At 40.9% G+C, this 54,857-nt stretch overlaps 6 protein-coding genes across 7 annotated transcripts; 3 read left to right on the top strand and 3 right to left on the bottom strand.

The window, feature by feature from the left end:
• Positions 1 to 1,627: 1,627 nt before the first annotated feature.
• Positions 1,628 to 2,227, top strand: LOC125592712 (NAC domain-containing protein 6-like). The gene is made up of 2 exons (XM_048768078.1): positions 1,628 to 1,881; positions 1,999 to 2,227. Exons 1-2 carry the CDS (start codon positions 1,628 to 1,630, stop codon positions 2,225 to 2,227), a joined length of 483 nt encoding a protein of 160 aa, XP_048624035.1.
• Positions 2,228 to 8,328: 6,101 nt separating this feature from the next.
• On the bottom strand, positions 8,329 to 9,204 carry LOC125592711. Its single transcript, XM_048768077.1, has 2 exons — positions 9,085 to 9,204; positions 8,329 to 8,754 (listed from the first exon to the last, which is right to left on the bottom strand). The coding sequence occupies exons 1-2, from the start codon at positions 9,202 to 9,204 to the stop codon at positions 8,329 to 8,331; spliced, it is 546 nt and encodes a 181-aa protein (XP_048624034.1).
• A 19,078-nt stretch (positions 9,205 to 28,282) lies between these two features.
• LOC106406118 (serine/threonine/tyrosine-protein kinase HT1-like) lies at positions 28,283 to 30,589 on the top strand. 2 transcript variants are annotated; one of them, XM_013846712.3, is made up of 4 exons: positions 28,283 to 28,518; positions 28,608 to 29,488; positions 29,559 to 30,014; positions 30,111 to 30,589. In XM_013846712.3, the coding sequence occupies exons 2-4, from the start codon at positions 28,760 to 28,762 to the stop codon at positions 30,399 to 30,401; spliced, it is 1,476 nt and encodes a 491-aa protein (XP_013702166.2). In that variant the 5' UTR covers positions 28,283 to 28,518; positions 28,608 to 28,759; the 3' UTR covers positions 30,402 to 30,589. The 2 variants fall into 2 exon arrangements, with proteins under 2 accessions (XP_013702166.2, XP_048624905.1); XM_048768948.1 differs by having other exon boundaries at positions 28,345 to 28,518; positions 28,611 to 29,488.
• A 236-nt stretch (positions 30,590 to 30,825) lies between these two features.
• Positions 30,826 to 33,291, bottom strand: LOC106402342 (calmodulin-binding receptor-like cytoplasmic kinase 1). Its single transcript, XM_013843054.3, has 6 exons — positions 32,866 to 33,291; positions 32,465 to 32,742; positions 32,224 to 32,392; positions 32,063 to 32,152; positions 31,680 to 31,978; positions 30,826 to 31,312 (listed from the first exon to the last, which is right to left on the bottom strand). The coding sequence occupies exons 1-6, from the start codon at positions 33,116 to 33,118 to the stop codon at positions 30,983 to 30,985; spliced, it is 1,419 nt and encodes a 472-aa protein (XP_013698508.2). The 5' UTR covers positions 33,119 to 33,291; the 3' UTR covers positions 30,826 to 30,982.
• Positions 33,292 to 39,478: 6,187 nt separating this feature from the next.
• LOC106406151 (protein OCTOPUS-like) lies at positions 39,479 to 41,328 on the top strand. Its single transcript, XM_013846755.2, has one exon. The coding sequence runs from the start codon at positions 39,629 to 39,631 to the stop codon at positions 41,120 to 41,122; it is 1,494 nt and encodes a 497-aa protein (XP_013702209.2). The 5' UTR covers positions 39,479 to 39,628; the 3' UTR covers positions 41,123 to 41,328.
• Positions 41,297 to 41,837, bottom strand: LOC111210249. The gene is made up of 3 exons (XM_048768076.1): positions 41,804 to 41,837; positions 41,618 to 41,707; positions 41,297 to 41,475 (listed from the first exon to the last, which is right to left on the bottom strand). The coding sequence occupies exons 1-3, from the start codon at positions 41,835 to 41,837 to the stop codon at positions 41,297 to 41,299; spliced, it is 303 nt and encodes a 100-aa protein (XP_048624033.1).
• Positions 41,838 to 54,857: the final 13,020 nt, after the last annotated feature.

Raw genomic sequence — 54,857 nt, 5'->3', positions numbered from 1 at the left:
TTGAACGCTCAGCCCAACTGAAAGAAGGAGCTGCAGGAGCTTGAGAATTTTCTTTAGAGTTTAAAACCTTTGGCACAGTACCAAAGGAAACAGAAGGAATGGGCGTGTTCGATGTAGAGGCTTCCCCGTTCTTCAAATTTTCCCCAATATTTGGATTCAGAATCTCTGGCTCATTGAAAGAGTTATTAATTTCTGAAAAGACCTCTGTAGCAGAGGAAGATTTCGCCTGAGGCAAGTTGATAGCGTCCTTCATGGCTGTATCCGCGACAGGAGAAGACGAAAATTTAGGGGAAGGAGAGACATCCCGCATCTGAGGAGAGGGATCCAAGAAGAGAAGGTCAGGAGGTAATGGAGGCACCAGCGGTGGCTCCGGAGAGTGCGACATGGCTGAGTTACCGGAGGTCAACGTCACGAAACTAGGGATTTTCACTATCGCTTATGAGAGAGAAACGAGGTCACCTTATCTATTTGTTTGTTCTGTATTGCTTCAGTTTTCTCTCATTATTCATACATTTTTCTTTTTCTTGTGTGCTTTGATTATTTCCAAAAGACTCTCTGTGTCGCTTCTTGGTCTCGCGAATTCATTCATCAGAATATTTTATCGTTAGTTGCTTCCAAACACAAGAGCTTCTGTCAAATTTCAAGTTCTAGTAATCTAGTGAGAAACATATAAAATATAATGAAACGTATCATTCTTGATCAGAAGCCTCCTTAAGTAACCCCTTGAATATCAGAATAGTTCATCAAATATATCAAGAGAGTAACCACTATATTCATATTATTTTGGCATCGAACATAGAGGTTGTCTGGCAATGGTTAAAAAATTTAACTGTCGTAAATTAACTATGCTCCATGCATAATATATGTGTATCTATGCATGCATGCATAACGATCCCAAGAATCAGAGTAATAAAATTTTGAAATAGTATTTCATGAAAGCAATCATGTTTATATATTTTAACATTTCAACCAAAAATCATGTTTATATAATAGATGCATATGTATTGGTCAAAAAGACTTCTATTTACGCAAATTAAATAAATTATATAGTTTTTTTTAAACTAAATAAATTATATAGTTATCCGAACCAGGATAATAATAACCTGGTATTGTTTTTAAAACTAAAGTAAACTTTTGTAATTTTGTTTATTTAGAAGAGATCAGTAACGATTTCTTTATTAAATAATATAGTAAAATAAAAGGAAACAGAATTAACGATTTTTTTATTGGATGTGAATAATAACGTGTCTTTTGTTCAAAAAGATAGATTTGTTAAGAAGAGAGATCACTATGCACACCAAGTAAATTCATAGTAAAAATAAAAAGGATGAAAGAAAAGGAAACCGTAACAAACAAATGATGTTGCAGCAGAATAATACAAGATGTGATAACGATTATCTTATAAGATAGCAAAGATTTTCATGTTATTACTTTGTAAAAAAGTTCAAAAAATAAAGGAAGGATAAATAATCATAATCCTGTTAGAAATGAGTTTCAAAACCAATTTCATATTGGTTAATGATAAGGTAAGATGCTATAAATACAGACGATGGTCGATTACAAACCTCACAGAACACTTCCCAAAGAGCTTTTAAACCCAACCGCACTGTAAGACACGTAAGAGAAGATGTATGAATACAACGACGAAGATGGAGGGATTCAGTTTCAACCCTACGACGACGAACTCATCAACGAATATTTAATCCCCAAATTGGAAGGTAAACCGCGTAGAGAGATCACTATGAAGGATGTTTACTCAAAGGAGCCATGGTTGCTGGACCATCCCATGGGTTCGTTTTTCAAGAAGAACGAATGGTACTACCTTGTGACAAGGACTCAACTCGCCAAAAAGAACATTGGTTGTGGTCAGAAAGCGAAACGGTAGATCACCCGAGACGACGATAGTGGGTCCTGGAAGGCTAATTCGAAAGACGATATCACGGACAAGGAAAAAAAGATGGTCATTGGTGAAAAGCAAACCTTAGCTTTTGTTAAAAGCAAGGTAAATAACAAGAAGCAGAAGAGCGGAGACGGTACTTCTTGTAATGTATCACGAGACAGCGAGAGCTGGATTATGACAGAATATATGCTTCCGGATGAAAAAGGCAAGTTTCATGAACTGGTCATCTGCAAGATTCATGTGATCAAGAATTCCAAGAAGAAGGATGATGATCATAATGAAGCTTGCACTTCTAGCAATCATCATTGTTTGATCGGAAAACGGTAATAAAGAAGATGTGGGTTTAACAAAGACGTCCTATTTATGGTCGGAGAAAACGTTCAGTCGGTTACAAGAAAAATGAAGAGAATGCGACAGAGAGGAAGCCGGTGGCTCGATGAGCTACCGGACAAGTACAACTAACGGCGAGATGAAGCAAAGGTGAAAACCCTAATCTAGCCGCCAAGTGTTAGTCAATGATTTCGGATCCCCTTCTCATTGCTTTCTCTTCTCTTTATATAGTCCTCCTAATGTTTCATCCTTGACCTAGCTTATGTCGTCTTCGTGGGTCTTCCCTACTGGGCCGAGAGTCCCGTATTCATCCGAGCAGTCGCCGAGCTGAGTGCACTTTAGTCGACGATGATCGACTAAAGGTATTCTAGAGACAAGCCGAGAAGCTGGCCCTTCAAGCCGACTATCCGAGTCATCGCTCTATTTAGTCCGGGCCAGGCCTCCTATTCCTTGGGCCTTGTGGGGTGGTTAAATCCATCCCCTACAGTAAGTCCCGCCCCCCCCCCCCCAGTCCATCAGTGAACGAAAGGTTGTCTAGTTCATGATGGATTCTGGAATTCGAGGGTTTAAAGGAATAGGAGTTCTGTCGGGAGGTTAGAGCGGTTGGTCGATGAGTCGCAGAAAGGGCTACGGTAACACTTTCTCTCGGAATCGTTGAATCGCAGATACCCGGATTTTGGCTGACACGTCCTGATTAACTGTCGGTTTAATCGAATTTAGGATAACCGATGGTTAATTAAGACGAGAAGGCGAACCGTCGCGAGAGTCCGCCGGGTTCTTTGGGAGAGTTTCGAGGCCCATTTAGGCTTAGTGATGACGCCTCGATTTTCCCGTCTCTTCTTTTCACAACATATCGAGAAGCGGAATCGTCGCGACGGTCGGCTGGGTTTTTAGGGTGGATTTCGAGGCCCATTTAGGCCCGAATAGGCCTAATGATGGCGCCTCGAGTTTCCCCCTTCTCTTTTCCTTATAAATACGCGGACCCTCTCTCATTTCTTCAAGTTTTTCTCCGCGATCAAAGGTACTTTCTCTCTCTTTCCTTTATCTCTCTAAGCGTTGTTAGATTCATTCGAAGCATTCTTCACCGTTCCATTCCGCGATGTCGTCGGGTCAGAGGCTATCGAGGCAGCAGAAGGGGAAGGCAGTCGCAGCGGCGTCGAATCCGACAAGGAATCCCGACGGGGATTGTGTCAGAGATCCGGAGAAGATTCATCGTGCGGCGATGATGGACACGGCGAATCTATCTCGTTCTCAGAGGCTTCTGGTCGCGGATGCTACGAGACTCACGAGAGAAGGAAGTGAGAACGTCGTTGCGAGAGATGCAATGGAATGTTCGAGAGACGGGCAGAGCGGGGCGATGCCTGTTGACTCGGTCACCCTAAGAGCTCGACCTGCGGAGGGCGGTCCCTCGGAGGACGATGATTCGGAGGCCGAGTTATTCCCGACTACCTTTTACCCCGAAGGAATTTTCGAAGAGCTTCCTCAACTCCATCCCGACTTATTGCGTCCTGCCTTCTTGGCCGGTCAGGACAGGGAGGGCGTAGAGAAGACGAAGTCGACTCCGGGAAGTGTGAAGAGGGTTCTTCGGACTGCGGGTGCCGTAGGCGTGACCTTCCTTGTGCTTACGGAAGCGCAGAGACCCTGGTCTCCTCCGATGGGATACCAGACGGTGTACGAATCCTATTTTCAGGAAGACATTCGTTGCTGGTCCCCCATCCCACGACTGAACACAGCATACGCCAGACGTCGAGATCTCGCGATCAGTTAGCTGCTGAATGGCACGCTGCGACTAGAGGTCACTTTGACGGTTTTGGCGGAGCAGATCGATATGCCGATGAGCGTTAGGTCGTTCGAGGAGATGACCTCGATAACCGATATGAAGGATGGCACTTACTCGGTGAAGATGCGACCGAACTGCAATGTGTGTGCTGTTCATCCGAATAAGACGCAGAACTGGCAGCGTTCCTACTTCTTCCTTAAGTCCGACAGCTCGGCCTTCGAGGAGCCTCCCCAAGATGATTATCGAGTTCTTTGGAACCGTTCTTGCGGTAGAATATCATGTCGCGAACCGTAAGCGATTTATCGATTCTAACCATGCATTATTTTTTGCTTTGTATGCAGTCGGCCATCCTACCTCTCCAGTTTATCCCGAAGATTTCTTGAGGAGTGTTCGTGCCGTCGCTCTGCTTTGAATCTATCGTTGGTGCGAGATCTCCGTTGAGAAGATCCGTGAGCTTAAAGATCGAGTCGCTCGAAGTACGCTCTATCGCAGCTCTAGACTGTGTTCTTTTAGTCGCAAGGTTTATTTGTCGCGTCCTGACCCTTCTGCCTTATGTTTTCAGGAGAGTGGAGATCCGATCTTCCGACCATTCTTCCTATTCGCACTAAGCGACTAGACATCTTCCCAAGAGACATCCAGAAACAAGTTTCCGAGGCAAAGAGGATGGGTACTCTTCCTGATTTGAGCGCGATAATAGCGGCCCAGCTGTGGCTGACTAGCGGGGAAGGACCCTCGATGATGGTTCCTCGTGCTGGCGAGGTTTTCCCTTCCGGTGCCAGAAGTGCGGGGAAGGGCAAGAAAAGGAAAATAGGCGACGGCTCGGGAGTCGAGAGGAGTACTGAGGAGACGAGTGACGTCCCTCCTTCTGGTGAACCCCAGAAGAAGAAAAAGAAGAGAAGGGCAAAGAAGAAGTCCGCCGGCGAGCAGTCGGAGAATGCTGACGAGCCGATCAAGCAAGAGGAGGAGGATGCTCGAGAAGAAGAACTTCAGCCCGAAGAGGGGGTTTCTGAGGCTGAAGTCTCGGGGGGACGGAATGATGAGGAGGGAGTAAGTGAATGGGAGGAACTTGAGACTTCTCTTAATGCCGCCCGCTCGGGTGGTTCAGAGGAAGATAGCGAAGGGTCGCCACTCCTGATAAGGAGGGGAAATGACGAAGACGATGACGAGAGGCGGTCTCCTGTTCTGAAGTCTCCTCGCGAGAGAACTCCAGTTCCCATCGGGGAGGGGCTGTCCAGACCGGTACTTCTTCCCGCGGCGCTGCTATCCTAAGGAGGGCACCTGGATTCAGCTTTCCCGACAAGGTCGACTTCCACTACGAGGGACCGGTTCCCTTAGTGTACGTTCCAGAGAAATGTGGAGAGTTTCTCTGTCAATTAAGAGGGAGGGCGAAACCTCTTCCCGCTGTGAAAGACATTATCTTCGGGAGTGAATACGAAGAAGCTGCGAGGGCCATTGTGTCGCGTGCTCAGGGTGATAGCACGATGAATGTCGTGATTTATAAATACGACACGGCCCTTAAAGGAGCCTTGGACGAGCTCGAGCTGGCCAAGAAAGAATTTGCTGAGAAGGAGGAGGTTTCCGCTCGTCAACTGAACGAGTCAAGGGCCAATCTGCAGAAGCTCAACAGGATGATGACCCGCACCGTTGCTCGACGCGATGATTTTAAAGCTGCGCTGGAATCATCTCGAAGAGTCATCCGCGAGCTTGAACAGAAGAATGCTGATCTCGAGAGCGAGAGGGCTTCGCTCGCTGCCACGCACGAGCGAGAGATGAGACGTCTGAGGGACTCCAGAATTTTGGAGATGACGAGAGAAAGGGGGAGAGTTGAGACGGAAATGACCGCTAAGGCTAATTGTTGCTTCGCCAAGATTCGTTCTCGAGAGGAGCGTCGGGGTCCTTACGACGAGGCTCGGTTACCCCGCAGCCAAGCCTTTGGTACTTGGAAGTTCCTCGAGGCCTTGAAAGGAGCTGGGAACGACATCCCGCAAGCTTCTATTGATATATTCGTCGAGCACGAGAGAAAGTACGAGCAAGAGGCTGAGAAGCTTAAGGTTGGCGAAATTCCCGAAGGCGATCTCAGACTTTCTCCTCTCGTGTTGGAGTCTCAATTCGTGGATGCTCGGATTCTGGTGGGTCTCGACCCGTATGGTTCCAATGCTGGCTTAATTGACCCAGAGACCGCGGTGAATCTGCATGTCTCGCCTACTAATCCGAATGGAGAAAGGCGCGAGGATCCGACGCTTCCTATTGAAAACCCTTCGACTGTTCTTGAGGAAGGAGTGCCTGGTCGGGGAGCTCGAGTCGATGGAGATAACGTTCCTCTCCTCGTGCTTTCCGACACTTCAGTTGAGGGTCGCGATTCGCCGCCTCAAGAAGAGTCCCGTCGGGGCGGCGAGGAAAACACTAGCGAGGTGTCGGAGGATGCTGCGGTGCAAGTCTCTCTGATTGCCCGCGAATCGAGCGTCAGGGCTTCGGAGCTTTCTGCCCTTAATGATCGCGAGAGTGATTGGGAAGCTTAGTCTTCTTTGTTTGTTGTTTCTTTTGAGTCCCGGAGGACTTGTGTTGTTGCATTTTAGACTTTTGCCTTTTGAGGCTTCTACTTTGTTGTTTTTCTTCTGTTATTTCCAACTCTTCGAATCGTATTAACTGTTTATCTTTTATTGTACTTGTCTATCAAATGCATGATTTCTCAAGATTCGAAATGACTTTGTTTGTTTAGTATAAACGTTACTCGAGATATCGAATCGTTGTAGTGTTAAGCTCGTCATGACTTTGTCTCGGTCGATCTCTTTGACTCGCGATCGTTCGTCATTTGAGTTTCGTCGTTAATTATGAGTTCTCGACGTTGAGGGTTCCAAATCGATCCTAACGTAATTTTCAAGCGTTCGGTGGGCCATACCTTACTTAGTAAATTACAGGGTGAGTTGGAGTCATTGTCTCGGCCGTGTTGGTTTAAATCGCAACACGGTCGACTCCCGTGAATACGTGTCTGATCAGGACATATCCAACTTGGGATGCGAGTACCGATACGCTTGTTCGAGAAGCCGGGGCGTGCTTGTGTAGGCATCGCTTAAGTGATCGTCTGCTTCGGAGATTGATTCCTCGGGGAGGAGGTTTGTTTTTTTTTTTCGGCTGGACCCCTTTTTCTTTTGGGCTGCCTACGTATCCCTTAATGGGAATCAAGCCATTTTTAGTTCTTAGATTGTGAGTAAAAGTGGCCTTAGAGGCGCATTTTTAAGAGATCGAGTAAAAGTGGCCTTTGTGGCGCATTTACTCGGTGAGGCGTTCGTCTCGACTAAGGATGGAAGAGGCGGAGATGCTTGGAGTTCCAAGCTCTCGGTACTGCTTCGCCTGTTGAAGTCTCGAGACGGTATACTCCTGGTTTGATCACTTCGACTATCTTGTATGGTCCTTCCCAGTTGGCTCCGAGCTTGCCGGCTTTCCACTCCTTAGTATTTTCGAAAACCTTTCTTAAGACAAGGTTGCCCATTTCGAGGGGACGTGATTTGACCTTTTTGTTGTAGTAGCTCTCGATTTGATGCTGGTAATTCTGGATACGAAGTAATGCTTGGTCGCGCTTTTCTTCGATCTCGTCGAGTGCGTCAAGCAGCATGTCGAGGCTGAGTTCGGCGTTTTGTGGCATTCGCGATCGGCGCAGACTCGTCACATTCACTTCTGCGGGAGCCATTGCCTCGACGCCGTAGGCCATCGAGAAGGGTGTAGTCTTCGTCGCGCCGCGAGGAGTTGTTATGTGGGACCACAGGACACCGTCTAGTTCATCTGCCCAGCAACCTTTCTTTAAGTCGAGTTGTTTCTTCAGACCGTCGATGGTGGTCTTGTTAGTCGACTCGGCTTGGCCGTTACTTTGCGGGTTTCTCGGGGTCGACATGTTGAGTCGAATTCGACATCTGTCGCAGAATCCCTTGAAATGATACGAGATGAGTTGTGAACCGTTGTCTGTGATGATCTCGTATGGGAGCCCGTGTCAGCAGATTATGTTCTTCTAGGCGAAGTTTTGCACCTCCTTTTCGGTGATGCTGGCATAGGCTTCAGCTTGAACCCACTTGGTGAAGTAATCTGTGAGGACCAGGATGAACTTCTTTTGTCGAGATGCCGGCATCGGACCGATGATGTCCATTCCCCATCGCATAAATGGGTATGGAGCAGTCAGGGTGTGAAGAAACTCCGTTGGGCTGTGTATGGTGGTGGCGTGACGTTGGCATTTATCGCATTTACGCGCGTATGTCTCGCAGTCGGCGTTCATGGTTGGCCAGTAGAATCCGAGGTTCTTTACTTTTAATTCGAGAGCTCGCCCGCCCTAGTGATTGCCTACTGCTCCTTCGTGTGTTTCGGCCATGAAGAGTCTCGTTTCTTCGCCGGCGATACATTTGAGTAGTACCTTTGTTGCAGTCCATCGGTGTAGTTCCCCGTCCATGACAACGTAGTGTGCGCTACGTCGCTTCAGTCGCCGCGCGTCCCATTTCTCGGTGGGCAATAAACCTTCAGCGAGATAATCGATGTGTTCCTTGCGCCAATCTGTTGGCTGATCATCTTGCGAAGGAGGTTCTGCTTCATCGATGTCCATCGCTTCGCTGATCGCTGCTGCAATCTCAGTCTGCTCTGCCTTCGTGTCGATGCTCGGTTGCTCGATTTTGTGGATTGGGATTGTCCTCTTGACTTGGTCGTGTAGCTTGCTTCCTAGAGCGGCGAGGGCGTCGGCACAGACATTTTCTCCGCGAGGAACCTTCGTGAGTTCGAAGAACTCGAAGTCTCGCGTGAGGTCTTGGACGAGTTTGAGGTAGGCGTCCATCCTTTCGTTGCGGACGTCGTAATCGCCAAGGTACTGGCTTACGACGAGTTGAGAGTCGCAGTAAGCGCTGATTCTTTTGGCTTTTACTGCCTTGGCGAGACGGAGCCCTGCGATGAGGGATTCGTACTCAGCTTCGTTGTTTGATGCCGCAAAACCAAAACTGAATGACTGCCGGATGAGTTCTCCTGTTTGTGATTGCAATTGCACTCCTTCTCCCGACCCTTTACTCGTGGATGAACCGTCGACGTGTAGGATCCAGTTTACACTTGGTAGGATGAGGTCTTGCTCCAGCTCTGGCGTTAACTCGATCAAGAAGTCGGCAAGGACCTGTGACTTTGCTGCAGTGAGATTCTTGTACACGATGTCATGTTCGCTCAGCTCCATCGCCCATTAAGTCAACCGTCCTGACTGGTTAGTATTCTGCATAACCGTTTGGAGTGGTTGGTTGGACAGTACGAGGTGACGAGGTGACGATGGCTAAGGTGACGATGGCTAAGGCCATCTTTTCGAGTGTTGGATATCTCGTCTCCGGCTCGATCATTCTTTTACTTGTGTAAAAGATTGGTTTCTGTTCTCCTCGATCTTCTCGAATGAGTACGCTGCTGACGGTGGAGGATGTGACGGCTATGTAGAGAGACAATGTGTCGCCGGCCTCTGGCTTCGATAGTACTGGTGGGGTCGTGAGGTAATGCTAGAGTTGATTGAACGCCTCTTCGCATTTTTCGTCCCAGACGAACCTCTTGTTGCCCCTTAGTAGCTCGTAGAAGGGAAGACACTTATCTGTTGATCGCGAGATGAACCTGTTGAGAGCTGCTATGCGTCCCGTTAGTCGCTGTACTTCGCGGCTGTTCTTCGGGCTCGGAAGGTCGAGAATCGCCGAGATCTGCTTGGGGTTAGCTTTGATTCCTCGCTGAGTGACAATGTAGCCGAGGAATTCCCCGGAAGTGACACCGAAGGTACACTTGGCCGGGTTGAGGTTCATCCCGTAGTCGTTCAAGATCTTGAAGCAGTCGCGTAAGTTGTTTAGGTGATCGTCGGCCTTGAGCGATTTGACTAACATATCGTTGATGTACACTTCCATGGTGTTGCCAAGCTGATCAGCGAACATTCGGTTGACGAGTCGCTGATAAGTCGCGCCAGCGTTCTTTTGCCTGAAGGGCATCACCTTGTAGCATTAAGTCCCTCTGTCGGTGATGAATGCTGTCTTCTCGCGATCGTCGGGATGCATCAAGATCTGGTTGTATCCCGAGAAAGCGTCCATGAAGGTTAGGAGTTCGTTACCAGCAGTTGATTCGACGAGATGATTGATATGAGGGAGTGGGTAACTGTCCTTTGAGCATGCCTTGTTGAGGTCCGTGAAGTCGACGCATATGCGCCATTTGCCGTTTTTCTTTTTGACGACAACCGGATTAGCCAACCATTCGGGGTATCGGACTTCTGTAATGAAACCCGCGTCGAGGAGCCTATCGACTTCTTCGTTTACGGCTTTAGATCGTTCTGGACCGAGTTTTCGTCGCTTCTGTCGGATGGGTTTGAACGTCGGGTCGACGTGCAGTTCATGAGAGGTAACTGCGGGGTCGATCCCCTTCATGTCGGAGGTCTTCCAGGCGAACGTCGAGGCGTTCTCTTTGATGAAAGAGATGATCCTTGAACATATGTCGTCGGACAGGTAGACGCCCACTCGGATGATTTTCATCGGGTCGGACTCATCGATTTTGACTTCGCGTACTTCCTCCTTCTGGGGATATATCTTATGGAGTGGTTTACTAACGGAGTTGACAAGGGAAGCCTGTTGCTGCATCTTTACAGTTGCGATCAGCAGTTTTCTCGCGGCTTGTTGATCTCCCCGAATCGTCTGTGTTTTGCCGTCCTTTCCAGGAAACTTGACGCATTGATGATAGGTCGAAGGAACGTCTTTCATGGAATGCAGCCATGGTGTTCCGAGTATGGCATTATAGGGTGCTTTGGCGCAGATGACGGAGAACTTGACGGTGCGGGTTATGCCACCTGCGTATACTGGAAGACGAATTGTCCCGATCATTTGCTCCGAGGCTCCGTTGAAGCCGGTGAGCGTGCGAGAAGAAGGCTTCATATCCCTTAAATCAACTCCCATTTTGTCGAGTGTGTCGCGAAAGATGAGATCGACCGAGCTGCCGGTATCAATAAGGACTTTTGCGACTAGGCATTCACCGATGTCAAGGTCGACGAGGAGAGGATCGTTATGTGGCATGTGGACGCCCTTGGTATCCAGTGCCGAAAAAGTGATCTGGTGATCATTTTCGACTGGAGAGGGCCACTTCTTAGAGGTGGTTGCTTGACGTTTGTAATCTTTGACGGCTCGAACTGAGTCACCACAAGGTGGTGATCCGCCCATTATGACGCTAATGTGCAGGGCTCGGGTAGCTCGCATTGATTCGAGTTGCTTCCTCAGATCGTCAATTGTGTTCTCGAATTTAGGAGTTTCTGCAGGCTGTTTCTTTTTTGATTCGAGACGTCGTCGCAGATCGGACCTTTTCGAACGGTTGAGTTGGACTCGCAGGTCGTCGGCCTTCGAATTGAGCTGGTCACGAAGGTCGCCACTTTTACCGATTCTCCGGGCGTTGCATTTTGAGATGGTCGCATGGAGGTTGGTGGTTCCTGTGTTTTCGTTCGTGGCGCTCTTTCGCTTCAGTAGAATGCGCAGGTCTTTATCTGTTGTCGAGGGAGCGAGAGACTGCTTATCCTTGCTGTTCAATTTATCGCGCAGGTCTGTTTGCACTGTCGGGACGTCATCATCAGAGGAGTCACAAAGGCGAGAGAGTATGACTTCCACTCGTCGCCGGCGACGCGGATGTTCGTCTTCTGACGAATCGTTGGTGGGACCGACATTGTTGACGGGAGTGCGCTCAGGGCTTGCTCTTTCCTCGCTCGGGGTCTTGTTCTTTTGAGACTTCTGTGCCTTCTTCTCCTTGTTCTTACTCCAGCTTTTGGTGTTTTTTGGTGTCGTAGGAGAGGTGGGCATTTGGATTGTCCCATTAGTGATCCCGTCGAAAAACTGCCCGATGAGGACCTTGCATTCCTTCGTATCATGGGAATCCCTTTTGTGGTAGAGGCACCATTTTTTTGGCTCCTTGGAATTTGAACTCGCTGGTTCGGATGAGCTTCACTGCTTCGGAGCGGAGTCTCGATCCCAGTGGTTCCAGCCTTTCTCTCGTGTGACGGCTGCTGATTTTGGAGATTCCTCATCACCGACCGAGCTAACGTAGCCTCGCTTCTGAGTGGTATTTCCACCGGAGGAGTGCTGGCGGGGCTCGGGGTGGGTGTCGTTTGTTCAGGCGGGTCGCTGTTTCGCTGCCGCTTCTTTTGCGAACTTTGCTCTTGTGTCTTCTTCCATGCGGATAAAGTTGTGCGAGCGAGCGATGGCGTCGGAGACAGATTTTGTCGGGTATCGGTAGAGATCCTGACGGAAGGTGGAGTCGACGTGCAAGGTGTTCATCAAAGATTCGACGGCGATATGATCAGGAATATCGATCTTCGAGACAATAGCCTTGAATTTCTCCATGAAGTCGTGGAGGCTTTGGCCGCTGGCGTGAGTGAGGTTCCACAAATCTGACACGGTCGCTTCCTGGTTGGTGAACATGATATAATTCTTAAGGAAAGCCGTTGAGAGGTCGTGGAAACAGTCGACAGAGTTCTCTCTGAGGCCGGTGAACCAAGTAAGGGTCGGTCCTTCTAGGGTTTCGACGAAGAGTTGGCAAAAGCCGGCGTCTTTGTCTTCGTCGGTCAGGTTTGCGCGTCGCATCGCTATGTTGAAAGACGTGACGTGAGTAGAAGGGTCAGAGAGACCTTTGAAGGTTGGAAGACGGAGTTTTTCCATATTTTGGAGCCGCACGCCGGTAACCTTTTGCGTGAAGGGTGTACGAAGAGATTTCACGAGCACATGCTCGATTTGGGGCGCGGACGTCGTCACCTGGTGGATTTTCGAGTTGATGTCGAGGACCGACTGTTTCAACGCGGCTAGTTCGCTTGCGGTGTGCGCGTTGATGTCGTTACCGGCGCTTTGGTTGTCGTTGTCCCGCGTAGGTGCTACGTTGGTGGTTCGTTCTGTGGCGAACAGGTGTCGACGATACTGTGTCGTTGAAGCTTCGGCGTTTGCAGCGATAGGAGCAAGGATCTTTGCTATCGCCGTGATTTGGTCAACTGCCGCCTTCTGCGCCGCTTCTTGTAGGGCGAGGCGTGCCAAGATGGTTTCCATAGACGCAGGAGGGGGTAGTGGAGTTACTGGTGTAGGCGTAGGTGTCGCCTCTGGAGCTGGCATCACCTCGAGAGCTTCGCGCTCCTCGCCTGATGAAGAACTGTCGTTGCTAACAACCATAGTACTAACGTTACTTTGCTAGTGGCCCCACAGTGGGCGCCAACTGTTTGATCGGAAAACGGTAATAAAGAAGATGTGGGTTTAACAAAGACGTCTTATTTATGGTCGGAGAAAACGTTCAGTCGGTTACAAGAGAAATGAAGAGAATGCGACAGAGAGGAAGCCGGTGGCTCGATGAGCTACCGGACAAGTACAACTAACGGCGAGATGAAGCAAAGGTGAAAACCCTAATCTAGCCGCCAAGTGTTAGTCAATGATTTCGGATCCCCTTCTCATTGCTTTCTCTTCTCTTTATATAGTCCTCCTAATGTTTCATCCTTTACCTAGCTTATGTCGTCTTCGTGGGCCTTCCCTACTGGGCCGAGAGTCCCGTATTCATCCGAGCAGTCGCCGAGCTGAGTGCACTTTAGTCGACGATGATCGACTAAAGGTATTCTAGAGACAAGCCAAGAAGCTGGCCCTTCAAGCCGACTATCCGAGCCATCGCTCTATTTAGTCCGGGCCAGGCCTCCTATTCCTTGGGCCTTGTGGGGTGGTTAAATCCATCCCCTACAATCATCATTATGTGTCTGTTCCAGCTTCTTCTTTCTCTAATCAGCAGCTGCAACATCCGATCAATGAAGCTCATCGTCATGAAGCTTCTACTTATCATCATCATCCTATTGAGTTTTATACCTTGGAGCAGCAACCGATCAATATTGTTTATCAAGAAACTTTTCTAGCTCTATCTTGGAGCCGCAGCCGATTAATATTGTTGATCAAGAAATTTCTAGCTCCTATCTTGGAGCAGCAGCCGATCAATATTGTTGATCATGAAACTTTTCTATCTCCTTTCTTAGAGCAGCAGCCGACTAATATATATTGTTGATCAAGAAGTTTTTCTATCTCCTTTCTTGGCGGTGCAGCAGACTAATATTTTTGATCAAGAAAATTTTCTATCTCCTTTCTTGAAGGAACAGCCGACTAATATTGCATGCAATATTCAAGAGAATAGCAAGGACGATCATGAATGCAACGGCCCTGTTCCTGGCCCGTAAAATTTTCCAAAGAATATGGGCTTCTCTACGGTCCATTTGGCAAAAACCTAGGGTTTCCCTTCCCCTTTCCTATAAAAAGAGATGCAGCCTCCCTTTTTGCCTCATCACAAATCTGAAGCGAAGCTCTGCAGAGAATTCCCGGAGGGCCGAAAACCCTAGCCGTCGAGCTCTCTCCCCTTCTATCCTGCGCCGCCTCTCTCTCTTCTCTCTCTCTCCCGCGCGTCACTCTCTCTCTCTCTCTCCTCGCCGACACCCCCTCTCTCTCCTCGCCGTCGCACGCTCTCTCTCTCTCCCTCTCGCCGGCGCCGTGAAGTGGTGGTGGTGACCAGATCTCAACCTTCTTAAATCCGTGTTTACAGATCCAGATCCAGATCTAGACTAAGGTGGAGTGTCTCGAACCCAACCTTCTTTCATGATTCTGTATACTCCTATATGTTGGAGTTAGGTTTGATTAGACCCTGATTGGGAGTTAGGTTGATAGGACATGGTATTGCTAGGATGATAGATGAATGGATCATGATGCATAAGAACCCTCATACTGATAAATGGGACTCGATGAACTGAATTGAATTGTTGTGGTGATGATTGATTGGTAGTTGATTCTAGTATGTTTGGATGTGTTGTCCCATGTGTTGTTGTGATTGAAGTTAGGATGCTAGAGAGAAATAAATGCTAGGACGATAGACGAGTAATGATTATAAAAGTTATTGAAGTAGAACTTGAATGCGATGTGTATTGTGTGTGACACCGATAGCGGGTGGCGTCTAGTGAATTGAGTCTCAAGTACAAGTATGAATGAAAAAGGAAGGTAAATGAGAATGGGAAGGGATAAGTGAAAATGATAAGGAAGTGAAAGGATAAGTAAAAGTATGAGAGAATGATGTTAAGGTTAAGCATGGGTGGGAAAGCATATAGAGGGTCTAAGGAAAGTATGTGGGGTAGTAGTCCACGCTAGGTATCCATAGGAGATGTGGCCAATCCACAAGAATATGGAAGCACCCATAGGAGATGTGGCCAATCCACAAGAATATGGGGTAGAAGCCTAGTTGGGGCTACCCACTGTTGAAAAGGACGAAAAGATGAAAAGGATGTGCATTGTAGGGTTTTAGCTCATGGTCGGGTAACAGGGAGTTAAAGGTGTCATAGGATCGAGTCGGACTGGTATGATGAGTCGGTTAAGCCTAGGGTTTGACGTGTGTGGCAATGAGTGAGATCATTGTATTGATTGATCACTAGGTTGTTAGAAATGAATGGAAGTGAATGTGGAAAAATCAATAGATGACGTTAGGAAATGATAAAATGCATTAACTGATTGTAGTGGCTAGTCAGTCCTAGTTCCCGCATAGAGTAGTATAGAGTGTCATGCGGGCAGGCTGGGCTAGAACCACTTCACTGAGTAACTTGTTACTCACCCCCCAATTTCCATTTTTCCCTGTGCACAGGACTGTAAGTAGAAGTATATGGATGTGGGTGTGACGGTATTTCAAAGAAGGTTATGCGCTCGTCTCTCGGGACCAGTAACGGAGCACGTAGGGTTGTTAAATGAGTAGACACGTGTCCATAACGCCCCTTCGATAACCCCAGTCGGACGCCGGGGGATCGGGCTGTTACAATGAAGCTCTTATTCCTTATCATCATCATGAGTTTGCAGCAGACTGCTACACAGAGCAGCAGCCGATCAATGAATCTCATGGCCATGTTCCAAAGCTTCCACTGATAGGTTCAGAACAAGAAGCTGAAATAGAAGAAATACAAGAACTTATAAATTCGTTGGCGACAGTGAATGTTTCGAGTTTGCCTATGGAAGAAGATGATGGTATTCTGAATTACGATGCGCAGTTCATTTATCAGGACTTACTTGAATCAGTATGCTACCCTCCGCCCCTTCCCCCAAGAAAGCTCTAAAACTCTAGGAAGCTGAGCACTGATCAAGATGTTTAAGCTAAAATAGATTAGGTTTGAATAGGATATTGGAAGAATTATTGCATTTCAATTATCCATAGTTGTGTACGTTTAGTTTTCACTAAATAAAAAATTCACATTCTTCTTATGTTTATATTTCGGTTGGTTGTGTGTGTAGAAGTCGCAACCTTGGTTCCAGTAACGTAGGTGACAAAACAAAATAAGAAGAAACAACAACTGAAATTCTCCCAACCCAATTTATTACTAATAAATAGTAAGTAAATACATCCACATGTTAACTGGTAAAAAGAGGTTACTTCCTTTCCAAGCATCCCTAGGTGCTTTGCTATTTCTTCAACGCTGAAAATATCTGTTTCAAGCTTCGTAATAATTATTTAACTAAAAAAAGGTTTTGGGGATTAATTAAGGAACTTGGAAATTTGAATAGAGCATGCATGCTTCCTCAGGCTTTGTCTGGCTCCTAATTAACCAAGAGGAGGAACTACTAGGATCTATTAAGAACTACTGGAGTGTACAATGGTAAAAGAGAAGACGTACATGGTTAGCAAAATAAGGTGCTAAAGGAGTCGTCCCGTTTGTTTGGAGACTTGATAATACCTTCATTGCTACCTCAAGCCCGTTTGGATAATCACTTGTATCTCACGTCACCACTCTATCCTTAACAGAAGAGGAAGACTATTATTATTAAGAATGGGGAATATAGGAGATAAGGCGTGCTTGCTACTTAACTGGCTTAGTCTATGACCAAACTGATTGATGAAAGACCTTAATTCTTGTACTTTTTGTGGTAAATCGTTTGGAGCAAAGGTGGCATCCCAAGGTACAATGTCTTAGTGTTGGCTGATCGTCCTTAATATCTTTCTTACTAACCAAGTAGTACCACCTAGTGGCGAGGATTGACATGTAGCATAACGTAAACTCGTCTATCCTGAATTTGATTTCAACTGAAACAAAATTACTGCTATTTAGTCAAATTGAATTTGAGATTCGTCAAATGCATTTTACATCTTAGTTCAATAACAGATAATATATATATATATATATATATATATATACCTTGGCATTAGTACTCGGAAGATATTTAGCTCCGGTCAATGCGAGAAACCTATCCAAATTGCACCCAATCTATCGCCAGCCTCCATCCTAAGATTAAACTCCAGCAATAGTTTTTTCAGTTGGGTGTTTTAGTTTTACTTTCTAACATTTGTTGTACTAATCAAATCCAAAAGATAGTTGTTTTTTTCATCACTTTGTATATGACAATAAATCTTGAAACTTGATCCTTGCGGGATTAGATTTATACCGGTTTTAGAATCCATCCATCTTAAAATAAAAAAAAAAAAATCCTTCCATCTTCCAAGTAACTCATAAAATCTTATAAGTCTTATCTATTTGTTTGTTCTATATTGCTTCAGTTTTCTCTCATTATTCATACATTTTTCTTTTTCTTGTGTGCTTTGATTATTTCCAAAGACTCTCTGTGTCGCTTCTTGGTCTCGCGAATTCATTCATCAGAATATTTTATCGTTAGTTGCTTCCAAACACAAGAGCTTCTGTCAAATTTCAAGTTCTAGTAATCTAGTGAGAAACATATAAAATATAATGAAACGTATCATTCTTGATCAGAAGCCTCCTTAAGTAACCCCTTGAATATCAGAATAGTTCATCAAATATATCAAGAGAGTAACCACTATATTCATATTATTTTGGCATCGAACATAGAGGTTGTCTGGCAATGGTTAAAAAAGTTAACCGTCATAAATTAACCATGCTCCATGCATAATATATGTGTATCTATGCATGCATGCATAACGATCCCAAGAATCAGAGTAATAAAATTTTGAAATAGTATTTCATGAAAGCAATCATGTTTATATATTTTAACATTTCAACCAAAAATCATGTTTATATATATAATTATTCATTATCTAATAGATGCATATGTATTGGTCAAAAAGACTTTTATTTACGCAAATTAAATAAATTATATTTTTTTTAACTAAATAAATTATATAGTTATCCGAACCAGGATAATAATAACCTGGTATTGTTTTTAAAACTAACGTAAACTTTTGTAATTTTGTTTATAAAAAAACTTTTGTTTATTCAGAAGAGATCAGTAACGATTTTTTATTAAATAATATAGTAAAATAAAAGGAAACAGAATTAACGATTTTTTTATTGGATGTGAATAATAACGTGTCTTTTGTTCAAAAAGATAGATTGGTTAAGAAGAGAGATCACTATGCACACCAAGTAAATTCATAGTAAAAATAAAAAGGATGAAAGAAAAGGAAACCGTAACAAACAAATGATGTTGCAGCAGAATAATACAAGATGTGATAACGATTATCTTATAAGATAGTAAAGATTTTCATGTTATTACTTTGTAAAAAAGTTCAAAAAATAAAGGAAGGATAAATAATCATAATCCTGTTAGAAATGAGTTTCAAAACCAATTTCATATTGGTTAATGATAAGGTAAGATGCTATAAATACAGACGATGGTCGATCACAAACCTCACAGAACACTTCCCAAAGAGCTTTTAAACCCAACCGCTGTAAGACACGTAAGAGAAGATGTATGAATACAACGACATGTATGAATACAACGACGAAGATGGAGGGATTCAGTTTCAACCCTACGACGACGAACTCATCAACGAATATTTAATCCCCAAATTGGAAGGTAAACCGCGTAGAGAGATCACTATGAAGGATGTTTACTCAGAGGAGCCATGGTTGCTGGACCATCCCATGGGTTCGTTTTTCAAGAAGAACGAATGGTACTACCTTGTGACAAGGACTCAACTCGCCAAAAAGAACATTGGTTGTGGTCAGAAAGCGAAACGGTAGATCACCCGAGACGACGATAGTGGGTCCTGGAAGGCTAATTCGAAAGACGATATCACGGACAAGGAAAAAAAGATGGTCATTGGTGAAAAGCAAACCTTAGCTTTTGTTAAAAGCAAGGTAAATAACAAGAAGCAGAAGAGCGGAGACGGTACTTCTTGTAATGTATCACGAGACAGCGAGAGCTGGATTATGACAGAATATATGCTTCCGGATGAAAAAGGCAAGTTTCATGAACTGGTCATCTGCAAGATTCATGTGATCAAGAATTCCAAGAAGAAGGATGATGATCATAATGAAGCTTGTACGTCTAGTAATCATCATCATTATGTGTCTGTTCTAGCTTCTTCTTTCTCTGATCAGAAGCTGCAACATCCGATCAATGAAGCTTCTACTTATCTTAATCATATTGACTCTTCTACCTCGGAGCGGCCGCCGATTAATATTGCTGATCGTGGAACTTTACTAGCTCCTTACTTGGAGCAGCAGCCGATCAATATTTTTGATCATGGTACTTTTCTAGCTCCTTACTTGGAGCAGCAGCCGATGAATTTGTATGATGAGTCTGTTCCAGCTTCTTTTTCCTTCGAGCAGCAGCCTACTAATGGTATATGCAAGATTCAAGAGAATCATAACAAGGACGATCATGAAGCTTTTATTCCTCATCATTTTGAGTTTCTTGCTGATTACTCCGCAATGCAACAGCCGGTTAATGAAGCTCATCGCCATGTTACGGAGATTCCGCTCATAGGATCAGAAAATAATGATCAAGTTTTTGAAGCTTCTCGTCAAGTATCGGAAAAAGATGAACAACTTTACATTGATGCTCCTATTGAAGAAGAAGGAGGAGAATGGTTCCAAGGATTTGTAAATGAGTTGAAGACAATGAATACTTCGAGTATGCCTATGGAAGAAGATGTTGACACTATGATGATTTACGATACGCCGTGGATTGACCAGGACTCGCTTGATCAGTATGCTACTCTCCGCCCCCAAGAAAGGTCTGAATCTGAGCAATGATCAATATTTTAGATATTGTAGTGTAAAATAGCTTTGGTTAGAATAGGATCTTGGAAGACATTGCATTTCAATTATCCAGTTGTTGTACGCTTGTTTTCATTATATAAAAATACTCATTCTTCTTATATTTAGTTTTCGGTTGGTTGTGTCAGAGCATCTCCAATGTAAAACTCCATTTTTTCCTTCAAAATTGAGTAAAAGTGAAAATAGAGTAAAATTGCTCAAACTCTACTCCATTTCCCACTCCATTATGAAGTGATGAACAAACAAAAAATAAACTACTCCATTTATGGAGTAAATTTAATTATGGAGTGAGATATGGAGTTGGGTTGGAGCATTCCTTCCTTCATATCCACTTTTACTCCATTTTAGAGGAAAAAATGGAGTTGAGATGGAGATGCCCTCATGTGTGTAAAGGTTCCAGCCTTGGTTCAAGTCTCTTAAGTTGATTTAAAATGAAGAAACAATAACTGAAATTCTGCCAACCAATTTATATCACTAAATACATTACATGTAAACCTGAAAGGAAGATGTTATTTCCTTTCCAAGCATCCCTTGGTGCTACTTTGGAAGAGTTATGCAAGTGAATATGATATACGTACGGGTAGTGTGGTTCTTTTTTCAACTTTGAAAAGAACTGTGAAATGTGATCATTCAAGCTTCCTAATAACTTTTTATAAAACATTTTTATTACCAATGATGATAAACTATATATAACATATATGACATGATATTGATAAACAATTCATGGATAGTTTTATGAAAGAAACTTTCCATGTATCACTCGGATTCACGGACGATTCTACATATATAACATCACTAATAGATATGTTCTTTTCGCAGCACACAACCACCATGAACTGTTCTGTGCGCAGTACTTTGAAACTTTCGGTGAAGTGATATTCTATAATCTGCGTGAGAACTGAGAAACAAATCCAGATCTTAAAAACTTATAAATTTGACTATGCCATGGTGATTTCCACAGCTTCGTAATAACTAAAATATAGGTTTTGGGACTTGCGGAACTTACCAATTGGAACAGAGCGTGCGGTGCATGCATGCATCCTCATAGCATGATTATCCAAGAGACCCATTTAGGGTCTCTTAATCTTTTTTTAATAGTTTTTAGTAGTTAAAGTGAGCTAAAAGACAATATTAAGAGATTCAACCATTTATGTGCTCCAATGCCACTACAAGAAAACAACGACATAGTGAGGGAAAAAATCGTCGGTATGTCGTCGGAATAACGTTATTCCGATGACATACCGACGAAACAAGTCCTCGGAAATAACTCCTCGGAAATTCATTTTTCCTCGGAAATCCCTCGGAATTTTCCGACGGAATTCCGAGGAAACAAATTTCCGAGGAAATTTTGAGGACCACCAGTTCGTCGGAAAGCTCCTCGGAATATACCGAGGGAGAACTTCGTCGGGATATTTCGATGGACTTTCCGATGATCCAATCCTCGGAAGTTCCGACGAACATGTCCCTCGGTATATTCCAAGGAAGATGTCCCTCGGTATATTCCAAAGGTTCATTTCCTCGGAATGTAAAAAATATTATTTTTTTAAAAAAAAATAAAATTTTTGAAATTTAAATTCAAAAATATAAAATTAAAATTGAAATCATATTAATTAATATTCAACAGAAAATACTTTTTTGTGCCAGTTATGTAGGTCTCCAACAGCATCTACCGGAAAACGCTCATGTCCACCGACGTCTGGCGTCCTTTCTGCACCAAAATCTCTTAGTTGTGTCTTCAAATCTTTCCCACAAATTTCCGGAGGTGGACTGTCAAACAACCTCTTGTTCTTCGTAAACAAATTCCTACTCCTACGATATGGATGATCAGGTGGTAGGAATCTCCTGTGACAGTCAAACCAACACGTTTTCCTTCCCTGTTTTAGTTGGAAAGCATCAGTGTTATCTTGACAATATGGACATGATAGCCTTATGCTGGAAAATCACTTATTGTCCACATTAGTACTGCCCGCATTTGCAAGTTTTCTTTACACGAAACATCGTATGTTCCAGCACCTTGAGCCCATAGTTGTTGCAACTCATATATTAGTGGCTGAAGAAACACATCAAGTGATCTCTTAGGATGCTCTGGTCCGGGAACGAGAATCGAGAGAAAGAAAAACTCTCGTCGCAAGCACAAGTTTGGGGGTAGGTTGTATGGTGTAAGAATGACTGGCCATAGAGAATACTGTCTTCCACTCTTGCCAAACGGGCTGAAACAATCAGTACATAAGCCAAGGTAGACATTTCTTCTCTCATACGCAAACTCGGGATACTTTGATTGGAAATGCTTCCACGCTTTTGCATCTGAAGGATGTCTGATCTCACCATCTGTTAAGTGCTCCGCATGCCATCTCATTGGTTGCGCTGTGCGTTCAGACAGATACAACCTCTGCAACCTTTCCGTCAGAGGCAAATACCACATCCTTTTATATGGCACTGGAAATCTTCCACTCGTATCTTTATAACGAAGCTTTTCACAAAATTTGCATGTAACCCGCTGTTCATCCGCCCTCCAATAAATCATGCAGTTGTCGCTGCATACATCTATTACCTGATACGATAAACCAAGACCAGCTACGAGTTTCTGAACCTCGTAGTATGAACCAGGAGCTACATTATCCTCGGGTAGAATACCTTTTACAAAATCAGCAATCGCATCCACACAGTCTTCAGCCAAATTATAATCTGTTTTAATGCCCATCAATCTTGTAGCAGATGATAAAGCTGAATGACCATCTCTGCAACCTTCGTACAATGGTTGCTTTCCAGCATCCTACATATCATAAAATCTTCTAGCTTGTGCATTGGGTAAATCTTCCCCTCTAAAATGATCATTTATCATCTCCTCAGTACTTACATCATAATCTACATCCGTTCTAATTGGTTCTTCTAATCTAACCGCTGGCTGAGGTTCACTAGTACTACCATGTTCATAATCAGTTTCCCCATGATGATACCAAATTTTGTAACTTCGTGTAAACCCACTCAAATATAGATGAGTCCAAACATCCCACTCTTTAATAACTTTTCTATTTTTACAATTACAGCAAGGACATCTTAACATACCTGTTTTTGCTTCCGGTTGTCGATGAACTAACCCACGAATTCGGTTATACCTCGTTGGTATTCTTCCGTAAGCAATCTCGTGTTCGGATCCAAATGAGGTCGATCGATCCAAGAACAAAATAATTTGAAGAAGACATCTTTTTTATGAATCAAATTCGTGTGTAAATAGAGTAAGAGGGAGGATGAAGATATGGAGTGAATGAAGAGGAAGAGGAGCGCTTGTATTTATAGTTGAAATCCTGCCGACAGACCGAGGAAATTCCGACAGAATTCCGACGCCAACGGCTAGTTCGTCGGAATTTCCTCGGAATTTTTAAAATCCCCCAACGGCTATAATATATCCTCGGAATTCATCGGTTTTTTCCGAGGAATACATTTTTCCTCGGTATTTCATAAGAATATTCTGACGGATTGATATTTCCTCGGAATATCCTCGGTATATTCCGAAGAAATTCCGAGGAAACCAAATTTTGGGTTTCCTCGGAATATCCTCAGAAATTCCTTGGGAAATTCCGAGGATTTCATTTTCCGTCGGAATGTCCGTCATAATACCACTGTTTTCTTGTAGTGTGCTAGTTTCTTAGTTAAGGGTTTTTTAAAAAAAAATTATTTGGTTTATATAGAAAATGATTAACACTTTAAATAGAGAAGGAGAGAAGAGAATATGACTTTATATAGAAAACTAGGACATGTCCGCGCTACGCACGGGATATACGTTAATTATATGACATAATGTTGTTTTTTTTGTTTGGAAAACTAATTATAAGTTAACAATTAGAGTTGTTGCACAGAAAAAAGTTAACAATTAGAGTTAGCATAAGATAATTCGATACGTATTAATTTTCCAATAGTGTGTTGTTATTTGTATAGAATGAGAGAGTTGTTATTGGAACAGTCGCAACACTATTGAGAATCACATCTTTATTACCATTTGCACTTCTATCATATATGTGAGTACATATATTATTTATTGAGTAATGTGATATAAATATATTATTGTGTAGACGAATAATTTAAGTAGTATTTGAAAACGTAAACAAAGTGATTGATAGATGGGCTTGTAAATATAACTTCATATGAACTTGTTTTGCGTTTATTTTCTAAGTTATTAATCCTAAACTAAAATCCTAGAAAGTGCGTATTTTCTTTAAAAAATTATATTCTAAGCAATTTGCCTATTTAGACCGTTTAGGAGATTTTGATGGGAGCTATTGAAAGTTATCTAGTAAAAAATGAGTTGTAGAGAAAAGATGAGATTTTCCTTTACCGAGGTGGCTTCATAGAAGATTGATTACGTTCTCTATGTTTGAATGATTTATTCAAGAATAGAAGCTTAAAAAATTAACTATGTTCTTTACGTAGATTCTATATCTAAATAAATTATTATAAAAAACTTGATCAACCACTTAAAAACTCGCGTTTGTAATGTAGCTTAAAAAATTCTATTTGTTTGAGAAAGTAGTATTTTTGAAATATTTATAGAATACACAAATAATGTATTTGATTAATTGCGAGCATAACCACATGGCTTAAAGCTGCATGTTGGAAGAAAAAAATAGTGCGTTAGGCTCCATGAAACAGACATAACATTTCATTTGTTTGAAGTAATAGCATAAATCGCATCCTGATCCAGATCTGAATTTTTTTTTTGGGGTGGGGGGTTGAAACATTTTTAAAGACCTTTTTATTAAATGAAATTTCTTCATAATTTTGGTTATGACAACGTAACATTGTAGACATTGGTCCTTGAAGTTTGGCCAACTCCAAAGATGATATATCTTGTTGCATTGGCCGTCATTCGTCATTTGGCTATGATTGTTGTAGTGATATCTCATGTTGTATCGTCATTTAGTGTGAGCATTTCTAACGTGTGATGGCTATAACTTAATATGTTTATTATTACTCCTAGATTTTTGTTACAACAGGAGAAATAGTGATATATGAGTTTGTAAATATTAATTTATTTTATAGTTTTTCCAAAAATAATTATTTATATAAATAATTTATAGTAATATATTAACGGTTATAAGTTAATATTCATTACCATATTTATTGGTGCACAAAAAAATCATTACCATATTTAAAAACTTGCAAAAATATAAATTTTTAAAAGTAGAATTGTACATGTCACAATTATATAGATATCGTTACATTCTTAAAAATTATGTTATAGTTTTAAAAAAAATTGAATGTGGTAGTAGCATATATCAACCATTTCGTAATTAATGTTTAGAAATCGGTTACATTTATTTTAGTGAGTCAAATTCGTTCAAAAATGAAGTACCATTTAAATAATAAATGAATAATCAGAAATACATATCATTTATATGGTCATTGGATCTTAAAAAAAAAATATAATGCTTAGAATTTGGTGTTTTAAGAAAATATAATAGCCATTCGTTGTAAAAAAAAATGATATGGATTTAGTGAAAATTTAGATTTGATAATTTTTTACACAAATATATTTTACAACTGTGAAGAAAATTTAAACTTTTAAATTTCTAACAAAATATGATTTTACAGTTGAAACGAAAAAAAAAAATATTTTATATATTTTGATAAAGTAACATTTTTAATGAAAATATGTATTTTTTTTTTATTTTTTCAAGGATAATTATAAACTTTAATTATGCATGTTTGCTTGCATCTAAATGATCTGTGAGTAAAATATATGCCACATTTTCTAATCTTAAATGAATCATCTCAATTTATAGTCTGATTTGATTCAACCAATTAACTTCGATAATTTTGCTTTAGTGTGTCAAATTATTCATCTCATTGTTTCTAATTTGTATTATTAAAATTATTCAGAATACTTGATTTTGTCTTTTTCGCTTACTTGATCAACCGGTGTAAGGCCCATCCTGTAAGTAAAGCCCATAAGCTTCGACAATATACATGTGTAAGCAGTCAACGTTGAAAGAAAAATAATAGAACCATCATTGACATTCTCTTCTCTAATCCCGTTCCTTTGTTATCAAACTCCGAACATCAATCATCCTTCAATTCAATTCAATCTAATTTTCGAACATTCTTCGTAATCGCGTTAATGGAGATCGCTCCATTTTCGAGTAGATTCAAGCTCTACGATCAACTCGAGCTTCTGGAGTTTCCCAATAAGTTCTTCATCAAACCCGTAGATTCGCATCATCAAGGTTTCTCCGTCGATCGCCGCGTCGTCAACATCAAACCTCTCGACGGTATCAATCTTCTTTCTCACATATCTCTATATATGTTTTCTGTTTTGATTAATGAAGATAGCTGTAGCAGGAAAACTATTTCGGACAGGAATCTGTATTTCATTTCGCGAGCTGTTGTGTTTGATGTGACTATTCAGTTGATCTATTTTGCCAGAATAGCTTCTCACTTCTTCTTCTCAGATAGATCTTTGAGTATTGCCAGCCTCACCACCCTTCTGGCTTGATCCATCGCCGATCGTTTTAGCTTCTTCGTGTTATTCACCGGCACCACTGTTGATTTCACCTTTTTGATCCACCGGCAAACTTCTTCACCGTTTGAACCTCGATACAGCTTCTACAGCCGCGTTAACTGCATACCAATCGTCAAAATCTTGGCTTTTTTGCTTTTTTTTTTGTTTTGTTTTTGGATTTCTCGTTTTGAATGAGTTATGGAACCACTAGAGAATTGTGGTGGCTGTGGCTGTGATGAAGCGACGTTCAAGACGGTGGAGAAGATATATTCAACAATAAACCAATTCTTCAGAATATGAGGAAGTAGATCCGTATTTGCAAGCTGTGATCGGCCAACTTTCGAATAGGAGAAGGTTCGAGGTGGCTATGTTGGTGTTCATGCTTCGAAGAGAATGTGAAGATTGATTTGTTGGAAGTGATGCATTTCATGGAAGATCAAAACCTTATTTTATAGATCAAGCTTTCATGCGTTTATGGAGAAATGAAGGGTCTTGAATGCGCGATAGTGGGGGAGAGTGGGGTAAAGACTTAAATGCATTTTTCTTTGAAGTCGGTGACTATGTTCCGTATGGGCTTATGACGATGGGCCTGTTATATAGTTTAGTTATTATAGAAATCCATTAGTAGAGACATCAATTAATGAAACTGAAAGAGTGATTTTTGGCAAAACGCAGAGTATAAATAAAGAGGGACACGTGTCGGTGTGAGAGAACTCGACTTTCCTAGGTGGAATCTGACGTGGCGCATCTTGGAGAGAGGAAACTCTCTTATATATATATGGATAGATAGATGAGAGAACGAGAAAATTTGTGATCAAATTGTTTGGTTTTACCAAAACTTAATATAGAGAAGATTACAAGACTACAGGCTCCCGTGACACATGAATACACAAGACTACAAGCTTCACTACAATGTTCAGAACGATGTTCACTAACCACATTTAACACTAACACTAACCATATATCTAACACCAACCAGAATCAAGACATGTTCATTTAAGAGTGAGCTATAAGGGAGGGAACGAACCTGGTGACATGGAACGATGAACCTCGTAGACACGTTCATCTTCTCGTGGCAATACAAACTATAGAGAGAGAGACACCACAAGAACATTCGAGTATAAGTCTCAACCACTGTCATCTGTCATTTTAAAAGGGGTAAAGTTAGCTATCTAGAGGGGTATGTTGATGAGTTTCACTAGATACTGACCTGATTCAAAGTTAAAGTTCCAGTTTTGTCACTGCAAATTGTTGTTGCTGAACCCATGGTTTCACAAGCTGAAAGCCTCCTAACATGTTAGCAAATGAAATGTAGTCAGAAAATGATCAACAAGAGATAATTAAAGCTACAGAAGAACTATATTTTTATTTAACAAGGTTACCTCACAAGAAGAGCTACCAGTACAACAAGAGCCACCGTGAGCCCCATTATACCGATGAAGGTTGCAAGACCGTTCATACTGACACGTGTCTTCTAAGATACGGTTCTTCCATCACCTAATTAAGAGATGTCTTTTAATGTAATCACATTTTTTTTTCTTTAAATCATAAATACACTAAGAAATCTATCTTAAAGACGGCGTTAATCCTGCTCCAGCTTTGTTCTCTGTAATGGGTTGTAAAGTGGGCCGAGAACGTCATTATTGGGCTAAAACCAAGCCTTTAAATATAATTTTAACAAATCAATAATTGAAGCTTCTCTCTCTATCTGATAATAAAATATTAATAAGAGCATATAAGAGATGGTGACAGACAGACAAATACGCTGTCGTTTTAACGTAATTTCCTCAAAATTCCAAAGAATTTTCTTTTCTCCACCTTGTATCTGTGAAAACTAAAAAAAAAAAAAAAAAAATCAAATTCTAAAAAAAGAGGTGTTGTTGATTCGTCAAACAACGTCTTCTCTCGACTTCTCCCATCGATCTCTTCTTCCTCCGGCTTCAAGTCGCCGGATTCCGATTGTACTTGATCTCCCGCTTCGCGATTCCAAGGTAACATTTTAGCTTCCTAATTCGTTAATAGATCTCATCCTCTTCGTCATTATTGCCAGCTGATTTGATTTTTCCGATTATTGATGTAGCAGGAGGCATATATGATTGGTGTGATTCTGGATTTCCGGCGATTTGTTGAGATATTTTGGAGTATATAGTATTCATAGGTTTTGAGATTGCTTAAAATCATAGGACTCTTGTTAGTCTGAGAAGGTTTTTTTGTAATTGGAGCTTGTTGGAGATGGATGAAGATGCTTCTTCTTGGATTAGGAGGACTAAGTTTTCTCAAACGGTTTCTCATCGTCTTGATTCCTCCAAGTTATCCTCTCTCTTTCTTAAATCTAACCAAGAGAAGCTCCCCGGACTCAAAACAACACCTTCCACAGCTGATGTATACGTTGTTGATTCCGAATTGCAGATAAACCCTGTAACCAACAAGCAGAGGTCTGTTTCCCCCTCTCCTCAGACGCCTCTTCCTCAAGTCTTCAAGGAAGCTAAGTCTGAGCGTAAGAGATTCTCTACTCCGCATCCAAGAAGAATTGACTCAGAGAAAGCAATGAAGCCCAAGTTCTCCACCTTTGAGAAGCGAAGATCGATCAGCTTGCAGTCCCCATCAGTTCCCATCAGAGATCTAAGCACTCTGAGAATCCGGGAGAGGGTGAAGACACATAGCAAGAAGGACAGCACTGGATGGTCTAAGCTTTTGAGCAATGGTGGTCGTAAGGTCAGCGCTTCGGAAGCTGCTGAAGAGTACCGTGTTGATATGTCGAAGCTCTTACTTGGGCTTAAGTTTGCTCACGGGTTACATAGCAGGCTTTACCATGGGAAGTATGAAGATAGAGCTGTTGCCGTGAAGCTTATCACTGTCCCTGATGATGACGAGAATGGATGCTTGGGAGCTCGTTTAGAGAAACAGTTTACCAAGGAAGTCACCCTTTTGTCACGGTTGTCCCATCCTAATGTTATTAAGGTGATTCCACTCTCTTTTCATATTTTCTTTTGGCCATTTTTGCTTAACTTTCTTTTCTTGTTTTGAACAGTTTGTGGGAGCGTATAAAGATCATCCTGTATATTGTGTCCTCACTGAATATTTACCTGAAGGATCATTAAGATCCTATCTGCACAAGCCTGAGAACAGGTCTCTTCCTCTGAAAAAGCTGATAGAGTTTGCTCTGGATATCGCAAGAGGAATGGAATATATTCATTCACGACATGTAGTTCACCGGGATTTAAAGCCAGAAAACGTATTGATAGACGAAGACTTTCAACTGAAGATTGCTGACTTTGGGATTGCCTGCGAGGAGGAGTACTGTGATATGCTGGCGGATGATCCAGGGACTTATAGGTGGATGGCACCTGAGATGATAAAACGGAAACCTCATGGGAGAAAGGCCGATGTTTACAGCTTTGGACTTCTTTTATGGGAATTGGTAACTGGAGCAACCCCGTATGAGGACATGAATCCTATTCAAGCTGCTTTTGCAGTAGTGGACAAGGTAAAGCATTTTGACTATCTCATGACTATTTTTAAGTCCTTTATTGTTCAGTTGTTTCAACTATTTATGACCTGAAAATGTTGATCTTTGGTTCAGAACTTAAGGCCAGTTATCCCGGGAGATTGCCCAGCAGCCATGAAGGCTCTGATAGAGCGTTGTTGGTCGGTTGCACCGGATAAGAGACCCGACTTCTGGCAGATAGTGAAAGTGCTTGAACAGTTCGAGGCTTCGCTTGAACGTGAAGGGAACTTGAATCTGGCTTCAAACAAGATCTGCAAGGACCCTAGGAAAGGTCTGAAACATTGGATTCAAAAGCTTGGACCGGTCCACGGAGGCAGCAGCGGCATTGGTGGCTCGGCTGTCTTGCCTAAGCCTAAATTCGCTTGAGAGATGTGTAAGAGTTCTCATTTTGTAAATTTTATATATATAATACAACAGGGTTTTGTGTTGTTTTGTGTCATGTTGTTCTGTCCTGTCCTGTTTTTGAGGGTTGTGATGTGATATTTCATCTTCTCTGGATGCTGTATTGCTGTGTAATGACAATCAAACTAGGGAATGGTTTGTGATTTGATGTTTATGGGATCCCATATACTAGTCAAGACTCTTCCCATCTGTTCTCAATCATTAATAATTTTATAGGATCAAATCTTCTCTTCTTTTGCTAGTTGATATTCATTAATAATCATTGTAGATGAAAAGAAAAATTGTAAATTCAGATTATCCCAAATCTTAATTATAAAAGAATGCAAAAGAAAATCTTCTCTGCCACCGATGCATGATTCCCTTTATCATATGTTTTGCTCATCATTGATGATGATACCAAATCATGCTTTGACTTTCCTCTTCCAAGTTTCGTACACAAATGTATTCAATATATAAATCAAATAACAAAGAAAAGAAAGTACAGTCTTCATGTGTATGTATATATTCAGAGTAAGTAAAAGATATGTTTTTACAAATTGGAGTCATCAAGGAGAGAGTAACTCCGTGCTGTTCTCATCGTCTATAATCTTCGGTAAGGCATATCTGTCCGAATCACGACCAATGAAGCTATGTGTTTCTGAAGAAGAGGAAGAAACAGAAGGGGAAGAAACAAGAATTGTCTCTTTCATATCTCTCCTTATACCCCACAGCTTCTCCACACATTCTTTCATAGCCGGGCGTGTACCTCTCGTTGGACCAACACATTCTCTAGCCAGTCTCAACATCTTCTCACCCACTTCTATTGCAGCTCGGTTTCTCTTGAGCAATGGATCCATTACAAGAACAGTTTCACCGTCTTTGAGTCTACTCAATGCCTTCACAAAATTAAAAAAAACGAGTTATATCTCTTTGGTGTTAATCTTGGAAGTGTCTTATATCTATTTGCACTAGTTAAAAAGCATATGGTGAGTGGTGACGCACTAGTATGGTATGTCTTTTAGGATTAGAAAAAATAATTTTTTATAGAATAAGGATGTTTTCTTAAAAAGAAAAAGAAATCAAGTTTTGAAGCTAATATAAATACAAATGTAATGGATTTACACATTATCAATATAAAAACCTTAAACGAGTATTTGACTCAATTCGTTTGTTCCTGTAAGTTTCTTTACTTTGTTCAAGTTAGTTCGCGTTGAGACTTGAACTCTCGCGATGATGATACTGAAGAGAGAAAAAGTTACTTACCCACTTAACCGTGAGGCGGTCTTTGCGTGGTCTCTTTAACTCAATGGGACGTCTTCCAGTGACAAGCTCTATAAGCAAAACACCAAAAGAGTAAACATCACTCTTGTCTGAAAGTTGAAACGTCCTGAGGTAATCAGGATCAACATAGCCTGCAGATCCTTTGACCTGAGTTGATACATGAGTAGCACCTGGATCTTCAGAAACCAAACGGGCAAATCCAAAGTCTGCCACTTTGGCTCTTAGCTTCTCCGTGATGAGAATATTTGATGCTTTAATGTCTCTATGTATAACTGGAGTATCTGCATATAGATGATAGTTTCTTGTCACTAAAGTTACACTTCAAGATCGATACAAAAAAAAACAGAGAAGAGTTCAAAGTGTACCTGTATATGTGTGGAGATAGGTCAAAGCATGAGCTACATCAATAGCTATCTCAAGACGCTCTGCCATTTCAAGGCGGTTACCTCGTAAACCTGCGTTGAGACACTTCTTAAGTTCAGATTATTCTATATGCTATAAAAGGAAATTACCTCTTGTAGCTTACCATCTAGATGTTCTCTTAGGTTTCCATTGCCAACGTATTCCACAACTATAACCTTTTCATCTTCATGTTCCAAGAATCCATACAGCTTTACTAAATTCATATGCTCTATCTTTGACAAAGTGTATATCTCATTCTTGAACTCTCGCAACCAGCTTCTTCCATAGTTGTTCTGCCACAGAATTTTCAGTTTTAGATCTTTTCTTTTCTCTGAATAAGTATTCAAGATTTAAATCTCTCATACCTTTCTTGCACGTTTGATAGCAACAATGGTTCCATCATCAAGCTTTCCTTTGAAAACAGTTCCAAAGCCGCCTTCTCCGATCTGATGAACGGTTGAAAAATTCGCAGTTGCTCTCTGAAGCTCGGCAAAAGAAAAGATTACTGGGCCATGGTGCCAACTCTTGCTTGAAGAAGAGTCTCTGCCAGGACTTTTAAATCTTGAACCAGAAAATCTATATTGACCTGAAACTTTTGACCCTCCATAAGAGCTTGGTGTAGAATAACCAGACCACCCTGACACTGCACAATATACAGAAACAAATCTCATCCATCAAAAGACATACATCACAAAGTGCTTTAAAGAGTTCAAAGCATGTTCTTGATTCAAGAAAAAGATTTGATCAAACATCTACATATGCTTACATGTAGATTCTCTATCAAGGTTGCTGCAGTCTCCAGGGTCAGATCGACATTCTCTAGGCTTTAGCTTTCTCTGTCCTGTGAAAATAAAAGCAAAGACTCCTACCACTTTCTTGGCTGCCCGTTTGATAGCTCCGATGGTGGAGACATTCCTCACCTTGGCAACAGTTCCTGCATCACTCCAGTTATACTCAGAAACAGATTTTTGAGGCTTTCCATTTGGGGAGAGGAGAGGCGTTGGGGTTCTGCTCCTCATCGGTGTATGTCTAAGGAGACATGGTAATAGGAAAAAAGTGAAATATTATTTCTTATGTCCATAAGTCCAAGAAAGAAAGTTTGTGGCAGTCATGTGAGTTTCTTTTTCCTTATGTTATATATATATATATATATATATATATGCGTGTTCATATAATATACGCATAATCATCCGGTTATTGTATGTTAACAGATAATATTAACATATATATATAAATGTTCTTTAATGTGTTGTAGACTGATTCAAAGAGCTTGATTGGTCTTTGCAAGTTTTCTGTTATTCTATTTTCATAGTCAATGGAAAATGCGCAGTGATTGTTTGCTGATTTTTTTTGTATTCTTTTGACTTTTCCACACAAGAAGACTTGAAACTAGAAAATGACAAATTAATGTTAATACCTGTTTAGTCTAAGGAGAAGGAAATTTAAGAAAAGAGTAAAAAGTCACACAAACCTATATCCTATAAACGAATTATCGAGAGAGCACTTAGAACTCAAGAAGTAAAATGAGTAGCGGAATAATCATGTTGCACCTAAAGTAATTTTCTTTATCTATGAACATGAAATGTTTACTGGTTATTTTAAATATATTCAATAGAGAATCAGAAGAGGAGACAAACTAAGATCTTCTATTTACAAAGCGGATGTATCTTGTTTCTGATTGTTACAATGGAAAAAAAAAGATAGTTCTATTTAAAGCTGCAAGTTGTCTACATGATCCACCAACAAGTCCAAAGTGGTGGATCGAGCTGGCAAGAAAGGTCCACATATATAGTTAGAGATAAATGATCATTACATCGTGGAAATTATCCGTAACACACGTATTTTCCGAAATAACTTAAATAAATAATAAATCTGAAATTTCCATTTATTACTTATGAAAAGTCAATTCCAAAGTCGTAAATCCAATAAATGACCATAAATTCAAATAATATAATAAATCCCGAAAATATCGATAAAATCATAAAAACCGCAAGTCTGAAAATGAAAGAAATAAAACTCCCAAAGCACCAATCCGATAGCAATCACTCCTGATCGCCAACCTCACTTGAAAGGGGGAAAGAAAGAGGGGTGAGTAACAGGGGAGTTACTCCGTGAGGTATGTGATGCTAAACCACAAACCACTGACTCAGTACATAGCACTACGATTATGTAGGCCTAGCTCTAGCATGAAACAAACACGGTGTCTAATACACCACATAAAACATCAAATGCGCTGATATTGCATAACTGGATCACACACCCCGCATTCTCCTTATACGGATATAAATATATAACTCTATGCGCCGTTAGTACAAGAGTCCATCCTTGTACCCCGCAATCACCTATGCGCCGCTAGTTCAAACGTCTTTGTACCCCGCAATCCCCATACAATGAGCCGCTAGCATAGACGTCCATATGCCCCGCAATCTCCATACAATGCGCCGCTAACACAAACGTCTATGTGTCCCGCAATCTCCACACAATGCGCCGTTAGCACAAAATATTTGTGCCCCGCAATCTCATAACAGACTTATGTATACATATATAAATAACAGTTCTTAATTCATTCAATTCAGTCAACCGTTGAATCTTCTATTATCCTATTTCCGGTTTAACAATCAATAGTAATAATAAAGAAACAAGACTCTCAAACATACTCAATTCACAGAGACGGATCATGTTTCGAAACTAAACTTTCCATAATAGTAGTACTAAACTAGCTCGGGATTTAATGGGATAGCCCTCACCTTAGCCACTGGCTGAAATAAACAACGGAAGATGCGGTCAACTGCAACACGACAATCAACGACTTAGACTCAGATTCTCCAGAAATAAAGTTTCTTAAAATGGAACCTTTCCAAAAATGGAACCTTTCCAAAAATGGAACCTTTCCAAAAATGGAACCTTTCCTAAAATAGAAACTTTCCTAAAGTAGAAACTTTCCTAAAATAATAACTTTCCTAAAATATATTCCTATAACTAGAAGTAAAGAGGCAACAAACTTACTAGAAAAACCCGCCGGAAGCTCGTCCAGAAATCCTGCCGGAAGCTCGCCCATAACTCTCGCCAGAAGCTCACCTAGAAATCCCACCGGAAAAATTCACCAGTGACTGGTCGTCGAATAATTCAACAACAACTCGTCACGCGTAAAGAAATACTTTGACTTGATGAGAATAAAGAGAAAGGGTGGAACTTCTTATATAAGAGAAGGGAAGGGAAGTAGGTTTTCTAAACTTCCAATGTGGGACAAAATAAAAAGAATGGTTTTGGGTTTTAATTAAAAAAAAAACAAATGGGCTTCCCAACATTGGGTCAAGGTCGTTACAATTCTCCCCCACTTAATCGGAATTCGTCCCGAATTCCAAGACAGAACCCGAGAAAAACTTCAACAAATGCGAAGGAGAGAAGGGCACGAGATGAAAACAAAGGAAACCAACAGAAACTTGATCTTCATCCAGACCAAAAGAAAAAGTCAGAAACGCTAACGACTAAACGAATGATTCTGGACAGAAGGGTGTCACCTTTATTTTGAAATTCCCAATCCCAAAGAAACATTAAAAATTGCTAAAATTCGAGTCTCATAAATTGCCATCCCAGGTCGGAGCTGGGACGGAACCCCACTCTGATACCAAATTGTAACACCCGTATTTTCCGAAATAACTTAAATAAATAATAAGTCTGAAATCTCCATTTATTACTTATCAAAATTCAACTCCAAAGTCGTAAATCCAATAAATGACCATAAATCCAAATAATATAATAAATCCCGAAAATATCGATAAAATCATAAAAATCGCAAGTCTGAAAATAAAAAAAATGAAACTCCCAAAGCACCAATCCGATAGCAATCACTCATGATCGTCAGTTTCACCTGAAAGAGGGAAAGAAGGAGGGGTGAGTAACAGGGGAGTTACTCCGTGAGGTATGAGATGCTAAACCACAAACCACTGACTCAGTACATAGCACTACGACTATGTAGGCCTAGCTCTAGTATGAAACAAACATGGTGTCTAATACACCACATAAAACATCAAATGCGCTGATAGTGCATAACTAGATCACACACCCCGCATTCTCCTTATACGGATATAAATATATAACTCTATGCGCCGCTAGTACAAGAGTCCATCCTTGTACCCTGCAATTACCTATGCACCGCTAGTACAAACGTCTTTGTACCCCCACAATCCCCATACAATGCGCCGCTAGCATAGACGTCCATATGCCCTGTAATCTCCATACAATGCGCCGCTAACACAAACGTCTTTGTGTCCCGCAATCTCCACACAATGCGCCGTTAGCACAAAACCTTTGTGCCCCGCAATCTCATAACAGACTTATGTATACATATATAAATAACAGTTCTTAATTCATTCAATTCAGTCAATCGTTGAATCCTTTATTATCCTATTTCCGGTTTAACAATCAATAGTAATAATAAAGAAACAAGACTCTCAAACATACTCAATTCACAGAGACGGATCGTATTTCGAAACTAAACTTTCCATTATAGTAGTACTAAACTAGCTCGGGATTTAATGGGATAGCCCTCACCTAGCTGAAATAAACAATGGAAGATGCAGTCAACTGAGGTCAATTGCAACACGACAATCAACGACTTAGGCTCAGATTCTCCAGAAATAAAGTTTCCTAAAATGGATCCTTTCCAAAAGTGGAACCTTTCCTAAAATAGAAACTTTCCTAAAGTTGAAATTTTCCTAAAATAATAACCTTCCTAAAATAGATTCCTATAACTAGAAGTAAAGAGGCAACAAACTTACTAGAAAAACCCGCCGGAAGCTCGTCCAGAAATCCCGCCGGAAGCTCGCCCAGAAATCTCGCCGGAAGCTCACCCGGAAATCCCACCGGAAAAATTCACTAGTGACTGGTCGTCGGATAATTCAACAACAACTCGTCACGCACAAAGAAATACTTTGACTTGATGAAAATAAAGAAAAAAGGTGAAGCTTCTTATATAAAAAAAGTGAAGGGATGTAGATTTTCTAAACTTTCATCGTGGGACAAAATAGAAAGAATTGTTTTGGGTTTTAATTAAAAAAAATACAAATGGCTTCCCAACATTGGGTCACGGTCCTTACATTATCTTAGCCACAAATCATCTAAACGATTAAGAAAACCAACTCTCACTATAAAAAAAACTATAGTGATGTCATTTCACATAAAATGAGGTAGAAAGAAAGAATATAAACTAACGTTGGTCATTCTTTCCCGGCGATCGTGCTCCGGCCGACGAACAAACAACCAGAAATGGGTTTATTTTTCATCCTATTGGGCCCGAATAACGAACGGCCTTGCCCTCACAAAAATACAGTTCTTCAGTTTTTCTTTGTTTATGAATTTATTAGTTAATTAAATTAAAACTGAATTTATATGGATCGATCTATATTTTGGAGGGGGGGGGATTGGATCGGTCTATCATGGTTAGCGTCTTATAAATCAGTTTAACTTATTTTCATATATTCATCTTAGGTTTGTTTCAGAGTTGTTTATATACCAAAAATCAACTTATCAATTTTTCATTTAGGTGGTTTGGATGAGCATTGTAAAATTACACTTTTGTCTAGCCATCTTTGTCCGTTGGTGGACAAAGTCGTCGGAAAATTCCAATACTTTTCGGAAAGAAAGGGGCAAAGAGAAATCAGTAAAATCACATTCAGACAAAACAATGGCTGGTGTATTTTTGGGACCTGCTGCTATGGTTTTATTGCTTAATAAAAGAACAAAACACACTCTTTGGGAACTTGTCGTAACTCCGAATCTCTATGTCACTCGTCGGTCGTTGCTATCCACACAAGTTTAGAGAAAATTACTCCTTTATATCTTAGGTAAATGCCATAAAATAGGATATTATCACGAATAGGTCACCTTTTCGTAAATGTTTTTATTTTTCAAATACAATGTTAGTTTTCTCCGGTTTCACAATTAATTATACAAATAATGACGATCCAATATATGAACAACACGCTTTATTTAAAAAAAAAATTAAGGTCGTAGCTTGAGAAAGGATGTTGTTCAAACGTTGCATCTTGCTGCACTAAACTATAACTCTTTTTGCTCTCTACATGAAAATCAACCACTAATAAAAACTCTAATACATCCAAGTAAAGAATTACAAAAAGTTGACATTGAATTAATTTATTGATTCGAAGGGAATCCAAAGAAATGATGGAAGCAGCCAAATATTTTTTTTTTTTTTTTTGCTAACCGACTATCCTGGCTCTATCGAGGTGGTCCAGACTAGAAACCGAAGTGAGCATGGACGCTACCAGGGCGTCACCATGTGACTCACCGTGTAACGGTTTTCGGTCTCGGGTGCTGCAGCCCACATGTAAATTCTGCAATGGTCAAGGCTCGAACCCAGAAGCAGACACCCTAGCTGAAGCTCTTATACCACTGGACCAAAGCAACACGGTTAAGCAGCCAAATATTTACTCCCAAGGTTAAAACAAACAAACAAGACAAGTACTCTATAGTGGCACACGTGTTTTCACCATTTAATAATTCTTAGGTCCATCCATTAAATTATTTTATAGATTTCACTAATTAAGGGTCTTTTATGTTGTCCTACAAACGCAGAGGTCAGACCCATAATGGGATGTGTTTGTACACATGTTCCTTTGTTTCTCTCTGCCACAGTCATGTGACACAATTATACTATTTTCCTTTTCTCCATTTTTTTATGTTCTTGCAAAACATAACAATAACATTAACTTCACTAACTTCTTTTTTCTGACAAAAATCAACTCCAAACATCGAACAAGTCCTAGAACGATCTAGCTTCTCAAACTGGTGGAGCTTTTACCACAATAGGTTATAAAATTCCGAACACTCCATATCAGATTGTACACGTCAATATTATATACTTTCTCACTTAGAACAAGTGTTATAGCAACCAAAATATGTCTTGCCTCTTTGAACTTTTTTTTAAAGTATGTTGAGAAATCTGACAACTGTGCTGGTGTACACATCATTTTCACCACATTCACTAACATAACTTAGGTGCATATGATGAAAATGATGTCTACACCAGCACAATTAATATAACAAATTTACACATTTTTTAGTATCTAAATAGAAATTGTATTTAACATAAAAGCATGTATGCAACAACATATCAATTTACTTACTCTCTTCATTAAATTTTGTAAATATCATTTTATCAAAAGAAAATATTACTAAATAAATGATAAAACTAAGCTTTTTTGAGAAAGAAAAATAAGCTACCTCATGGATTGGATAAATAAATAAAATACTAATTTCACTAAAACTTAAAATGCTCAAAAAATGATATTTTGGAAGAAAATAATGTACAAAATAAACATAAATACGCACTAACACATTAAAAATAAGGTATTTCATTTAATATAAATGAAGAAAAAGGGTTTAAGACAAGGGAAAGGGGTTGTTCAATAGTGTTGACAACGCCACTCTCTCTCTCCAAAAATGTCACTGACGACTCCACTCTCTTCCGTTCACTACTGAAACCACTCCTGAGCCCTAAAGCCATCATGACCCACCACCAATCCCAGCGCCGTCGCCGTCGTCACTCCGCCGTCTGTAACCGTCATCCCACTTCCAAACCCACCACTGGCTTCTGCGCCACCTGTCTCCGAGAACGCCTCTCCACCATCGAAGCTCTCTCTTCCGATCAAGCCCCCGAGCTCCGCCGTGCTCGCTCGCACTCCGTCCGTGACGCATCCGCCGCAGATTTCGACCAGCCACGACGCAGATCGTGTGACGACGGCTCTCTCCACGACCGATTCGCCGACGACGACGAAGAAGAGAGGCTAGGGAGCTCGATTCGGATTCCAGATTTGAAAGAGGAGGAAGAAGAAGAAGAAGATGAAGGAAGAGTGAGTATGAGGCTCCTTGAAGAAGACGGAGAGCAGAAGACGATGAAGGAGTTTATAGATCTCGAATCAAGAACTCGCCAAATCAAGAAGAGCAACGACAAAGATTCCTCCTCCTCCTCCTTCACATCTGTTTTCAGCAGAACGCTTAAGAAACTCTCTCTCAAACAACATCCCAAGAACGCCCTAAACGGCGACGTTTACTCGAAAACAGCTCTTGGCCGTCGCTCATGTGATGTGGATCCCAGGTTGTGTCGAGTCTCTTTCGAGGAGCCTAGAGCGTCATGGGACGGATGCTTGATCGGGAAGACGTATCCAAAGCTGATACCTTTGTCATCCGTGACCGAAGATGGTAAAGCCTCGCCGGAGAAGAAGCCAGGCGGGACAGCTCAGACGAGGGATTACTACTTGGACTCACGGCGGAGAAGAAGCTTTGATCGGTCATCGAGGCATGGATTGGTGGATGTAAAAGCAAAGTTGTCACCTGAAGGTGTTGGTTTGTTTCATGGAGCTAAGTTGCTTGTTACCGAGAGGGAACTGAGAGATTCGAATTGGTATTCCATCAAAAACTACAAACCGGAGAGCTTAGAGTTAGCTTCCAAAGGCGTAGTTTGTGTTGCTGGTGGTGGTGAGGTGAAGCAGGATGGTTTTGGTTTGAAGAAGGCTGGAAAGAAATGGGGGAAAGGATGGAGTCTTTGGGGGTTGATTCAGAGGAAAGGTGATAAAGCGAAGAACAACGAGGTTAAAACCGAGCAAAGTTTGAAACTTGGAGGAAATGCAGTGGAGGGTTCTCTCGCTGAGTCTCTCTTGAAGCTTAGGAGAGTGGCTAAAGGAGAAAGCAACGGTGATGTTAGCGAGAAACTCTTGAGAAGTTACAGCGTTAGTGCAAGGAAGTCTTGTGATGGTGGCGTGTTTCATGGTGCTTCTATTGTTAATGGCTTCGAAGGTGGAAGAAGCTCTTGTGATGGTCTGTTCCATGGGTCTATTACTGGCGGTGCTGAGCCTGCAAGAAGAAGCTTGTGCGAAGACATTCAGAGAGACGCCAAGCTTGGTGGTGCTTCGTACTCGCCGGATAGCCTCAGAAACGGTATGGTTAGATTCTACTTGACGCCACTAAAGAGCAGCTCTGGGAAAAGTAGGCTGATGAATTAGTCTTGATGTGTGATGGATAATTATATTTGATAGTACTGTGTTGTAATTAGCCATTGCCCATTACCATATGTATGTTTACTTGTTATCCCATTGTTCTATAGATAATATGAAGCCAGATCATATGCTTATCTTTGTTCTGTCTACTTTCTATGTGTTATCAAAGCTCTCAAGAGTTCAATACAATGGTGATTTTGTTGAAAGATTGATCTGAGCCTCTTCGTCAAACATTTTCTTCTCCATTTCTTTCTGGTAGTTATCAGCTTCACCTTCGGATTCAACAATCCCTTTAGGACCAATCCTTGTGCCGACCATTCCTCCCTTTGCAACAAAATCCTCTATGGCCTCTGTATCACCTGGATAAGGAAACTCACGGCCGCTCATACAAATGAGCCAATTCTCTCTCCTCCTCTGGTCTCGTCCACCACCCTAAAGGAGAAGTATCGTTGTATAATCACGCCGCGCCAAAGATTGTGTAGGTTCATAGCAATGCTTTACCAACTTGTTTCCAAAAGAACATATCGCCACGCCCTAGTCCAACCTTCTTAAGGTATTTGTCGGCATCCATCGACTTCAAGGCCTCTATTCCTGTCACACACAAAAATAACAAGAAGAGTCAAAATGAGCTTACATGATTTCGTTCAGACATTTCATGGAACACATTAAGTCGGGAAACAAGCTCGCCAGTTTTAGCCTGTTGAAACTGTTTCCGCGCCATCTTCTCCGAGCTAGCTACGACCAAGCTTCTGTAGGATGATCAGTGAGCTTAGCCAGACTACACAGAAAGCTCAGCAAACGCTGTCGTTTTAGATATATAGGCCCAGTCAACTTTGTTTCGGGCATTACTATTTACTATCATTGACTGAAAAACGTTTACGAAATGATTGGACGTTGCGAGTTTGTTGTCGGGGTCAAAAACGATCACGACAGAATTAACGCTTGAATGTCGTCGAAAAATACTTTTCAAAGAAGTAATTTTCGTAAAAATTACTGAAAATTTTTTTACAATAAATTTATTGGAAAGACCTATCCGAAACACCAATAGTCCAAGAACACGTTCATAAAACGTCAGAAAAGGATCCAAACAAGGTCGTCACGTAGCAACCGGTCCGCGAACGAGCCGGTTGCTACGTAGCGACTGACCAAGCCACTCGGTCGGTCGCTACGTAGCGACCGACCCGCGACCGATCCGGCGCAGACCAGGTCGCTGCGTAGCGACCGAACTGTCTCGGATATCGATCAACAGGTACGACCTCAATCCGTTCATTCTCGTATGTTTCTCAATGCTAGCTCCCATGTACCGCAGCCATATTATTTCTCACATCATTCCGATCAAAGTTACGGTTGAAACTTTACGATAAAAACCGCGAGAACTTGTTTTTGTCGAAAAGAAAATCATAACAAACGTTTCATGACGAAAGACGGCCCAACGAGGTCTAAAACGCGACTACAAGCTCACTTAAGATTCTTTAAGAATGAGCTCGTAGATACTATGGCGGTTTATGTTTTTATAAAAACAAATATAAAGATAAGTTTCCGCAGAAAAAATGTTAAGTTTCCGCGGATAAACATAAAGATCGAAAAAAGTGGAATATCTCCATTTTTCACTTAAGACGGCTTAAGGGCAGGAAGGGAAAAGCTAAAATCGACCTTGGAGGAGTATATAAGGAGTCCTAGGAGAGAGGCACAAATGAGAGAAATCTCGGCAAAACATTGAGGCATTATTCTCGACATGCTCTGTTTCTATGACTGGCACCCGATTACCAGACAAACGCGCACAAGCAGTTCGATCTCTTGGTCCACTCTTGAACTACTTTTGGCTTGATCCTCGAAAGGGGTACGTAGGCAGCCTTTCATAAGGTTCAGTCCGAAATCAATCAAAACCATTTTCATATCTTTTTCATCTTCTGTCATCGAGCTGCGACTCAACTAGGTTTAAGGTTTTAGGTTGCTAGAACTAGGTAATTCGCTGACAGCTCTTGCGGCCGAAACTTTTATAATCTCTTGTAATGATCGCAACGCTCTTACGCAGATTCGAAATAAGATCTACCTTTTCTATAAATTTGTTTTGTTATCTGTTCATATTTTTCGCATTTATTTGATCACTTGTCGTTGGCTCTCGCAGAGAATCTGAGACCTCAGGGAAAGTTAGGGTTTCCTGACTTTCCTCCGATTATGAAAATCGACGGTGTGAATTTCGGTTCCCACATTTGTCTAGTAGTAGGATGCTGTTTCTATGATGTTCTAGGCTATTGTTTACTCCCTCCCTTTCATTACATTGTGTTTTTAAAAAAAAATTATTTCAAAAAGATACTATCTTCAATTCATTTTTATGAAATAATAATGGTCAATTATTGATTTTTAAAATATTAATTATATTTATTAGACTTTTATTGATTTTAAATTATGAAAAATAAATAATCACAAAAAATTATGCATTTATAACTAAAATTTAATATGCTTTATTAATATGTTTGAAAATTTTAAAACATATCTAATCTATTAATTTAGGGTCCTAAATTTATCTACTGTTGAAAGTTGTCATTTAAATTTTGGACCATTTCATTTTTGTTTGAAAATTACTTAATTTATGGACCATTAAAAGTTTGTTACATCTAATTATTATTATACTAGTGGTATTCCGGCGCTACGCGCCGGGTTCATATGTTTTATTCTATAATGAGTTCATATTTGTTTGTAATCATGGAAACACCAGTATCTCTAGATAAGTTCTTGCATCGTGTGTATCTGTTCTTTTAGCTGCTTCATATGATGTTGTTGGGAGATGTTATATTTTGATGGTCGATACGGGTTTCTAGAAAACATAGATTATGTTATTGTGTGTTTGTAGTTGTTGGGGATTCTTTCTTTTCGTTTTTCATTAGGATATATAGTTGTTTCTACTAAATAGTAATTTAGTAATTTATACCTATTATTGTACTATATCTTCATATTGTTTCTAAAAGGTCGCATTATACAATTATTGTACTATATCTTCATATTGTTTTGTTGCTGATTTTTAAATTGTAGCTTTTTTATAATGGGCTAATTATAGGCTTTTAGGTCAACGGATGCGTACTTCCATAGTTTTACAATCTTATGGTTGTCGTGGTTGGATACGCCGAGGAGAAAATGATAGGTTCTCGTGCAAGTTGAGTGTATAGTAAAGAAGACGAATAGCATGTGGATAAGAAGGGTAAGCATTTATATCTTATACATTTTCTTTTGTTTGCTCCAGTTATGGCTGTTGTATTAGTGGTTTGTGGTAATTGTTTTAATTTTCCTTAATGTAGTAGTGAATTGCATGTGGATTTTGGAGCTTAGATCGTAGGTGATTTGGGGTGATTGATAAAGGAGTGATAGGGAGAATTTCATGTGAATGTGTTTTACGCCATAGTTATTTTGGTGGTTTACTATGTTCCTAGACCTTGATTTCCATGTAACTATTTTTTTTGTTTCGACTCATTTTTTCTTGTCTGTTAATGTGGTTTGTTTTTTATCACATCTGTTATTGAATTTAGTAATTTTTGGTGTACTGTTTTAGATTAGTGGTTGACTATATTTCATATTTGTGTAATGAAATCTATCTTATGTCAGTAAGTTGCAGTAATATTTGTTTGTGTCTTCTTTAAGTTACACATTAAGGCTGACTTCCAATTAATTCAACCAATATGTTGATAATCCAGACGTTTTTTAGGATGAAAAGGTTTCTTTGTGGATGTTATGCATTTCACTTAAATGACCATTGATGTATAATTCCTTACCAAATGGATTATGTTACTTTTTAATGTGTTTGAAACGACTAAGGTCAAATTGATAGACAATTTATTTGCTTGATCATCAAGAAATCAGAAGATAGGTTATCGTTCTAATAAATTTGGTGGCTCCATTTTTGTTTTTCGAAATTACGTCCTTTCTAGTTTGTTAACTAAGAATGAAGAGTTTTAAAATTCAATTTTTATTGGAGCTGCTTGTGTTTGCTTGTGAAGTAATTTATCGATGAGTAGCTGAGTTTGTACATTCATTTTCTAAAGCTGTCTGTTTTTGAAAAAAAAAACGTTGTGGTGATTCACACCAGGAGTTCGTATTGTGTTTTGATTTATAGCGAAGAAGGAAACTATATTCTAAAATCTCATTTGGTTGAAAGGAGATTTAAAAACGCTATCAAAATCAGTTTATAAATGCAAATTATCATTTAACTCTCACCTAAGATCCATCCCATTGTGTTTATCACCATTCAAACAGCTCGAGAAACAAAAATTTCGAGAAACTCTCGAACAATATCACAAAAGTCAAAAAACAAATCACAGAGATGATTTGTTGCAAATCAATCAATAAGTCAATAAACTAATTATTTCACTAACAAAACTCAAACACACAAAAATAAACATATTCCAAAGGCTGCTTGGAAACACACCATGTCATGTATAAGTAAGATTACAAAGACAGTTCACTGAGCACCAGAGATAGAAGGAAAAAGCCATACTTGGAAACCTTCCTTCACTGTGTCTAGATATGGTAGTTGAAAGGCACACGTGTGTAGTGGAGACAGTCAACATGCCATTTCATTACAGTGTAGTTTTCAACGGAAGTAACTGTAGAGTTCTCAAGTCCGTCCATGTTTTCCCATCTATTGATCCCTTCATACCTATCAAGACACACATAATCTTCCTAAGGTGCTTGTCTTAATAAGACATAAAGTATAGGCTTAAACATAAAGATAAAATACCTGAAACTTTCAGGACCTTGCGCATGCTCTTGACCCATTGTCTGAAAGTGTAGTAGTTGCACATAAGCTGCATCCCACAATACTCAGCTGGTTAGGTTCTTAGATATCAAACTAAAAACAAACTAACTTTTCTGTTACTCAGGTTATGAAGTTCTCGGACTGCATGTGTATTTAAGAAAACAAATGATGTGATCGAAAGAGAAGTAATGGAGGAGAGACCTGGTGATCTTCGCCTAAGTCCACCATCCACCAGGAAGATATACGTTTGTCTTCCATCCAAGGCCCTGCAAAGGAGGTACCCTGAAGCCAAAAAAAAAAGTTAAATCATATGATTAAAATTGGATATAGTCATAGAAGCAAGGATATTTTTATAGTTCAAGCCAAGTTTCAATCATATAAAAAGAACAACCTTTGGTGGACCATACCACGTAGGTTTTTGAAGCTAAAGCCTTCTGATAAGTGAATCTTGAAGTAGGGCTGTTGAATGTAATGAGGATTTTCTGTTAACATCCGAGAAATTCAAAGCATAAGGAACTCTTGCTCCAGTTAAACTCCTCCTCCTCATGATTCTTGCAAGACGACTTCAACAATCTCCTTCACCGACCTACGTGCTCACACAAAACAAAACACACAACTTTCTCTAAAATTAATTCGCCCTCTTTTTCCGTTAGTAGTTTCCAAGAATCTATTTGCATACCTTTCTGGGTACCAACATCGAAGATTCCAATTTTGCGGGGCTTAGCCTTTTTAAGAGCTTTAGTTATGCAAGTTCCATGAAGGGATTAGTAGTCTATTCATTTAACATGCGGAAAAAACAAAGAAACATCACACAAAGATTGGTATGTAATGAATCTAATGACACAAAGCAAAGAGAGCGATAGTTACCTGGACACCGGGGATGATGCCTCGTTCAGCATCAAAGCAAGCACCAGAGATCCTTCCATGCTCTCTGAGTTGATAGCGAAATGATCGTTCCGAGCTTCCCAAAATCTCAGCAACCAGAATTAAACGGTGTTGAAGCAGCGTCCCGCTTTCAACCTGGCGAGCAAAGTAGATGAGGCAGCCATTCCTGGTAAGAGGTTTCTAAGGATTTTAATGCTTGAGAGCAAGAAACTGATGAATCTCAAAGCACCAAATACTCTTATTTATAGGTCTAGATTGAGCGAAGAGAGGGTAAATCGAATAAAACCTAGGTAAACTCTTAATCCTAATTTATATATCAAAGTTTCAAGCTTTACTTCAAGGAAAGAATCAAAACTCTTTGGACTTTTTTTTGTCGGTTTAGAGGATCTAGAAACTGGGGTTTTGATACTCAGATTTAGACAATTACTTTGGGGAAGCTATGAGGTTGACTGAATGTCGCAGACGTAATGGAAAGGCAATAGACGTTTAAGTTTCTGAAACTTTGGTCTGATGAAATAGGAAGGTTTTAGGCGAGACACTAATAAACCTAATTTTACAATGGGTTTGAATTTTTTTCTGAAGCTCATACCCAAATGTAAAGCAAAAACCCAATATAAGTAAGATTTCGGTGAATGTTTTTTAAGGACATGTGGCAAAAAACGCCCAACTCTCTCTTGATGACGTGGACGATCGTGGAGAGAGCAAAGCCTCCTTTATTGTATAAGATACACTACTAAGATTACAGGGCCGGACAACTAAAACAAAACAAACATTAAATATATTAAAACTTAACCAATCTCATTATCCGAAATTAACAATACAAAAACAAGACCCACGATTATGTGCTATTACATTAACAATACAAGACCATAAGTGGACCTCATCTTCGTATATTTGCTTCTCTTGTGATCATAAACTGCAACATAATACATCATATTACTTAGGGAGAATTGCCAAGTGTGACTCAAAACTTGGAGTCAAACCCAAAACAATACCCCAACTTGGGTCAAAGGCAAAAGTAACCTAAAAGGCTATTGAAATTACAACTATCCCCTTGTGACCAAACAAAAAAACGGAATTCTTTTTACGTTTCTACCCCTCGCAAGTCGTCTGTTTAGACGACTTGAAAATAAGTCGTCCAGACGACTTAACTTAAAGTCGTCTGGACAGTTAGTCTTAAACATAATTTAAAAATTTTGTAAAAAATATTTTGATAAGTGAAAAATGGGAATTATGTAATTAACATATGTCTTAGGAGGTATAAATTAAGATATAACAAATTTCAATTGTTTTCAGCATAGATGAGTGAAAGTAGTGAGTCATGATATTCTTAAGTTTATGTTTCATCAACATATGTTGTAGTATTGTATGTGTTCTTAGGGTTAGATTTTGGAAAGCATTAAAACCGTTTTTGAAAATTTTTAAAATTACTTATGCGTGTTCATTTCTGTGTATAGTAAACACTATTTAAGTATAATTTGATTTTATAACGTGGTTAGTTAGTTAATCTAGTCATTTTAGTTTAGGGGTTCATTTTAGGGTCTAGGACGACTTAATATTTTGTCGTCTGAAAACAGACGACTAAATATTAAGTCGTCTGTTGTACATTATCAGCCAGAATAAGTCGTCTAAACCGGACCAAACCTTAAAGTTTACCAATGTAATTTTAAAGCTAACCGGATTATTTACCCAATATATAAGGTGATTTTTTTTTTTTTTTTCATTTTTCGCGATATTCAGAAACCCTAACAGTTCTCTCTCAAAGGCGATTTCGAATTCCCACGATTTCCGAACAAACCATCGTTCTCAACATCGGCTATCTATCTCACTTCATTCTCACCGTTGTCGCCGCAGCTTCTTCTAACCCTAGCGCCGCCGATTCCTCTAAACCCTAGCGCCGCCGATTCCTCTAAACCCTAGCGCCGCCGCTTCCACTATTTCCGAACAAACCGTCGCCCTCGCCACCGTGGTCACCAACGTTCTAAACACTAGCGCCGCCGCTTCTTCTAAACCCTAGCGCCGCCGCTTCTTCTCTGTAAACCTTAGCGCCGTTTCTCTGTAAACCCTAACGCCGCTAAGTCATCAATCTCGAGGAAAAGATGAACATAAAACGTTGTCTCTATCAATTTACTCATTCTCACCGTTTCACGTTTATTTTTTCAGATCTATAACCGCAATGACGAGTACTCCAACTCCTTCTGCGACTGGAAGACTTGTAAGTAATTTAAGTCGTCTGGAAAGTCTTCCAACTGGACGACTTAGTAGATGACTTAAATATAAGTCGTCCATTTGGAAGACTTTCCAGACGACTTAATTATAAGTCGTCTACTAAGTCGTCTGGACTTATATTGTTGTCTTTGATTATTTTGCAGACAAAAAGGATGGATATTCCAGAACTCCCCCGTAGGTTATACACATCAGGGGAAGAACCAGAAGCCCACAATAGCATTTCGTATCATACGGATAACAGCAAGTTGCATACTGCTCTTAGGAAAGCTCTTACTGATGACGAATTTGAAGAGCTCAAGGAGTCGAGTTTGGGAGTTTTCATCAAGTTCAAGGAGCAGGGATTTGGTTGGGCTTCAAGGCTGGTTCACTACATGCTCAGTTTCAAGCTGGACATTAAGAAGAAGTATGAGATGTGGTCTCTCGTTGGTCCAGAACCTTTGAGGTTTTCACTGTTAGAGTTTGAAAACCTCACTGGTCTAAACTGCGAGTACATCGAGGACCTTGAGACACCAAAATGTGACGTTACCCCAGAGATGGTTTCTTTCTGGGGGATGCTGGGAGTTCATCTGGAAGCTGGGCCAACTACTGATCAGATAATAGCAGCACTGCAGAGATGCGGGGATTGGTCCAGGGAAGATCGCAAGCGGCTCGCGTACCTCTCCATCTTCACTGGATTCATTGAAGGGAGAAAGTTTTCAACCGCTACACGATCTACTCTGGCAAGGCTAGTGATGGATTTAGAACGGTTTGAGAATTATCCATGGGGGAGAGTCGCATTTAAGGTGCTGATGGACTCTTTGTGGAACAAAGAAATTGCTGGCTGTTACACCGTGGATGGGTTTATACAAGTTCTTCAGGTCTGGACGTACACAGCTATGCCGGAATTGGGTGCTAGTATTGGTGGTCCCAGAGCAGACAGTCCGTCTCCACCGATACTGGCTTACGAGGGCAGCAGAGGCCGCAGATCAATGAAAGCTGCTATCTTGAGTCAGGTATTTACTTCAATCCAAAAGACTGCGCAGACGACTTATTATAAGTCGTCTGGAAGGTCGTCCAGCTGGACGACTTATCGGACGACTTATAATAAGTCGTCTGGAAAGTCTTCCCAGCTGGACGACTTATCGGACGACTTAATTAAGTCGTCTGGAAAGTCTTCCATCTGGACGACTTATTAGACGACTTATTATAAGTCGTCTGGAAGGTCTTCCAGCTGGACGACTTAGTAGACGACTTATAATTAAGTCGTCTATTTAGTATTTTTTTTCAAATATCTAACTCGATTCTTCTATTTACTGCAGACCCGCGTGATCAACTTTGTTGAGAAGGACATTAGTGAAATGTGGCCAAAATGGGACTCTGAGGTTGAGGACCTGCCCGCGGAGAACATCATTAAAGTCATGTATGAGCGGAGACCGTGGAAGTGGACCATGGATTGCTGGGAAGTCACTGGTACTAAGGTCAATACAAAACCTAAGGTTGTGACTCCATCAAAGAAGGCCAAAGAGATGGTTGTGTTGGAGGAGGAGGAGGAGGAGGAGGAAGACAATCCAAGACCTCGGAAGAAAGCTCGTAAAGAGGCTCCTAAAGTGGCTAGTGAAGAGGCTAGAGAAGAGGCTAGAGGGGTGACCAGAGAGGAGTTGGAAATTATGTTCAAGGGCGTAGCTGACTGCATGAAAAAAGGGTTTAATAAGTGCATGAGGGAGTTTAGGAAGTTGTCCGATAGATTGGAAGCTGTGGAGAAGAAGGTTGGTGTCACCAATCAAGATAAACAGCCTACCCCTCAAGATAAACAGCCTACCCCTCAAGATAAACAGCCTACCCCTCTTGCCAAAGAAACCGGGGGTAGAAACAAACAGGCTACCCCTCTTGCCAAAGAAACCGGGGGTAGAAACAAACAGGCTACCCCTCATGCCAATGAAACCGTGGTTAGTAACCAGCCTCCTCCTCATCAAACCAAACAGCAGCCTCCTCCTCCTCAAAAGAAACAGCAGCAGCCTCCTCCTCCTCAAAAGAAACAGCCTCCTCCTCAAAAGAAACAGCCTCCTCAAATCAAAGAGGTTAGTATCAAATCCAGGGTTAACTAGTCGTCCAGACAACTTTTGTTTAAGTCGTCCAGAGTTAACTTGTGTGCAACTTTTATTGCAGAGATGGTTGCCGGAGGATACAGCAACCGAGGCGAACTCGGTAAATAAGACCTCCAAAGAGATTGTTGCTGTCACTTCCACCGATCACCAACCGAGCCTCGCTTCCACCGAGCCAAGCGATCCAGTTTCAGAACCGAGCCTGGTTGTATTGGACAAGCGTGCAAAGAGTAAACGAGCGAAGAAACCTGCTCCCACTGTGAGATCTCCTTATACGGCAGAGAAAAAAAAAGATAAAGTGGCAGCCTATAATCCATTTCCGCCAGTAAACAAAGATAAGTTGAAGGAACTCGCTGATTGGTTGAAAACTGATCCGTAAGTGATTGCTTTACCCATAATAGCTTGATTTAGTCGTCCAAAACTGATTGCTTTTTTGTTTGCAGTCATTATTTAACTAAGACCGAGGACAAACCACGTACATCACCAACAAGGTGGTACCACTTCCTCCGGACAGCCAGAGGATGGCTGGAAGACTGCGTAAGTCTTCTGCACACGATTTAAGTCGTCTACAAAGTCGTCCAAGTAGACTACTTTCCAGACGACTTAAAGATAAATCGTCTGGAAAGTCGTCTACTTGGACGACCACGTAGACGACTTATATTTAAGTCGTCTGGTAACTTCTAACTTGTTATATTTAATATGCAGCATATAGATGCTTGGATTAATGTGCTAAGGCAGAGGTATCAGGAGAACCCACAAGCTTTCAGGAGCGAGCGAATGTGCTTCCTGGATCACAACTTTTCCCAGTCTTGGAGAGAGCAGTATCACCTCTTCAAAACATCGGAACCTGATCACAAAGGTTTAGGAAGAGTTCTACCTGGTGGGGCGTCGTATTTTTATGACGGATCAATACCTTCATTTTGCCAATCAAACAAGAAGTGGGGGGAGGACATTGATGATATCTATGCGCCAGTGAACTTGGACGACAAGCATTGGGTTGCTATTTGGATATCGATCCCTAAGAGGCACATAGTCGTCTGGGACAGCATACCTTCATCTAGTGTACCAGACGCATGGGATGCGATAATGGAGCCTTTTCTCCAGATGGTCCCTTATCTGCTTGTTGAGTGCGCAGCCACCGACGAAATACGGGTCAAATACGGGTTGGAGCCATACACATATGAGAGACCGCTGAAAGGTGTACCCACGGCCAACAATGGTGATTGTGGCGTGTACACTGTAAAGTACATTGAATGTCATGCTCTCGGGGTCTCCTTTGACCCTAAAGACTTTGCTAGGTGCAACGCAAAGAAAATGAGGGATAATATGGCGGTGGATATATGGAAGGAGCTTGTTGATCAGCATCTAAAAGAAAATGTGGATGGTGATAAGTTCGTGGGCTTGTATGATTAGATTAGTGTTTATATTTGAACTTGTCTTTGTATTTGAACATGATTTTTTAACAAGCGAAGTATTTGTATTTCAGCTTGTCTTTGTATAGATTTGTAAATATATAAGTTGTCTGGAAGAAATAAGTCGTCTGGAAGGTTTTCCAACTGGACGACTTACAAATAAGTCGTCTAGAAGGTTTGGACGACTTATTATAAGTCGTCTGGAAGGTTTTCCAACTGGACGACTTACAAATAAGTCGTCTAGAAGGTTTGGACGACTTGAAGGGATAGTAGAAGGTAGTCTAAAAATAAAATACACTAGAAGGTCGTCTAAAAATAAAATACACTGGACGACTTAGTAGAAGGTCGTCTTCAAATAAAATACACTGGACGACTTAGTAGAAGGTCGTCTAAAAATAAAATACACTGGACGACTTAAATTTAGGTCGTCTGGACAACTAGTCAACTGGTTGTGTACATTGTGGTTTCGTATGGCCAGTTTCCTTGCAGTTTGAGCATCTCCGTGCCCTGTGTTTCTTCCTGGGTTTGTGTCCTCTCATCCTAGATAGCTCCAACCAAGATTGCCATCTTGATTTCTTCGGTCTCCCCCGACCACGCTTTAGTTCTGGAGGAAAGCATTCTCGTTCCTCAATATGTTGTGACACGATAGGATATATATTCTCTGAGTATCCTGCATACAGATAATTCTTTGAGTACAGTGGACATACAAGTGTGGAGATATGCAAACCAGCATGTATTCCAGCAGCTATAGCATGAGAGCAAGGTATTTTCTCCACTCCATAGACACCACAATCACACTTTGCATGTTCCAAATCAACCACACAGTCCATTTTGCCACCTTTGACAAAGAAATGCCATCCATCAATTGGTTCGACCGTCATCGTACCCGCTATCTCTTCTCGAACAGCAAGCAAGTATTCAACACCCCCGCTATGTTCAGTTGTGAGACTCAAAGCATCTTGTCTCCTTTTCCAATACCATTTTCCTAACTTCTGCCTTATGAACTCCAGCAGGAACGTAATCGGAAATCCTCTTGCTCGCTTCAGTGCGGAATTAATAGATTCAGCAATGTTGCTTGTTTTTATGTTGAACCTGTTCCCCTTACAATAAACCCTTGACCATAGCCTGACGTCGGCTTTCTCCAAATACGTTGCAAGTTCCGGGTTTGCACTCCGTATCTCAGCCATGTACCGGTCAAAATCGTAAACCGTGTGAGCATAAGCAGCCCCTTTCACCAAGTACATGAGATGTTTCCCTTTAAACTTTTTGACAATGTTATCTTGAAGGTGATAATAACATATTCCTCGGGTTGCCCAAGGAAACACCTTATCACACGCACTTTTAATGGCCTTGTGCCGGTCGGAGACTATCACCAGAGGCTTGTCATGAGATATACAACTAGCCAATTTTGTGAAAAACCATTCCCAAGAAGGTATATCTTCCTCATCCACGATCCCAAAAGCCAATGGGAATATCTGAAAATTGCCATCTTGTGCGGCTGCAACTAACATAGTTCCTCCATACTTTCCACTTAGGTGAGTTCCATCCACCACAATGACCCTTCTCTGATACTTAAAACCTTTGATAGAAGCTCCAAAAGAGAGAAATAGATACTTAAATCTTTTCATAGAATCAAGTTCTATCGCCGTGATAGAATCAGGATTTGCAATGGAGATTTGCTCGAGATATGATGCCAGACGCGAATACCCTTCTTCTGCTGATCCTCTCACCAATCTTTGTGCATATAACAGTGCTCTGTATGAAGTGGTGTAATCAAGCGCCATGCCAAACATGTTCCTCATTGCATCAGTGATATGCTGCGGAGTTATCCCATCAATGATTCCAACACGATCAATGAAAAGACTACCTACATACTTCGGAGTACAGTGTCTCCGCTGAGCGATTCGGTCTCCCGCTGAGCATAAATGTTTTTCCACATACTTTGTTACCCAAAACGTGTTTGTCCCATGTTTGACACTCGCTCTGACCTTCCATCCACAATAGCTAACCGGACATGTTGCCACAACGAGAGTTTTCGTTGATTTGTATAATCTGAAAGAAAACTTACCCCTCACTGCTGCCAACCGCAGCTCTGAAAGCAGTGCACCCTTGCTAACAAAACTCTGGTTGACATAGATACTGGTACCATTCGATTTTCCTCCTTCAATAGCATTTGTCTTAGCATATGTCTTTTGGATTTCTTCAAAACAAATATTATCATCATCTTCCTCGTCCTCATCTGGAACCTTTCCATAAAGACTGTAATCCCCACCATTCTGATCCGTTTCACCAACAATAGAATTATCAGCATCCTCCTCCCCATTTTCCTCCTCCCCATCTTCTTCCCATTCACCAGCTTCATCATTATCACCAACATCTTCTTC

Source organism: Brassica napus, chromosome C9 (assembly GCF_020379485.1).
Source record: "Brassica napus cultivar Da-Ae chromosome C9, Da-Ae, whole genome shotgun sequence".
Lineage (NCBI taxonomy): Eukaryota > Viridiplantae > Streptophyta > Magnoliopsida > Brassicales > Brassicaceae > Brassica > Brassica napus.
This window is presented reverse-complemented; position numbering and strand designations above follow the sequence as displayed.

Bases quoted from the DNA above. Each gene is read 5' to 3' on its own strand.
- LOC125592712 (XM_048768078.1), top strand. From the start codon at position 1,628: ATGTATGAATACAACGACGAAGATGGAGGGATTCAGTTTCAACCCTAC. The intron at 1,882-1,998 runs GTAGATCACCCG...TTTTGTTAAAAG, and splicing joins TGTGGTCAGAAAGCGAAACG to CAAGGTAAATAACAAGAAGC.
- LOC125592711 (XM_048768077.1), bottom strand. From the start codon at position 9,204: ATGGAGCTGAGCGAACATGACATCGTGTACAAGAATCTCACTGCAGCA. The intron at 8,755-9,084 runs GTAAACTGGATC...GAACTCACGAAG, and splicing joins AAGACCTCATCCTACCAAGT to GTTCCTCGCGGAGAAAATGT.
- LOC106406118 (XM_013846712.3), top strand. From the start codon at position 28,760: ATGGATGAAGATGCTTCTTCTTGGATTAGGAGGACTAAGTTTTCTCAA. The intron at 29,489-29,558 runs GTGATTCCACTC...TGTTTTGAACAG, and splicing joins CCCATCCTAATGTTATTAAG to TTTGTGGGAGCGTATAAAGA. The intron at 30,015-30,110 runs GTAAAGCATTTT...TCTTTGGTTCAG, and splicing joins CTTTTGCAGTAGTGGACAAG to AACTTAAGGCCAGTTATCCC.
- LOC106402342 (XM_013843054.3), bottom strand. From the start codon at position 33,118: ATGAGGAGCAGAACCCCAACGCCTCTCCTCTCCCCAAATGGAAAGCCT. The intron at 32,153-32,223 runs GTAAGCTACAAG...GTCTCAACGCAG, and splicing joins CCTAAGAGAACATCTAGATG to GTTTACGAGGTAACCGCCTT. The intron at 31,313-31,679 runs GTAAGTAACTTT...AATTTTGTGAAG, and splicing joins ACCGCCTCACGGTTAAGTGG to GCATTGAGTAGACTCAAAGA.
- LOC106406151 (XM_013846755.2), top strand. From the start codon at position 39,629: ATGACCCACCACCAATCCCAGCGCCGTCGCCGTCGTCACTCCGCCGTC.
- LOC111210249 (XM_048768076.1), bottom strand. From the start codon at position 41,837: ATGGCGCGGAAACAGTTTCAACAGGCTAAAACTG. The intron at 41,708-41,803 runs GCGAGCTTGTTT...TGTGTGTGACAG, and splicing joins GTTTCAACAGGCTAAAACTG to GAATAGAGGCCTTGAAGTCG. The intron at 41,476-41,617 runs GTAAAGCATTGC...TTCCTTATCCAG, and splicing joins GTTCTTTTGGAAACAAGTTG to GTGATACAGAGGCCATAGAG.